Raw genomic sequence first — 72,089 nt, forward strand, 5'->3', positions numbered from 1 at the left:
TACCAAAGTGGGGGATCATGGTCCATGGGCAACCTTGAATTTTTAAGCCTTATTTAAAGCTTTTTCTCTTCTCATGAGGGTAACAAGAAAAAACTTGCACTCTTCAAACCCCTTTTAAGGGCATATTACTACTCGAAGATGGAAAATAGTGTGTTTCAAAAGAACATTCAAACTGTGGTATATATGTAGCTCATATAGTCCTCTGATATGTCCCACTTCCTTCTCTTATTATGAGCCATTGTCAGAGAGAGAGAGAGAGAGAGAGAGAGAGAGAGAGAGAGAGAGAGAGAGAGAGAGAGAGAGAGAGAGAGAGAGAGAGAGAGAGAGAGAGAGAGAGAGAGAGAGAGAGAGAGAGAGAGAGAGAGAGAGAGAGAGAGAGAGAGAGAGAGAGAGAGAGAGAGAGAGAGAGAGAGAGAGAGAGAGAGAGAGGTGTGTAGCAACCTAGGCACAAAGTTGTCATGTTTTCTAAATCACCCATGCATGCACTCCCATGGTATGCATTTCCCCCCCCAATGTTATGTTTCTCACAATAGGTGCATTGTGCTATCTTTTTTTCGTTCAAAGAGGTATCAAAGATGTCTAAAAACACATATACTTGAGGACATATGAAGATGACCGAGCGAAGACCCATGTACCCTAGAGAAGAAGGGTAAGAGTCGGGACACGCCTAAGCCTCGAGACCTAGGCAAGTCTAGAAAGAGCGTGCAAATGGATGTGAGGAGGCAACACTTGACTTGAGGTAGCTCGTGTCGAGCCCACTAAAGAGTTATTTTCTCAAGACTTCAATGAGTCCTTGTAGTCATGTAGTCCCTGCGTTACTACAAGACTACAAGGACTCCCAAGACCTGCATTAGGTGGTAGTGTGCAAATCCCTCTCTCTCTCTCTCTTTGTGCTTTTGTAAGGGTGTTTTTCTATTTTCAAATTCATTCATTTGCGAGGGTTGGGTGCTCTGCCAACAGGGTCCATGCAAGTGTGAACTCTAGCGTGGCGGTAAACTTCTGCCTGCAAGAGCTCCTCCACACCAAGTCTATGTACTTGGGCATGACGAGACTCTTAAGATTCAAGAACATTAATGCCAAGTGCCAACTTCAAATGGAGGCCCCAAGGGAGCTTGGATTTTGAAGTTTGAAGGTTCAGGATCTAGATTCTGAAGATACGTTGTAGAGGGTCCAGGGACCACCCAGAATGGTCCATAGAGGAGCTTTGAATAGGAAGCTTGCTTGTTTTTGAGACCAAAAGGTTCCTTTGAACTTTCCTTCCCTCCCAAAATAACTAATTAAAAAACCCAAAAAGAATCCAGCAGGGTCTTGCGTGGAAAAACAAACAATGACGTGGGATGAGTGAGCACTTGTTCCGTCTAAGCCAATCGTAGAGCGCCACGCGGAAAGAAGAATTTTTATACTATTTTCATTAATTTAATCTCGATATTGGAAATTTGTATTGCTATTTAGTAACCACGGTGAAAATGCCGGAGCTTATTATTATTATTATTATTATTTCTTTTCTATGTAAACAATGAGAAGCGAGACGAAGAAATCTCAACAAAAATGTTTACCTAGCTAGAATTTACAGGGAAATTTCCAGTAACAGAAAAATAAAAACTCAAATATCTTCGTGTCCTTTTATGAAAGTGGAAATACGTCGAACGCTTCACGAATCACGATGCGGAAAAAGAGCAAAAGAACGGCAAAGAAAGATTGATATTTCGGAATTTGGCGGAAAAAATAAAAACAAAAAGATTATCACTAGTTAATAATAAAAACCAAGTAATCCGCAACAGAAAAATCCCTGTCCTCCTCCTCCTCCTCTTCCTCCTCCCTTCCTCTTCTGTGTGTCCATTGTGTGTGTGTGTGTCCTGCCTTTCTGTTGTCGCTTCACTTGTGCACGCAAACGTCGGCTATTTTTTTCTTTTTAGAGCTCTGCAGTGATTCCCGTCATCAGAAAGAGAAAGCTTCTTGAATCAATCATCTCCTCCCCCTCCCCCCCTTCCCCTCCTCCCCCCCTCCCCTCTCTTCCCAATCGACAGAATCTCTGCGTTACCTTCCGGCAGATTTGATGCACGGCCCCCTCCAAGCCCCTCCCCCCTCCTCCATCGCCGCCTCCTGCACTGGAGTGGAGACGGCGATCACTCGCTTCTCCAGGTAGGTCTCCGCTCGTCTCTTCTCTCTGTATATTGTTTCTTCTTTTCCTTCGTCTTGTTTCATCTCAACGATCGCAAAAAGCTTTTCTGCATTATCGACATTATTACCGTTCGACGCTCTCTGTACGCCTATGTGGATTGGAATGCGAGGAAGACTCTTCACATTACCGTCTATTCATACACGCAAGGCCTTAGTAAAGGGAAAAATGCTCACATTATCTCACGCATGGCTTTTTGAGCTTCCTGAATGATTCCAGCGTTTTTGTGTCTTGTCAAGGCGGTACTCAAGTTGCCGCTACATTGTACTGTGTCACATCTCTGCATTTTTTTGAAGCATTGTTGAATGTAGGAATGAGTAATGCCTTTCGCTCCCTCCCTTAAACCGCAAGAGAGAGCCTCTTGTGCAACACTCTGATGATTCCTTCCCCTCTCTCCCTTGCAACATTTAAGTCCTCCTTACTGCAGATTCCGTGTGACACACGTTGTTTGTTCTTATACCATTTCCTCCCGTTGCAGGGTGGTTGGTGAACTTAATTGCCAGCTTGCTTCAAGAATTCCAGCTGTACGAAGATACGCCAAAACTAAGCAGCAGTTTAGGTTGATCGTTTCCATGCCACTCTAATAGTGTCCAAGTTCTCAAAGGGGTACTGGAGATGGCCATGGATGCCTTGTTAAGGAGCTCTTCGCTCCAACAGAAGAAACAGGGTCTTTTGAAGGATCGGCTGCAGTTGGTAAAACGGAAAGACTGCGACAGATACGAAATTGATAGGATACAAGAACCCTTGTCCTTTGAGAAAGGGGTATTCCTTTTTATACGTGCTTGCCAGCTTCTGGCTAAGAACATTGAAGGAGTGCTTTTAGTTGGGTTGGCAGGACCCTCAGGTGCAGGGAAGACATGCTTCTCGCACAAAGTGAACAAATTCATGCCAGGCATCACGATCATCTCCATGGACAACTACAATGATGGAAGTCGCATTGTTGATGGCAATTATGATGGTGAGATATTGATTTTACTTTACTCTTATCCTGCAAGCCTTAGGATTGTTGCTTTTGTGCATGAAAATTATGCCAGGCACCCTAATGGATTCAATGCAGGAGTGGATGTAATTGTTGCTAAGGTCACAGTAGTTTCCTCTTGTGTAATTTTAGGAGTATATTACAGTCTCGCAAGGTCCATTATATGTTGCTATGCTATTCTGACTTTTTCAGGTATCATGCAGATCCTAGACTCACAGATTATGATCTGTTACTGCAAAATATCAGTGATCTCAAGTCAGGAAAGCCTGTTGATGTACCAATCTATGATTACAAGTCAAGTAGTCGTGTCGGCTACAGGTTTGCTTGTAAACATTAAACGTTTTGCTTGAGTACAAGTAATTTTCAATTACATCATACAAACTTCAACGTGTTAATTCTGATTGTTGGAAGGTAGTCTAATCATTTTGACACCATTGATACGAGTCCATGCATGTACAAAATGGAAAGAGACAGGAACATCCTGCTAGTTGATTAACTTCACTTTATTTTGTTTTACAGAAGAGTGGAAGTTCCCTCCTCTCACATTATAATTCTAGAAGGCATTTATGCTTTGAGTGAAAGACTGCGACCCCTTCTTGATCTTCGTGTTTCTGTTACTGGAGGTGTGCACTTTGATCTTGTCAAACGGGTACTTCGAGACATCAACAGGTCTGGCCAAGCTCCAGAAGACATCATCCAGCAAGTTTCAGAAACGGTCTGTTTGTCCCATGCATGAAGTCTAGGAAGCTTAGCCTTCATTGTCATGATTGGAGTTCAACAGATATTAATTATTTTATAGATGCACTAGATAGTCTTGTTGGTGTACAAAAGCCCATTATTGTTCTGGAGTAGGGACAGCTATGTTAAATGCGGAAGCTATGTGAGTTATTTTCTATTTCAATTTACACTTGATGGTATGCTTGAGCAGGTTTACCCCATGTATAAAGTCTTTATAGAACCAGATTTGGAGACTGCTCACATCAAAATAATTAATAAGTTCAACCCCTTTTCTGGCTTGCAAAGTCCAACATACATTCTGAAGGTAAGTATTGTAAGTCATAAATGATTGGCCCTTTCAAGCAGGAATCATCCATTATAGTACTGAAAGTGCTACCACTTATTGCAGTCTTCACGCATTGTAAGTGAAGAACAAATTCGGGATGTTCTTTCTCCAAACTGTAGTGAGGCAACAGAGGAGACATATGATATTTATCTTTTGCCTCCTGGTGAAGACCCTGAAACTTGTCAATCTTACCTGAGAATGCGCAACAGGGATGGAAAGTACAGTCTCATGTTTGAGGTTGGTGATTACTCGCACTATTTACATATGCCATGTATCTGAAGTTGCACTTTTTTTGTTTGTTTTTTTTGGGGGCGGGGGGTGCAAAGTTGTTACACTCAACTGAAGACAATGTGCAGAGCAAAAGTGTTTTTGTTGCATGGGATACTGAACTTTGAGTTCTACTCTGTGCTTACGATCTATATACATAGCTCAAAGTGTTGGGGCGCCAAGAGCCGTGGAGATTACTAGATCCTGCTAAGCTATTGTTTTGCTGTAAAACAGGGAGTGAGTTAGTTTTGATGAATTAAGATAAATCATTATTGACCTGGACTTTCCTTTGTAAAGATTTTGGTGTGCCTGTAGCTCTTTGCCCCCAGTGTGAGATCAGTAGTTGTGACACCCGGTATAGGACCCTGCAATAAAGGATTTCTGAGGGAGTTTGTGTATGAGCTTTGGCAAAATCAATTCATACAGTAGGAGTCAGAAATGAAGTTGTTTGTACTTGTTAGCATATTTCTGTCTCTTTCTTCTTCTACCAAGATGATATCCATGCTTTTGCTGATAGATGTATAAGAAGTGAAGGTTACTTCTGGCTTTGCAGCAGTTTGTTTCTCTCTTATCCCGTTGGTTCTTAAATATGGTACTCATGGTTTTGATGAGTTTATTTACAGAAGTATAGGTGTGAAGTCCTAGGCCTATTACAGCTTTTGTCCTTACTAGAACACACTTTTGGACACAAATCAATTTATGGGTGATAATTACAAACATGGACTCTAGTATTACAAGAAGTTTTGGTATGCTTCTTGGGTAATAGAAAGTTATGTGAATGCATGTGCATGAATGCACAATGCAAGTTGAGAACTTTCCCTCAGCACCATAATAATTTACCTGGCTTAATTGCAGACAGCAAATCGTAATGTCCATCATATCTATTACTTGTTTGAGATCCACACATTCTAGTCATAATATTTCTACTCCTTGGACACATTTAACCTCATAGACCCACTAGGGTTATTCTTAGAATTTGACTTTTTGTACCACTCTTAGGTTAGGCTCTTTATTATTCTAGAACACAAAATTGCCCTAATAATAGGGCCTGCTATTATGTACTTGGGTGTATGTAATGTAGGCCATGACCATTGATAATCGGTTACTTTGTGACTTGGTGTGAATGGGGCCTAAGGCTATGGTAGTGGAGTCCCTTCCTTGTTATACAAGGGCTTATTTGCGCCACGTGTGTGATTACCATCTTTGGACTCTAGGTTTCATACTCTCTTGTCCTCACACTGGGATGGTATTGGACCGTGAGTGTAGTATCCATATCTTGCGTTTCTTATGCTAGGCTTGTATGACTTGTGTCATGTTGTGTGTAGGTTGGATTTATACGGGTGTTTCATTAGTATTAGGTCCTAGGTTTGGGGGTGAAATTTGAATCTATTTGGCATTATGGTTGGGAGGTGAGCATGGTGTTGAGCTTAATAAGTGAGTGGATGATGAAACATACAATTTGTGACTGAAAATTAAGAGTAGGCTAAACTTCCAAAATATGTACAAAGTCCAAACAATAAAAGTGACTTTTTGACCATTAAAACGACCATCTAGGGTCATTCTAAATGTTGAGAACTTTGATCAATTATGTACCCATAGTCTAAGAACCTTTTTGACAAGGTTTGGACTCTTTTTGTCACCAATATGATCTTTTGCTTTGGCCGCTCCTAAGGCTAGGGCCAAGGGTGCGATGACTTCTTTACCTGTGGCTAACCCAAAGGGGGTGCAACCTGTTGTTGAATGGATTGCGTTGTTGTAGTGGAACTAGAGCACATCAAGGTAGAAGGCCCAATACTTTTGGTCCACTCGTGCAAAGCTTCTGAGATAGTCTTCAATGCCTTGGTTCACTCTTTCTATATGCCCATTTGTCTTAGGGTGGAAGGATGATGAAAATCATAGCTGTGTCTTCAGAGTCTTGAAGAGTTCCTTCCTCGTGTCACTCATTAAGCAACCATCTGGATTTGATACAATGGCCAATGGTAGCCCATGTAACTTGAAGACATGCGTAAAGAAGAGGCGGGCTATCTCCTTGGCATTCAATGGTGCCTTGATAGGAATGAAGTGTACTTGCTTGGAAAAATAATACACCACTACAAAGATGATGGAATAGCCATGGGATTTTGGGAGTTCCACAATAAAATCTATACTAATAATGTCCCATGAGCGGCTTGGCACTGGCAGTGGCTGAAGTAAGCCAGTTGGCTTAGTGCATGGAGCTTTCACTAGTTGGCAGGTGGGACAAGTATTGACATAGTCTATGATCTCCTCCTTTATGTTTTGCCAAAAGAAGTGCTTTCTTAGAGCCTTGAGTTTCTCTCTTTGGCCCTTGTGTCCCCCTAGCTTCCCATCATGCATTTCATATAGTATGATTTTCTTGAACTCCACATTATTGGGAATATACAATCTCTTGTCTACAAACAGAATTTCCTCTTCCAACGTATACATGCTATGTGGCGTCTTCTTAGCTCGCACTTCTTCTATTATTTTGTGCATTTCTTGGTCATTTTTTAGAGCCTTATTCACTAGGTCTAGGAAGTTGCTATTGGCTACACTCACTGCTTTCAAATTGGCCTTGCGACTTAGTGCATTTGCGATCTTGTTTTTGTGGATCTTGATCTGTTTGATTTCCAAATCGAAATTTGCTAGGAAATCTAGCCATTTGGCTAGTTTAGCAGGTAGGTAAGGATTGTAAGTATTTAGATGAGATGTTGTCTATGAATACGACTCTGTGCTTGTCTTGTACGTAGTGCTTTCACTTTCTAAGGCAATGGATTACTGCTAGCATCTCCTTCTCATGTTGTACTTACCTACTTTTTGTGTTTGTGAACTTCTTGGATTCATAAGCTATGGGGTGTCCATCTTGTTAGCAGAGTATTTGTCAGCTCATGTGTGAGTCTGAGCTTGATCTGGACTGGGCATTTTTATTAGGTATTTTAGGTTTTTTCTGGTGTGGCATTTTATGCCAGTGGAGCATTTTTATGCACCAGTCGGCCAGCATTAATGCTGTCCGACCAGCATTATTGCTCCCCACTTTTTCAGCCTATTTATACTCAGTGCTCCTCCTCAGTCAGTATCATCATCATCATCTTCACCGTCTGCAGACTCTGTGGAGAGAGGAGCTAGAGCCAGTGCCAGTGCCCACGCAGCCAGTGACTCACTGTTGTATGCGACTATCTCGTGTTCAGATATATGGATTCCATTTCCCGTGCATACATCTGAGTTCTCATCTGTATCTTGTTCTTTTCTTTTCTCTTTTTGTCTTGTGTTTCAGCAGTTTATTTCAGCACATGTTTATACTTCCACCGCTGCTCCACTTCTGACATGGTATCAGTTTTCAGGATGTGTGTTTCTGCTGTGTTTTATTGCTGATTTCAGGACTGTTTTGTACCCTTGCTGATCAGGCGACTGCTGTAGCAGCCAGGCGACCTGTTTTGGGGCTGTTTTCAGCCTGCGTTTTTTTCAGTTTTGCCATCGTCTGCTGCCTACGCACCCTCTGCTGCCTGCGTTTTTCATCTGCAGTTGCTGGCGACAGTTTTGTACCTGCTTTTCTCCAGTTTACAGCCTGCGTTTTGCTGATTCAGCGTCTCTCGTGGCTGGGTGACTGTTACTTCAGGCCGTTTTTGCTGTTTTTGGCAGTTTTTGACTGATTTTTTGACTTTCTGCAGCAGATTTTGTCTTCTATTGATCAGATTTTGGGTTATATTGCATGTGAACTCTCATTTTCTGCCGTCTGTGCTTGTGTTTTGGCTGTGTTTCCTCTCTACATTCCATCTCTTCTCTACTTCTCTTCTTATCCTCTCCATATGGCTCCTCCGTGCACTTCCACTGATGATAAGTTACATGGACCTGATTATCTCACATGGAGTGCTGTCATGAAAGCTTGGTTTGTGCAGAAGCGGTTATGGTACATCGTCTGTGGAGCGCCCCTTCCTCGGCTGCTTTCTAGTGGTGGTGATGAGGTCATCCCTCACGACTCTCTTGTGCCAGAGAGGGAGTGTGAGCGGGTGTTCAGATGGGGCAGCCGCGCCTCATCTATACTTTTATATAGGTGCACAGGTTCCAGAGAGGGACGTCCCTGACGCATCGACTTCAGTCTGGCGGAATCAAATCCTGGAGCTGGGATTGACATCTAGGTCCATGCTGAGCTGGTTATCTGACAGAGAGCGGGAGGCTTTCGTTTGGAGCTCACATGAGGGGACACTTTGCCGGTCTGGCCAAAGGCGGGGAATCCATGGTCACCTATGTTCAGAGGCATTTTTGACAGGATGGTCTTGTATGCTACTGCGAGACATTGGTGATGGACACAAAGACATGCTATGATCTTCTCTATTTTCAGGTGTTTGGTACGATCGACATCGACATCAGGTTCTCTCCGAGGCACCTTGGTGGTGGCTTGATCACCCACTGCTTGGGTATCCATGGTTCTACTTGGTGGTTCTATGTTGTATAGTTTCTGATCCCTTTTCATTATACTATTGTATTGTATCAGATCACCCATGATTTGAGAGAGGGTGTTAGCAAAGTATTTGTCAGCTCATGTGTGAGTCTAAGCTTGATCTGGACTGGGCATTTTTATTAGGTATTTTAGGTTTTTTCTGGTGTGGCATTTTATGCCAGTGGAGCATTTTTATGCACCAGTCGGCCAGCATTAATGCTGTCCGACCAGCATTATTGCTCCCCACTTTTTCAGCCTATTTATACTCAGTGCTCCTCCTCAGTCAGTATCATCATCATCTTCACCATCTGCAGACTCTGTGGAGAGAGGAGCCAGAGCCAGTGCCAGTGCCCACGCAGCCAGTGACTCACTGTTGTATGCGACTGTCTCGTGTTCAGATATATGGATTCCATTTCCCGTGCATACATGTGAGTTCTCATCTGTATCGTGTTCTTTTCTTTTCTCTTTTTGTCTTGTGTTTCAGCAGTTTATTTCAGCACGTTTATGCTTCCACCGCTGCTCCACTTCTGACACATCTCGCATCAACACTTCCCCAATGCCATAATCCGATACATCTGTGGAGATTTCAAAGGGCTTGGTTAAGTTAGGCACTTTTGAGTACTGGGGTTTGGCTTATACACTCTTTCATAAAATCAAAGGCGGCTTGTTGCTCACTTCCCCATCTAAAATTTTCTTCTCATTTGGTCAGATGAGATAGTGGAGCCATGACCATGTTGTAATCTTTCATAAATCTTCTATAAAATACATTGAATTCTAGAAATTCTCAAACTTCTTTGACAGTTTTTAGGACTGGCTACTTCTTCACTACTTCGACTTTCTTGCAGTCTACTTTGATGCCTCTCTCTTCTACAATGAACCCTAGGAATTATAACTCCTTCACTGGGAACTCACATTCTTTAGATTTTGCATGCTCTCAAAGACTAATCTTAAATGCTTCTTGAGTTTCTCTAAAGTCTTGCTATAGACTAAGTGATCATCTATGTAGATAATGATGAACACATCTATCTCTGGCTAGAATACTTCATCCATTAAGCCAAAAAAGGTACTCGGCTCATCATTTAGTCCTAAGCCTTGGACTAGCTACTTGAAACTTTTATATCTAGTGTGAAAAGTTGTTTTTGGGATATCTTCTTTTGCTATATGGATTCGGTGGTAGCTTGATCTAAGAACTATGTTGCTAAAGTATTTTGCTCTCTATGAAGTTGATCTAATAAGTCCTCAACTAAGGGCATGGGATATTTGTTTTTGATGGTGATCTTGTTAAGGGCCCTATAGTCTACACACAATTTGAGTCTCCCATCCTTCTTCTTGACAAACAATACCGGGACACCAAATGGTAACTTGCTCAGTCAGATGAAGTCTTGGTCTTTCAATTCATGCAGTTGCTTCTTCAACTCCATCAGCTCAGTGTGATTCTTTTGGTATGGAGTCCTACTTGGTGGAATTGCCTATGGGATCAACTCAATCTTGTGGTCTATATCTCTTTCAAGGGGTAAGCCTTTGGGTAGTTCCGCAGACATCACGCCAAACCTAGGGAACGGGGACGTGGGAACGGGAACGGCATTTAAAAAATCAAAATTCATGAAGTAAGTAGGAACGGGAACGCTAAACCTAGAGAAGGAAGAGAAAAAAGAGAAAGAAGAGAAAGAAGAAGAAGGAAGAGAAAGAAGAAGAAGGAAGAGAAGGAAGAGGTTGGAGGTGGGAGGAGAAAGAAGAGAAAGAAGAAGAAGGAAGAGAGGGAAGAGAAGGAAGAGAAGAAAGAAGAAGAAGGAAGAGAATGAAGGTGGTTGGGGGCAGGATCAGGCGGGAGCAGGATGCAGGCGGGAGCAGGACGCGACCGGGCGCAGGTAAGTTTTGCCACGTGGCGTTCCCTGTCCCGTTTCAGACAGGGAATGCAGCAGGCTGCTCAAGCAAGTAAGAAGAAGAAGAAGAAGAGAGGAGAGTTACTTTTGGCCACACACAAGAATGAAACCTTTGCAAGTAAATGGAAACTCCTGGCCTTCATCTTCCGTTTCACTTTTGCCTTGGCCTTGTCTTCTGCTTTAGATTTTTTGGGTTTTCCACCTTGTTCGTTTGAGGGTTAACATTACTCCTCTCCTAGACGAGTGCCAGTTCCATGGCACTCACCGTCGTAGGTAGCAGGCTTTGGCATGCACCGAAGACTTGGGTGGAAGGGCTGTCTGTGGTTGCCTTGGAGGAGTTCTGGTGGTGGGGCGGATGAAGGTCGTTGTGCCACGTTGTTGGCGGGGGTGGTTGGTGGTAGGGTTGTTGGAGTTGGAGATAGGGCTGTTCGTTATTGGGAATTGCACTGGTGGCTGGCACAGGTGGTGGTTTGTGGGAAATTCTGCACAGGATAATTCTTTGGTGGGCTTGCATGATGGGAATGGGCTAGAGTTCAGAGTTGAGTGTTGATGAAGAGTTGACGACACTTTCGTTAGAGTCTTTAATACTTGTAATTGAAAACCTCGCAGATGTGGTCTCTTCCTAGGGGTAGTGTTAGTCTTCATATAGTGTACACAAGATGTAGTTTGGGTAGTGCTAGTCTTCATATAGTGTACACAAGACGTAGTTTGATTAGTTTGGGAGACATGGCGAACTCTAGGCACTCTAGGCAAGCCGAGAGTAATGTCCTGCACTTGAGGACCCAAACTTTGTATAGATTGTGGTGCAGATATTATGTGAGCGCTCGTGCATACTTAGATAGTACGTAGTTAGAAGAGTGTTGGTCGGATTCCTTGTAGAAATGTGTGGATGAAGCAAGGGTTCAATGGAGTGGAAAAGATCGTCGATGTTGAGAAGTACACTGGAAGGCTTCTTGAGATATTATTTGTGCTTTTGTCAATATGATGTAGGATAATTGAGCTCATTGACGTCGAGATTAGATTTGATCGGGTAGTGGGGGTTTTCAATATCAGTGGTGGATCGCCATTGTTGAGTATACTTGAAAAAAGAAAAAGGAAGTGCACTACCTGTGGGTGTGGCTATCTCACTGTGCAGTGTTGCATGGTGTTCATGCTACTGAAACTGGGAGTTGGGCCGAACCTTAGGGAAGTGTCTAGTGTTGTTTCACACTTGAGGGCCCAGTTTGTGTATAGGGGAGGTGCTGTGGGTGTCACTTAGGGAGACAGATCTAACCATAGGCAAGCACAAACTCCCTAGGTGTGTCCTGCCCTTGATGTGCCCTAAGTGGAAGTGGGGGGACAGGAAGGGCAAGGGGATTAGAGGCATAGAGCCGGCTGACCAAGTCCACCGGACATGCCTAACTTGAGGACCCCTAGGTGCAGTGTTTGTGGCACTTTGATATACATGGAAAAGCTCATTGTTTCTTTCCTTTTTCTTTGTGTGAGTATTGTGCAGTGTTGCATGGTGTTCGTGCTAGTGAAATTGGGAGTTGGGTCGAACCTCAGGGAAGCGTCTAGTATTGTCCCACACTTAAGGACCCAGTTTGTGTACAGGGGAGGTGCTGTGGGTGTCACTTAGGGAGACTGATCTAACCATAGGCGAGCACAAACTCCCTAGGTGTGTCCTGCCCTTGATATGCCCTAAGTGGAAGTGGGGGGATAGGAAGGGCAAGGGGGTTAGAGGCATAGAGCTGGCTGACCAAGGCCATCGGACATGCCTAACGTGAGGACCCCTAGGTGCAGTGTTTGTGGCACTTTGATATACATGGAAAGGCTCATTTTTCTTTGTGTGAGTCTTTGTTTGTTTGCTCTTTTTTTTTGTGGAGATGCATCGGAAGGGGGCACGCTAGACATCATCCTGATGCTCTACAATAGTTACATTTCGAGGGGGCCTAAGAGATTTACCAAGGAATGCAGGGCTTGGAATGGAGCCCTTTTCTCTTGTGACTGTACTTGTTGTGGCCACGGAGGGGGACTTGGTTCCTGGACTCGTTCTTTCTTTCGTTGATCTGATTTAGAGTCACGCCTTCTTCGTGGACCCCAGCTCCAGTGGCTCCTGTTGAGGTGGCTGCATTTGCTGATTTGGTTTCCCAAGCGCCTAGCAAAGGAGAGTTCCTATGAGGTTCAGCTAGTTGAGATTAGGGGAGCACATTGCTCCTCTACTCCTAAGCCAGTTTTAGGCTTACGTGTCATGGCATGGAGTCCATGTTGCAGTGAAACTTGAGAGAGAAGAGGCTAGAGAGAGAGAGAGAGAGAGAGAGAGAGAGAGAGAGAGAGAGAGAGAGAGGCTTGGGGGAGAGAAATAAGGAAGAAAGAAGAAAAAAAACAAAAGGAAAAAGAAAAAAATAAAGTTGTAGGCTTGAAGGAGAGTGGCCAAAAAGTGCCTTATTTTCCATACTAAAGTGTATGGATATGTACTGTACCGTACCTTACGGATCAGTCCGTACTATGGAGACACCCTTGAGCGATGTGCCAGCTTGTAGGCTAAATCTTTGATTCCCTCTTCATTAGAGTAATCTCCCTCTCCCTTTTTGCCTTAGTCGTTCTTCCTCCTCTTCTGGCATTTGCTTGCGCTCTTCTTCTAATCTCTTCAATTCCTCCTCCACCCTTTGTAGCTCTTTATTTTCTTTGGAGGTGGATCGAGTTGATTCTTCTCTTTGCTTGACTTGACAATTTTTGAGCCTTGTTGCTCATGGATTGTTCTCTTGCTCTCTTGCTGTTGAGATGGTTGGTCATTCTCCTTTTTATTAGTATCTCTCTCCATGTTGTCCTGTTGTTCCTTGTGGACCTTGTCTCCCTCTTGTTCTTGGATTGGTGACGGCTCTCCCCAACACATTATACACATCCCTCCTTGGGCATTTCTCAGTCTTGCTGTCGGCTAATAAACCCAGGGCCTTCTCTACCATTGTGCAGGGCTCAACTTCACCTCCACTTGATGAGCTTCTTGTCCTCTTCTTACCGTCACCATGCCACAGTTCCTTTCAGCATTGAAGCTCCTCGGAAATTCTGTGCACTTGTTGTAATTGATAGCTTGCCCGACCTTCTCTACATACTTCTGTAGACTGCACTGGTCCAAGAGTTGTTTTATGATTGGCTCCTCCATGATGGAGTCTTTTAGGTTTAGGGTACTTGAATGTAAACTAGCTGAAACCCCTCATTTCCACCATTAAGCTGTACTTTTCTTGCTCTTTCACCGTGAACGGGAGCTTGCCATCTTAATCTTGCCTCGAATGTAGAGTCTGGCAAAGCAAGAGAGAGTAGCCAATGACAATGCGTTGGGCCATGCTCAAATGCAATGTGTGCTTTTTGCAAGGGTGATTTTCTCTTCATGGGGATTCCGTCATGGCTCTTTGTTCTTGGAATTTTTGTCGCTTTCTCCATAATGGTTCTTTGTGGGGTTGGTGGTCTTGTGGTGACTTGGACATTGAACGCTTTCATATAGAGACCTATATCGTCTTGCATTCACTTGGCAACTCGTGAGAGTACATGCAAGTCCTATGCTTCAATTATAATGGACAGGTGTAGCTCAAAGAGAGATCACTTATCTGAATCCCTTGGTGTTGACTTTGATGCATATCACCTGCGCTTGATTATCATTGCTTGTGTGTGTGTTGGCTTTGCTTTTTTTTGGTATTATCTATACACAGTTACAAAACTTGTTGCTTATTTATATACATATTTATGAATCCATGTCACTTCGTGAGGATAAAAACCAATTGTAGAACTTAGGATTGTATTGGAGTGTGGCACAAGCATCCAGTACTCGTGGCAGCCTACTCAATAACAATAGATATTTTGCAACATCGAGTAGCATGGTACCTTGTTCAAGTCTACTCGCAACATGTAGCTCCTCCTCAGTGAGTCCGGCTAAGTCCATACCCCGAATAGCGGTCAGTACTCCAAAGGAAGTTGGCGCCACATAGATTGGGTCTCTTTGAGACCGCCATTTGGCCAATTGCTCCTCTGAGACCGTCATAATTTGGGCTCCTAGTTCGGCCATTGTAACACGGTTTTCAAACCAACGTTTTTTCAAATTGACTTTGACCCTTTGATTGTTGCTTAAGTTGCTCTATCTCTAAGAGATTTGGTTGGCAAAGCGCTTCATTGAATGTCACAGTTAAGCGTAGTTCGTCAGCCTCCTCGTTAGAGATGAGTTGCACGTGTTTATGTAGGAGTGTGTCGTAGTGCTCGTTAAGACATTCTTGCTCTTTCTAAGATAGAGGACATGGCAAGTATTCCTCAAGCTGCTCCCTAGGGAATGTGCGCATGTCTGTAAGGATGTAGACACGTGCGAATATTTTGAGTTTAGCATATAACTCAGCCAAGCACTCTGTGACACTTCTACGTTCTATGAGGGCTTGCTCGGTTGCTATCTCCTGCAAGGTTCTGGGAGTTTTTCTAGGCTTAAGTCTAGTTGGGGGTTCGGGTCTAGATGAGCAAGATTGATCAGCGCTAGGATTGCTCACATCCTTGAGGTTTTTGTGTTTCGCTTGAGGTCTTACTGCTATTGTGTCATGGTTCTCCTCGGATGTGACTGGCATAGTCTTGTCACCCTGTTGTGACAGTGTTGTATCCACTCTTGATTAGTCAATGCGGGTTTTGTTATCAGTGGATTGAGTGTTGCAAGCCACTGTTGATGATAATGGTTCCTTTGGTTTTTCAGAGGACTCGGATGTATCTGAAGTTTCACTACTGTTAGGAGAGATGGCAATGGGTTCATTGGTGGATGGACTCGATGCTTTATTCCTTAGCTCTTCAGAGCTCTCGGTCTCAATGTTCTTGGCATCTACAGCCACTAGCAACTGCCGTTTTCGTTGTTTTCTCCTCTTTTTCTTGGGCAATTGCGATGTATCCTTTAGGGACTCAGGACCTTGAACCATGTCAACCGTTGATGTGTTTGGTTGGGCCTCAACATTCTCTTTCCCTAATATGTCCTTATGGGACATGGTTGCGGCTTGCTAAATAGCCTTGCTAGGAGGTACAAGCTGTGATTCCTTATTGGAAGTAGTAGCGGCTTGTTCAGAGGATTGGCCACTATTGGTCGACTGCTATGTCGAGTCCTTAGACAGATTGGAAGTAGTCGTGTCTTTTGTTGCCCTTTGAGCATTCACCAATGCAAATCGAGTATATGTTGAGCTAGTCACGATGGATTGCACAGGCATAACCTTAGGTTGAGAGCTAAGGGTAGTGTTACGATCCACCTTTTGGACATTCGGAAGCTTAGATGGAGATAGAGTTTGGAATTGGGTAGCCGCACTTAACGACTGCTGTTGTGCTTCTTGTGTCCGTTTAGGGAAGGAGAGTGTAGGAGATTTAAGGCTCCTAGGTGGACTTGGCCGCACTTAACGACTGCTGTTGTGCTTCTTGTGTCCGTTTAGGGAAGGAGAGTGTAGGAGATTTAAGGCTCCTAGGTGGACTTGGCATTGGCTAGAAGATTTGCTCATGGCTGTTAGATGATTCTGCCATTTGCTTTGTTGAGCAATTAGCCTTATCATGAGCAACATTGCGCCTATGGTGCTCATTATCCCCTTGGGAAGTTAAAGGCTCCTTGGGCACTAGTGGCTTTTGTACACACTCGACGGTTACATTTGATATCTGCTTGTTAAGCACATTAGGCTGAGGGCCTACCCTTTGAATAGTCTCGTTTGGTTTCTTGATTTCAATCGTGAGGGGCTCGGTCACTCCAATATTTTTGACTCAAGACTTGTTTTTTCGTTTAGATTTCCTCCAGCGCTTCTTCGCTCTTAATATGTTCTGGATTTCAGCTGACAGAGGTGGTTTAATAGGGGTTTTTGGTACCCAAATCCATCGGTGACCTGCATGATACCCTTGAGCACGTTGTCGTAGCGCGTAGGGTTGAAGGTCACCATAGGGGTTTGACAAGAGAAGAATGTATGGGGGTTCAAAAGCTTAGACTCCAGAGATGGTTTCGAGCCAAGTTCTTGAAGATAAGAGACACCAGGGTGAAGGTAGATTCAGGGAGAGGAGTGGACATAAGAGAAGGGGATCGAAGAGATTGAAGATGTAGATGAAAACTCCGAAAAGAATTAGAAAATATAGAAGAATACTAACAGAGATGAAGCCTGTTAGTTTCTTTCAGCATTATGAGAAAATATAACTCTAATAGACAAAAACGTGTACAAAATAATACCTTTCTCTATGCTACTCAGATCGCCAATCAGATCCTTCCAATGGCTCCGAAAGGGGGACGCCTAGCCAGAATCTTGCCAGATCACTCATTCATCTTCCACTTTCGGAGTGCTGTTCACTGCCTGAAAACAGCGATCGTGCGTCGTGCGATTTCGCTAATCTCTCTTTTTATATAAAATCCTCTCAAATTAGCTGAAAGCTACATGCTTTCTTTTATATGTCATCCTAATCTAGAAGTTGTCTATAGTTTTGTAGATTTTTTTTTTACAAGAGATAATATCTAGAATATTAAAAATTGACTAAAATCTAATATTTTTGAACCATGGACACTAACACTAATGTCTAAAATGGCATTGGCTCTCTAAATCTAAAAGGAAGCCACACTCTAGATTTTTTTACACGGTGTGCGCGTAGCGGCACGACAACGTAGCAACGCTTTGGATATCCATTGCGGTGTTGTGCTGGCTCTCCATCTATATCTTCGTCTATAAGGCTTGGGCTTTTTTTGTGGTCTTTTACGATGTTTATAAGTCCAAAGCCCGTTCTTGGCATGGTTTCCTGACCGTCTTGTTTCAAGCATGGCCTCGCTCATTGGTTCTCTTTGTTCAACATGCGCTTATATCAACTCTTTCCACAAGTCCTTGCTCTCATTACTAGGCTTGCCTAGCATGTCAAAATGTTCATTGTCTTTCCCTCGAGGTTTGATGAGGTCACTCTTACTAAAGGTTGTGATTATCCTCACACCCGATAGTGTTAAGTGTATCCTCTGTGCTACATAGTCGGCCTCGTACTTTGTCGCCCTTTTGAAAGGTCTTCTTAAGAGGGTTTTCTTTCCACGATTAATACTATTTGGCGGAACATGGAATAGGATAGGCAAGCTTTCAGTTTCAATAGTTACAAGGATTTTGCACTTCCCTGTAAGTGCTTATGGGTGCCCCTCCTAAAGGATTAAGAGTTGCATCAGTTGGTGTGAGCTCTGGTTGGCCTAGTAGGGTCCATGTTTCATAGATCTAGATATTAAAATCAGCTTTTTCATCGATGAAAGCATCGACATAGTACTCTCTTTTTGTGGTGAGTTTGACTCTAAGATAAGTAGGTGGTACTATGTTTTCATCTTCCGCGTCTTGGCTTATAAATTCAAGCCTTTTGATACATGCCTTGAGTTCCCAACTGCACGACCAGATATGGATTATCCACTAATGTCTTGGATTGTCTGTGTAGTGCCGTTCGAGATGCATCTATTGTCAGGGCTGTCATGTCTAGTTATCCGCGCAGTTAGAGCTTGATGTTTGTTGCATTCCGCTTTGACTAGATGCAGTCCGAATGCAATCTATACATGTCTTTGTGGTGTGGACTTTTAAGTTTTTGCCCTTGTTGGCTAGATTAGTCCATTGAGGTTTTAGGGTCTTTGTTTGTCTTTGTTCGGGTATGGGATTTTGATTGCTGTTTTGTAAGTAAAAATCTATGATGGTACAGAGCCATTACTACACTTAGATCCAATTTGGAGGACTTGTCACAGCGCGCGTTTTCTCTCCAGTCTACTTAGGGGAGGTGCAGAGGGGACAGAGCCCCCTTTGTGGGGGTCCAGAAGGAGGGCAGTTCCCCCCGACTTGTAGGGCCGTTACGGTAAATACCATGCATGATTGGAATGACCATTTGTAGCCAAGTTTTGAACTACTTACTCTAGATCTCAGCCTAGTGATAGATCTGTGATGTGCTTTTGGCTCTATATGGTCTCTAGGTCGGTTTCAGAATCTATAGGTCAAAAATTTTGAAAAAATCCAAATTTGGTCCAATAGGTTTGAATTGCAGGGGCCAAATGTCTAATTCGGCACCATTCGAATGGTCGAGGGCTGAATGAGGAAATGACCGAATGCAACTAGGCCGAATGTCTGATTCGGCCAGTCCAAATGTGGTTGTCCGAGGGCCGAGTGGTTGAGTGGACGAGGGCCGAGCCAAGTGGGCCGAATTGATCGGGTCAAGGTCTAAGTCAAGTGGCCCAAATGCAAAGTTGATTTGAATGGTGAATTCGGCCTAGTCGAATGTCAGCTTGTTCGAGTGGGGTTGGGCTGAGACGGCAGGGCCGAGGGCCGAATATCAAGTTGGTCCGAATGGTCGATTCAGATGGGCCGAGCGGTGGGCGTTTGAGTGGCAGTGGGTCGAGTGGCCGAATGCAAGAGGGCCGAGGGCCGATTTTGGGACTCTGGCCAAAATTGCTGTCACTCGGACAGCTGGGCCGAACGTGGTGCGATTTTGGTCGATGCAACAATAAATCGATTGAATCATACGATTTAGGTCATGGTATATCGCACGCACCTCCAGATCAAAGCTATGGATAGAGGGGAAGAGTTGTATATACCTGGAATAGCAAATAAACTCCAAAATGCAAATCGGCAAACAAATCAAACCCTCATGTCCTGACAGCAGAAATCCTATTGCTTATTTTCCTTTGTTTTTGTTCGTTTTTTTCTTGCCCTAATGTATCCAAATCACAAAGCAAATGTCTACACTACTCAAACTTACCTTTCCAAATTCAAAAACCAAAAACCTATCTGCTAAGGAGATCGAATACCTCTTCAAACTCCCTTGCTTCCTACCTATCTATCTCAAGCACCGGTTCGGGGAAAACCCTACTTCAATGCTCGATTCGAAGTGCACAAGCGCTCAAGGCTTGAATCCTTGTCTCGACAACGGAACCAAAATGTAGGGGCGATCAACCGCCAAGACCCTCGAACGGCTTATTGTTTCAAGTGTTCCAAGCCGAGCACTAATGGCTACCTCTCACATAGCCGACGCACTATCCATCTCTACGGGTGTAGTGAGCTTACCTCTATGCTCGATCGAGTTACCTCCTCTTCCGAGCACTCCAATAGCTCCACGATCCAAGTGCAAGCTCTAAGTAAGCTCCATCCTCAAGCTCCACGCTCCAAGCTCCATTGTCGCGAGTAAGAGAAGAGAAGAGAAGAGAAGAGAAGAGAAGAGAAGAGGAGAAGATAAGATGGAGAGCTTCTCCACCACGGTTCCTCACCCTCACACACTCGATCCCTCACACTCTCACACTCCCTCTCTCAAGTACAAGCTCAAGCAAGCAAGAACAAGAAGAAGAAAAAGAGGAGAGCTACTTTTGGCCACACACAAGAATGAGCTTCTCATTCACTTTTCAACTTTATATACAAAACCCTAAATCTCTTTTGGGCGGTTATCCCCTTATCCCCTTTTTTACATGGTTGGTTGTGGCCTGGGCCATTTTTCCCATTGTTCTTCTATCTTCCTAGCTTCCTTCCTACCGCTTGTCTACCTTTACAAATTGCACGGGTGAGAGCCCGGTGCTCTTAAAATAAATCATGGTGCACCTTGCGCTCTTTTACAAAAGTATCGACTTATGCTTTTTCCTATGTGCCTTTCTCCTTGATTTAGGACTTTTTTGCATTTCTTATGTTTCTAGATTCTTCTTGGCACGCCTTCATCTTCCGTTTCACTTTGTTCGTTTGAGGGTTTAACATCAAGTAGCATCTCATTAACTCCCTTGCCATAGAACTCCAAACAAAAAATGACCTCAAATTCATCGATAGGTATTACTAGAAAGTTGAGCACGGTCTTCCATTTTCCAGCTTCCACTTGTACTTTAAAAGCTTGCTTTACTTCCTTTGCTTCTTCTTGCACAAAAGTTACTGTTAATCCTTTTGGGGCCTTAGACAATTTCAAGCCGTGTTTTGTTGCACACTTTGGTGCAATGAAATTGTGAGTGGCTCCAGTATCTACCATGATTGTTGATCTCTTTCACTAACTCTTTTGTTGAGGTGTAGGTGTACTGCTGCTACCCGAGCTGCCATGCATTGGGGACACGCACTAACTATCCGCACTCGTAGGTGATATAGGCTCTCTTCACTTCCATTGGGGATCTACTAAATGTACTCCTAAAATTTAACTCCGAATCTCCAAGATGGGGTCTCTTGGGGGTTTGGGTCTCGAGGTCCAAGAGTTAATGGTGAGGTTGCTGTTGAATCTAGCTTGATTCCCTTGGGCTGTCCTCCTCCCTTCTAAGTCTACTAATCTTTGAGCCATCCGCATGGCCTTTGCTAGACTCGTTGGTTCTTGTCTTTCTACATCTCTCTTGGCCCACTCTTGCATGCCGAATAGGAATCCATGCAACTTTATATCTATGTCCATGTACGGGTGTTGCAGCATCAATTGTCTGTACTTGCTAACACATTCCTTTATCTTTCCTTGTGCTTGATTGAGATTTCTTCACTTATTTCTAACTTTGAATTTTTCCATCTTTGGGATGAAGTGATCTTTGAGTTCCTTCCATGAGAAAACAGTGCATCCTTGCACTTGCTCCAATAGATACTAGCAAGCGGCATCCTCCTCCAAATAAATGGCTTCTATTTTCAATGATTCTAGCATACTTCATGTATCTATCTACCTTCACAATCCATTTCTTCAAAATTAGCCCATCTCTCTTTTGCCTTGTACTTGGTGGGTTGAGACATCTTGAACTTGCCATAGTTGTCTTTCGAGCTTTCACTTTCCTCTCCATCCTTCTTGCTTTGTCTCTTGTTTTTCTTCTTGTCCTTCTTCTTGTTTCCTACTTCAGATTTCTTCTCCTTGTCTTTCTTCGTGTCTTGCGTCTCTTCTCTTCCTCCTGTTGTTGTATCATCCACTCCTTGTACCCTTGCTCCTCTTCAGACTTTCTTCTATTTTCCTCCTCTTCCTCTTTCATTTGCATGTTCTTCCAAATTGAGTCTAACAAGCCTGATATGGCTTCCAACTACCTCTCTAATCCAGCTACTTTTTCCTCTTGAGTTTCTATCCATTCTTGATCTCGGCTCTTCTTCCTCTCTTCAATCATTGAGATGGGTGCATTCTCTCCATTGTCCTCCATGTGGTTGCGGGGAGCCACACCTTGGCTTTGGTGTTATTGCTACGGAGAAGCCGTGTTTTGCCTTCAAGTTGTAGTTGTGTCGTGGGGAAGTTGTGTCACGCCTTCAGATGGTAACTTGTGTTAGGGTCATTGCGTCGAGCATGGTTGTCAGGTATAAAAGGTACGATACTGTACAATATGATAAACTACAGTACTAAATGGTACCTTATGGTTTTATGAGGTATGGTACGATATTAGTATGAAAAAAAAATTAACTTAATTTTTTCAAAAACTATAAATAATAAGACACATGTTTAAAGTGAAAATAGGCTATAGCAACGCCATTACAAAATGAGATCAATGATCATATATGATACATTAATGATCATATAATTGTCATAGGAGTCGGGACTCAAGAGTCAAGAGTGGGATTTGTGAATTTGGATACAATCATCAATGATACATCATCATCATCATCATCATCAGAGTGCTTATCAAGAGAGTTTGAAGATGACCCCTCTACATTGGATGATGAGACACTCTCATACTCATCCTCATTGATGAGGTTACCATCATAATCAAATGATGGCTCCCTAGGCAATGACTGTGTAATTATAGGCAAGGGGGGATTGTCATCATCAAGCATGAGATGAGAGCTACTAGAGCCCTGTCTTACATATATCTGCAAAGTACTCAAACCACCCCTAGTTGATCTCGGAGGGCGTTGAATGACCATGCCCTTGCTAGCAATTGTTGCAACTTGAACTCGAACTCCTCACCCACGAGTATGCTGATTGCGAGTGTCACGAGTGTCTGCTGCTATGAGCTCTCTATAGAGCTCCACAAAGATCTACTTCTCCGCATCTACCTCTTGGTGTATACTTGGATGAGTGTGACCCGTAAACTTGAATGTATCAACATTCACCTACACAATGCACATAACTTGACATAAGATTATACATACTAAATTGTTAACTTGTATAAAATTGAATAATAAAAACAAAAAAATAAAACTTGACTTAACTAAAATGATAAGTGTTTACCCACTTTGGACTACCCATAGGCGTCATGGCCTTCATCATGTGCAAGTTAGTGCGGCAATAGACTAGCTGCTCTAACTGTTGTGTGCTAAGCTGATTGCGAATCTTCATGCAAATGAGAGAATAGACACTCCAACTTCTCTCACATGCACTTGAAGAGCAATCCTGAGAGCAAGGACTCTCATGGCCAAGGGCTGAAGAGTTTGCAACAGATATACAAAATTTTGCAACCAAAAGAGAGGCTTCACAAGTGACTCTCTTCTCCAATAAGTGGGAGAAGCAAAAGCCACATCCCCTGTTTGATCCGCATAGCATCCAAGATCCTCTAGAATTGTGTTGTGGTCATCCATAGGGACCACATGAGTGAGGTATGCAAGCTGGTCAAGATGCAGCTCTCCATCATTCATGACTGCTCGAGACTTGTAGGCAAGATGTAATAGTGCTACAAATCCATGGATCGGCTCACGCGTCCCATTTCTTCTCTGCTATGTCAATGATATGTGCACGTTGTGACTTCGTGGTCATCGTGCAAGCTCGTGCCTCCACTTACGCCTCCACCAATGCTGCTCTAAAGAAGTGAATGAGAAGGCCCATGGTGGACCCCTCACAATCACTCATACGTAACACCCTATAAAAGGGAGTCACGACAATCACAATTCCACAGACTTTAAGAGAGTTGAGACTTGTCACTCCGATCGGTGATCACGATGGTGCTTGAAGAGGGAGGGGATGGGAGGAAGAGGAGAGAGAGAGAGAGAGCTTTAGAGGCTTGAAGACCCAAGGGGGATGGGGTGGGGCAATGATGCTTCAAGAGGGAAGGGATGGGGGGAACTTGAAGAACAATGAAGAGGGTAGGGATGGGGGAAAAAGGAGAGGGGAAGAGGAGACGATGCTTGAAGAGGGAGGGGATGGGAAGTTGATGCTTGAAGACAAGAGGGTGGGGATGAGCCGTGAGGAGAGAGTGAGACTTGAGTGTGTGTTCAAATGAGCCCCAAGTCCACAACTCGTCTCTTTGCCAAACGTTGCCTTGGGCCCTCGTGAAAATGCACCGAAATTATGCTGCATAACTGGTTTTTGTCCGCAGGATGGGTGGCAAAAATGCATAAAAATATCATACAAATTCGTATGGTACCATATGTACCCATACAATATGAACCCGTCCTTATGTCGTACAAGGGTAACTATGGCCTTGGGGGTTGTCGTGACGGGGGTCAATGCGATGTGGGGCAACAAGATGTGAGGTGTTGCAATGTGGGGCAGGCGCATCATGACACGATCTAGGGGATGGATCTTCTCTCTTACTTCCATGAGCACTCCTTTAATTTGAGCATGAGTTGCTCTAATACCAAGCATAATGCACCTGCACTCAATCACTCACTCAACACAGCACAAAAAGGTAACACAATATGTGAGAGCAAGGTATCCTCTTGTATTATTCAACGAAACAAATGGCACAATATAGGCACATCCCAGGACTACACCCTCATGATGCCACACGTGAGGGTTCACCACTGGGTATAAGGAATTACACGTAGAGTGGAAACCAAGCATGGCTCAGAGTCACTACTACTCGCTATATAGGTGTTTCTGGCAGCAACGCCATGGTATAGCTACAAAGCCCTGACACCTTCCCCATGGCCTTGAACCAACTCCCGCCGGTACCCCTCCCAGAAAGGACAAATGAGACCCCAAGTTTTTTACCCTGAGGGCATATTCAGGGATTATTTTATCAGTGTGGTGAGAATAGGCCTGAAAGCACATGCTGCAATGTTCATCTAAGCCCCCGCAGAAAAAAGAGAGAGAAAAACACGTACACCCACCTATGCACCCACCGACCCTGACCCAAAACCCCCAACAAACCACCCCCCCCCCCCCCCCCCCCCCCCCCCCCCCCCTCCCAAACACACACACACACACAAGAAAAAGCCCCACTGAGCACCGATGAAAGAAAAAAAGGGCAAATAAAAAAATCCTTGCCCGGTGTGGTGTGCTTCCCTTCCCTTCTCCGGTTTTTGCAAGACATAAAAGTTGGGTAAGTTGGATGAGTCCTGTGAGCTCTACGTGAGTCACAGTTTTTAAAGTGACCTAAGTGACAGTTTCTACAAGTGAATGGATCATCATGTCTACTGTCCCACACTGCCTGAAGTCCCATGTGATCTCTACTCTGGAAAGCAAGATACACAGCAAATATATGGCATCTGCAAGAGTTGTAATTCCCCCTGAACAGTTGAATTTTATTGAGATCTGCACACAATTTTATCCCATTTACGGTGTGCAGTGGTATGATAGATATCTTTTTCTTGCAGGAATGTTTGATGGATGATCCATTCATAATATCACCAAGGATAACTTTTGAAGTTAGTGTACGACTTCTGGGAGGTTTAATGGCACTTGGTTATACCATTGCGGCAATCTTGAAGAGAGAGAGCAAAGTTTTTTCTAACAAGGCACTTTGTGTGAAAATTGATAAGCTCGAGCTGCTTCAACAGAAATTCATACAGGTGACATATATTGCTATTTATATCCACTGCTTTAGATGGTCGTATCTCATGATATATTGATTCATGAAGTTCTTTGTATGGACAGGTGCAAGGAAAAGATAGGTCATTGGTTGGAGATACTGCAAAAAGGCTTGGCTTGGATGGTTCCTATATGCCACATCCTTACATTGAACAGATCCAGTTGGAGAAACTTTCTGCTGAAGTAATGGTACAGGCTGTTTTGATGATAAATGTCCTTGTGATCAATGTGCCTAATGATGCATTGCTTTAAAGTTTAAGTACTGGGAGTTCAGAATTTTCGTCTCTGTAGGCACTCCCAGATGATTTGAAAACCAAGCTCAGCATTAGTGAGATGCCAGCTTCAAGTCCCTTGCCATCCTTTTCATGGATATGTGAGGTGAAGCCTGGAGTTAGGAGTCTTTACAGCAGAAGGTATATTCCATTGTCGTGTTTGCAAGGTCTTTCTTGGTTAGGGATGCTTTTAATGAAAAACTTCTGACTAATTCATGTATATCATAACAGTTGGACCAAGAACACAAGCAAAGATCTCCTTTTAGGGTAAGTTGTAAACTTCAGATTCATTTATTTTCCGAAGTGTTCTCTACAGAATGACGTAATCTCAAAGCTCTCTCTTGATTGTTCAGTTTACCTATTGATCATTTGCAAAACCCTTCAAGGAAGCAGCTATCAATGCGGCCAGAGCCAAATAATCAGCAGTTAGATCTCAAGGGACTTGATTCTCCAACCTCAATTCAAGGTGACCAGGTACAAATTTGTTGGCAGATGATCTACCACTTTATATTTGTAAAGTTAGTTCAACACGTAGGCTGCTTGTTTTCTACATTACATCCCTTCTGGGTATTTTTCCAGGCTTATACCCATATTTCAGAGCAGATGGTGGGCCTTAATGAAAGGATAGATGAGCTTATATCACGCCTTGGGGAAGTTGAAACAAAGCTGTCATCATGTTTATGTTTTCCTCATTCTAGGCCTTGTTCCAATGTTGGGGTTGGGTCTTATGGCAATGGGACTAGTCTGTATGGGAATGGCCATGGAACTGGAATGGGATTGGGAAATGGCAATGGGACTAGTCTGTATGGGAATGGCCATGGAACTGGAATGGGATTGGGAAATGGCAATTCTCCACCAGCATCAAACATAATTACATGTTCGTTAGATCGACCTGTGGCTGAAGAGGTATTTACTGAGCAAAGCTTGGCAATGAAGAATTTTCCTAGTTAAAATTGTGTGTGAAAAATATGTAGCACAGATCATGTAGAACTGCATCAGTTGTAAACAGTTTGTAGTAAAGTTTCATGCTCTGTTTTGCAGTTGAGAAAACTAGCACAGGGTCAGCGCCATCTTACTACTCAGCTGGATGTCGTGAACAACATTTTACGTCAAAATATTAATTCTGGACAACCTACTCGGTTTGAGAGACGTGGGTGGTGGGAAAGGTTTTTCAGAAAAACGAAAACTACTGATTCGGGGTTTATTACTGTTGCGGGCATCACCATTCTTGGACTCGGTGGGTTGACAGGGGTGGTAATTATGATAAGGGCTTCTAGATAGTTGCAGGTTTTTTGTCATGCTGTTCTTCTCCCTTTCCAGTCTTGCCCAAAGTATGAGGGTGGCAAAGATATACCGTCACAAGTTCATTTACTTTGCATTGTGTATCAAAAATATAGAATCCAGTTTATGGGAGATTTGGTGATTTTTTTTGGGGGGGGGTTCAAACTTTTAGGACCCTTAATGAAATGATGAGTAAACAACTGTACATCAAGCGGATGAATGTAGATTTGTGACTAGATTGTGCATTGACAACCACATAATGGTGTCAACATGTATGCACATGGTAGTTTGCTAGGATATTGTGCCCATTGGTCAGTTGTTTATAACTAAAGCACCTTGGAATCTGCATGCCTTGCCATGGGCAATCAGAGTCAGGTTTGGGACTCTGACTTGACTGTCTTGAGCTTAATAGGCAGGTGCATGTGGTTTTTTTTACAGCAAAGTAGCTGTTTAGAAAACCTTCGCCTTTCTCCCCTTCTTTCTTTTTTTGCTCTGGATGGCCTTTGTAATCGGTCAATTGGCTGCACTTGAATCCCTTCAGTGTAATAATTTGAACAATATCAATAACCTCCAGGGCAACTTTTCATCCTTCATTAGCCTGTGACCAGATGCAAGTTTGTTAGAAGTTGTTATGGTAGTTTATGTGTTATAATTTATTTTCTGGAAATCAAAGGATTTGTAAGAGTAGTATGTGTCCAAGTTAATATACTTTTGTGGAGTTAATGCGATCCAAATCAAAATATCGTCACATCTGTAAGCTAGTATTTATCATCTTTTTATTATTACACTGAAAATGAATTATAACACTGAAAAGTAGTGCTTATCGTGTTGCTTTTATTATTGTTACACTGATAATGTACGTATCCATGTATGAATCCATGTATTGCAGTTGATTTGCTTTGGAAAGGTTGTGGAATAATTTGGGCTTTTTAGCCATTTTGGTATATCCAACAACCCTGTGCAGTTCTGCTGTTTGTCTTTCCAAGAACATTTAGTTATGTCATTTTTCAAGCTTATGAAGATTGGTGTTAATTGAGACTGCTGCCAAATGAGTATGGTTGTCAGTCTTTCCAAGAGTAGAATATATGGATATGTCATTTTGCAAGGCTACTATGAAGACTGGCGTTGATGGCAAGTGCCAAATGTGCTCGAGATCTAGGGGGCTAATGTTTTTAATCATCTGATTTTTGGAAGTAGCACTAGCGATGAGTTCTTTGGAATCTTGCACTCCGGTCAGGTTCTAATCACGATAGCTAAAGCCTTTTTGAGTTGCTCCATATCTACATCCACAAGACTCTTCTTCCTGGACTCCCTCCTGAAATGCAAGCTACAAATTGGACACATTTAGCATATAACTGGAGTCATTGATAAATTGGATCATTTGGTTGCTGTGTGTGAATGTCTTACAGCTCTGTTACACCTTACTGAAGATTCAAACTCCACTACCTCCCTCACCCACATCCAAGAGATTACCAAAAGGTTGGGATTCTCATTTCCCTTCTCCATCTCCCGGCTTCCTTAATGTATATTCTATTGTTACTCTTGCTCAAGACAAAGGCAAGGCTATCTAGATTGAAGAAGATGAATATGATCTTGACTCTTATCTTTTATGAGATTCTATAGATCTATTGTCCTCTATTCGCATGAATTTCTTAATGCCCACACTTTGTCCACAAATTTCTTTGCTCTCAATGTTGTGATGAATCAATCCCCCAGTGTGGTTAATGCTACTTTTCCTTCTTGGGCATATTTCCACTACATTCTTTAGTAAGATAGGGGTTCTTGAAAAGGTTGGTACTTTTCGTATCTGATCAATTGTTGGTAAGACACATGAAATCAAATTACTAAATTACATAATGTATGTTTATGTCGGCCTAAAATCTTGGATAAATCTGAAACTAGCACAATTGATATTTTTAATGCTATGACACGGATTTGTAGGAGGCTTGAAGCAATGATGGATTTTCATACATCCTTAGGTCAAAGTTTGCTATTGTTCAATGTGCACACTTTGTATAGATTTTCTTTGAACTCTTGCTTGGAGAAGTGGTAGGCAATAAATTGGATGATGTCTTTAGAGGTTAGAGAAGTAATTTTCAAATATGAGAGATTTATTATATGGTATTGGGGCTCTTGATATGAGCACGAAGAAACACTTAGCCCATTCTTTACCTATGCAAATTTTATTTTACTGTAAACAAAGAATGAAGTAGGAAAATAGACTTCTTAGATAGTGTTGGTCAAACTATATAGACCATTGAATAGACCATCAAAGAGGTCAGTCAATAGCAGAAGATGATCTCTCTTTTTCGAAAATCTACACAAGTATGTTAAAATTGGTTTTGAATACAATGCCGATTTTTGTTGTAATCACTGTTCATGCTAGCCCTATAATAATTCTAGACAACATTTCAAGTATGATAGGAAGTATTCTTCTTGAAGTCCACAGTATCACTCTAAGGCATTGCAATGCTTTGAGTAACAAATACTCAAATCATGCTAATTGTCACAAATATCACAAAAGACATTCTTATAGAGGTAAGAAATTGGACAATGCAAAGTAGAGCAACCTTAAATGCTATAGATATGGATGTTTTTCTCATCTGGCAAACAAGTGTCCTATAAAGAAAAAGAACTCAACAACCTCCAAAGAAACAAAGGTGAATTTGCACTATCTTAGTGACTCCGAGTCTAGTGTCTCCTCTACAATAATTGGCTTTGGTCACAACTCTTCTCTTTATTCTTCTAATAGTGAAAGTGAGGATAGTTTATGGTATTCTATTATTGAATATGATATGACATCATGATCAACTTTATTTTGAGTCAAGTTTGGATATATCTACTTTCTCAATTGCTACTACAAAATTTGCTAGTTTTAGTGAATCTATCGATTATGAAACTTTTGTGTTTGTAAATGCTTATTTCATTCATTTCTCCTCTTTCTCCAAAAAAAAAGATAAACCTTTTTGTTGCTTTTAGCCTTAGAAAAAAATAAAAAGGAAAGGCATACCAATTCGACAATGAGGATTCTGATCCTATATCATTTTTTGAAGAGTTGTTTGATAAGAAGACTAAAGAGAAACTTAGACAAGAATTCTTTCATAATCCTTATGATCGTCCCAAACCAGGTATGCTTAGTTCTGATACAATAAAAAATGTTTGATAAGAAGACTAAAGAGAAACTTAGACAAGAATTCTTTCATAATCCTTATGATCGTCCCAAACCAGGTATGCTTAGTTCTGATACAATAAAAAAAGCTAATATGTTTGTTCCACATACTTTGGATCAATTGCATCAATTAATGATAGTTACTCAGTTTATGCAATCTTTGCAACAATCCATCCAAGAGGTTCAACATGAGAGTACATACATGGTACAAGCTTTTCAACAAATGCAACAAGAGCTACATTCCCTATGCAAAGTCCTCAAAAGAGTCCTCTATAGATAAAAGCAAATTGCACAAAATTCTACTGATGTTTTAGTAGAATTATAAAGTTGCAGTGCCAGATATTGGACTGAGACCAGTAAATCAGATCAGATTGTTCTTTGCCAAACATGTGATACATAGAGTCAATGCCTTAACAAATGGTAGACACATTCCTATGATCCATGTACAACTCAAAAATACGCCTAAGTTTTCCTTATATGTAGATGCTTTATTGGATATGGGTTCAAGTCTAACTATTGCTCCTTATGAATTATTTCCTCATGACTGCATCCAGGTGTCTAGCCCCATTATATGGAGTTGTCCAACCACAAAAGAGTCACTAATTCATGTGACAAGCCAGTCATCCAGGTTTCTAGTCCCACTACTACAAAAAGAGCTCAACACTCATGTAACTAAAATTTAGAAAATTACTTCTCATCTCCACTCTTTCATACATGAAGACCCATTCATGTTTTGGGAAAAAAAAAAGCCTATGCTATTGCCTTACCTCTCAAAGTCAATGCCATTCCTACCAAGGTAGTACACCTAGGAATGAAAGAAGAAGATCTTGAATCATGCAAACAAGAAATCCAGCCTCTGCTTACTAAAGGGATAATTGAGTCAACCAATTCCCCCTGGTCGTGTCATGCTGTTTATGTAAATAAGCACTTAGAACAAAAAAGAGGTAGGAAAGGATTGATGATTAATTATAAGCCTTTAAATGTTCATCTTATTGGCCATGGTCACACGATTCCATTGAAATATGTGCTAATTAAATGGATCAAGAAAACTAAAATCTTTAGCAAATTTGATCTAAAATCATGCTTTTAATAGCCCAAATATCATTATAAAGCAAGTTTTGGTGGATTTGGGTTACCCCCCATGCAAGAGAGCCTCCTTTTGCACATATGCATGTTTGGAAAATTTAACGATGCCATAGGGAGGTCGGCAATGCGAGCCATGGAATGTAAATTCAAGATAGGTGAGAAGTCTCTTTTTGCGGGCATGCGCACGCACACAAGTGTGCACGCACACGCGCGCGTGCGCGCGCACACACGCACGCACGCACGCACACTCCCTCCCTCTCTCTCTCTCTCTCTCTCTCTCTGCTGGTTGCCTCTCACCCTTACTAAATCCATAGATTGTACTCCATATCTGTTGCCTTTCATCTTCCCATCTCCTTTGTTTTTTCTCTCTCTCAACTAGCTGTTCTCACCCTTACTACATCCATAGATCGCCCTCCATATCCTTTGCCCTTTACCTTCCCATCTCCTTTTTTTTGGAGAGAGAGAGAGAGAGAGAGAGAGAGAGAGAGAGAGAGAGAGAGAGAGAGAGAGAGAGAGAGAGAGAGAGAGAGAGAGAGAGAGAGAGAGAGAGCATCTCAATACACTAGTAACATCATTATCATGCTTATCTTAGCCTTGCTCATTCGGTTGATGGTTTGTGTCAAATTTCTAGTTCTCTATTGCAATTGTGGCATATGATGTGTTATTTTACCTTCACAATACCAATGGTATGATGGATGTTGAAGTAAGAGTCTCTCCAAGTTCAAGTACATTGACTTACATTGGAGTGTATATTGATTTGCTTTGAGTTGAATATCCACATGTATGTAATAACTTGTTGTGGACCCTCGGAGCACATTTAGGAACAAGGGGGAGAACATTGTTTGCAAGTGATAAGAATAAGGCATTACAAATGGTTCTTGGACATGTTGGCATGGCCCATTGCAAATAAATAATGTGGAGTACCCTTGATTTGGAGAGATTTGGAGGGTGGGCTTTGAAAGGTTGCCATAATTTGTTGCATCCATAGTCCAAGCTACCAATAATAGAGCACATATTGATTGGTTGGACCATCTAGAATTATGTAGGTCAAACTTTCTTGGGCTTGATATGCCTCTCATTTGATGAATAATGCATGGCACCAGAGGAGTAGGGCCACCTAGCCAACATAGGTCTTGTGGTAAGCTTCACATAGTAGCCAACATTGTGATAAACAAGCAAGCCAGCCTAGACAATGCTGAGTTTGAAGTCATTTCTATAAATGCCATGTAGCTAAATATAAACAAAATTGCTATCCATCTTTTAATCTCTAGCTCTCTCCACACTAGCCATACCTTTTGATCTATAATTTTCATATCAGCCTAGTTCGGATGAAGCTATTGATCTTGTAGCAATTGTTCATTGGTATTATATAAGCATGAATACATGATATACTTGTGTATCTCATCTATATGTTATGATTTGGACTACCCTTTGGCTTGGTTTTGTTTATGCAATTTTGTGGAGATTCCATACAAGCTTAGCCAGGTTCTAGTTCCATTGTACATGTGCTCTTTGATGGTTGCTTTCTTGATGCCTCATGGTTGATATCTATGCGTGGTTTCTCTATGTGTGGTTTCTCTTTTGGTCAATGTAATTTTTGTTCCCTTCATTAGTTGATGGTATTGTTAATCTAGTGTTGTGAAGTGGTTTCAAGTGATTTGTGTACTCGAAGTAAATCCTTTGAGTCCTAGTTGAAGCTGGGTGTATATTGTTATTTAAAAAAAGTTCATTATGTGCAAAAATTTGAGTGCATACTTTGGAGAACTACAAAATTTTCCAATTCAAAGTGGAGGAGGGGGCATTAGATCCTTGTGACTTCATCTACATTACATATCCATCTCTAATGCTAACATTTCTCTCTCATGCATATTGTTTGTATATTAGGACTTTTATGGTGGCATTAGGGGTTTATTCTTCTTCATGGAGGGACTTATGACTTGGACAAAGAGGGAAATTTAACATATAAGAGTTGGAATTCTAGTACATTGTAATATTCATATTAGAGCAAGTAATATGTTCTTGTTTGTTATAATGCGCACACATTATACTAATATTGTATTGTGTATGTTCATAAGAAGGATGAAACATGTAATGAATATTGTAACTTTTTCAACACTACAAATATTGATTAATGGAAGGATTTTCTTAGCAACTTTCCAAAATGATTAGTAGACTTAGCCATCACCAAAGGGATTTCTTTAAACACCACGTTATTCCTCATCCCCTAGATTATGATTAACATTTTCAATAATATGATGTTCAAAAATCTTGAAAAATTTGGAGAAGTCCTCCCTTTAATTGTAAGTGACGTTTGTCTCCCTGTTATCATGTTATCTAGGTTAGCCTTATTAATCCAAATTAGTACTTTCCTCAAAAGTAAAGAGGAACACTTTCAATGTAAAAACACAAGGAACACTTCCTCCAATGTATCATGATAGAATAGACAAATGTTAGGCATTTGCAACCATTTGCCAACCTATTATTGAGATAGGAAACTTAGTATTAAAAAAATCCCATAAAAGGATATTAATTTTGCAAAGGGAGTCACCTTTTTGCTCCTAATCAAAATCTTCCTTATCTTTGGCACACATAAGCATATCTTCTTTCTTCTAGATATGAATTGCTTTTGCTAACCACAACAAATGCCTCATAACTTCTCTTCCACATTGAAAGAAAGATGCCCCCAATGTGAATATAGCTGGCTCATTTAATATATCTGATGTGAAACATAGGTCGATTCTGCTTTTTTCTTTGCATTATATTAACCAACTGCATTTAACATAATGAAGGCATTTAACGTTCAACATAATCAATCCAAACCTGCATTTAACTTCAACAATACTTGGCCAATCCAACAAGTGTGTATTCCATACATCTAATGAAGGCTTAACATATTTTCCATGAATACTTAGCCAATCCAATAAGTTTGCATTCCATACATCTAGCGAAGGCTTAACATATTTACAATGAATGCTATGAGAAATCCTATGATTTGAAACAATAGGAGGACCTTTAAAAACATGGATAGCCAAACAAATTGACAAAAAAGGAAGGATACTCTTTTAACATAGTCACATTTCCACTGATAGCCTTGAAAGATGCTTTGCCACATGTTATTATGAAGAATCAAGCTCATCTTTCGTAATTGACATGACAGCTATAGACCTTAGTTGTCATCTGCATGTGTGTGTGCTAAATAAGTTGGGCAGACTAGACTTCACTCTATTTAGTATGATGGTTAGTTAGACCTAGTGTGACCTATCCTTTGTTATGTCACTAGTCTAAGGTGAGAAAGTTAGATGAATAAATAATGAAGAAGAAGCATGAGAGTACTTTGCTCTTTGAGCTTGCTCTATGTTTGTGTCTCTCTATCCCATTTTAAATCTCAAACATGGTATCAGAGCTTGAGATCCAGAGAGCTTGTGAACCCGGCATTGGCATCATGGGAGCTGGAGTGTGAATCTCTAGTAGAAGGACATTGGCAACCATAACCAATACTTGAATGGTATGTATTAGTGCTTTTGAAGTCTATATTTGTTGAAGCCTATTGAGGCATGGTAGGAAGGATCAGTGACTTGTATTGGAGCCTTTGGAGCATGCTTTTGTGGCTAGCATAAGGAGTAAGTATTCAACGTGTTCATCTCAAATTTGCACTTGTTGACTGCATAGACAACACAAGATTTTGTCATGTTGATGAAGCTGGAGATGTTGGCTATCGTAGTTGGTATGCTAGGAACTATATAATGCTTGCTGTAGCTCATGAGAATTAGAAGCAAAGGCATATACTCAGTAGCCCAAAAGAAGGTAAAAAAATTAGCGGGAATCTTGGGATATGGCGCCTGCTTCTGTTGAAAATGTTAGGCATGTTTTAGCTATCAAATGCTTGATATTGGCATCCCCAAACATCATGGGTTGCTTAAGAATATGCATGGCATAATTCTTAGACACATGGGCATCTTGAAAGGAGGCTGAAGTACACCATTGGAAGTGTATTCATAGGTAGGGTGTTGTCCTGAATTTATGATAGCTCCTACTTGAATTCTTGAAGCTCAATGAAGCTTGGTTGGTATTCGCAAATGCTTGGATGTTGGTACATCATCATGGGATGCCTTATGAGCTATTGTGAGCATTGGACATTCGGATCTAGGATGTACTTGTAGGGTGAAATCTGTCCAAGGATTTGATATATTGCACTGAGAATTTTTGGAGCAACTTAAAGCTTGTTGGATACCCATTGATGCTTGGCTTGTGCCACATGCTTGTGGGATAGTTTGTGGATGCAATAAACCATCAAATGCTCAATTTTGATGACTGTGGTGTGTAGGCTTTCCAAAGGTTGTGGAAAACTTATTTATCACTATGTACTTGGCGAAAGAACAAATATTGATGTTTCTATGGCTATGTACTGATCCCTAGAGGTGATGCTACATGTCTATTGTGGTTAAGGTTGATTTGAGCTCAGAATACTCCTGTTTTTAGCAGAGTTTATATTGCTGGTAATTATAGATTGTTGTTTATTAGAGAATTTGAAGGATGTCTACATGTCTATTATGCAATCAATGAGACTCTTATCTATTGTTATCACTCCTAGATGTTATAACATATGCCTAAAAATGGTTGACATGATTTTGAGATGAAAATTACTCGCTGATACAGAGAATTTATTTCCATAAAGTTAATGGACTGAAATTGTCCTACTTCAACAATGACTTATTTATGCACCTTGAATGAAGGTTTTGGGACTCCCATGTTTGCATCATGTTTAGATGAGCTGAATTGAACTGGTGCAAAGTATGTACTTGTGTTGTTTGGATGCTATACAAGCATCTTGATCAGTGGAAGATTAACTTGGTTTGCAAGGATTCGATTAGAATGTTTAAGACTATTGTAAATACATAGAGCTATCATCATGCCAGATGTTGAAAGGGCAAATAACATCACACAAATAGTGGGTGTGAGAAGTTGGATAATAACAATTATGCTATTTGGAAGTTCTTTATGGAGAAATTTCTCATCAGAAAAGGCTACTAGGATTTGGTAATAGGTATTGAAGTTGAGCCCAAGCTTCATGACAAGACTCCACCATATGTTGAATAGATGAGGGCACATTGTGCGTAGATGGAGAGAGCCTGCATAGTTTTACACTAGTTGTTATTATGTATTTCAGATCCCATGGTAATGCATATTATAGATTGCAAGACACCTGAAGATGCACGGACTATCATGATGCGATAGTATGGTACTATCACTAGGGCAAGAAAGATATAATTGAAACATAAGTTTAACACCATGGACAAGAGAGGATGCTCTATTCAAGAGAATGTAATAGAAATCAAAACCATTGTAGATCAATTGGCAACTATCGGAACTGAAGTAGAGGATGAGGATTTGGTTGCAATGACCTTGAATGATTTAGGACTTCAATACAAGTCATTTGATACGCCTAGCTCAATGATATTTGAAATACTAGACTTTAATGAGTTAGTCTCATTGCTTATTCATGAGGAGGTGAAACTTGGTTTAGTTACTAGCTCAAGCAGCTTGAAAGGTAGAGATGCAGTTTTCTAATCTAGGCCATGGTAGTCATGGTAGGGGTTCCTTCGAGGAACTTAGCAAAATGCATCTCACCATATGCAAAATTAGCAAGGTCATAACGCTAGAGGTGGTGGATACTCCCAAGTATGGGGGAGATCCAACTCTAGAGGAAGAGGATCTTAGCAATCACACATAGTACGCATGATAATGCAAACAACGATGAGGATTGTCACAATTGTGGGAAATATGGCCACATTGCTAAAGAATGTTGGAAAAAGCAAGCCAATCAAAGAGGCAGACAGCAGGGTCACTATGCCTCGTCCAGTCATGTAGAGCATGAGAGTAGCGACATGTTATTCGCCATGACTTATGTATGGAACAAGGCTACTTAGCAGGAGAAATGAGATGTTATATGGTATATTGATTAGGAGCATCAAATCACATGACACCACATGGAGAGTGGTTTGATGAAATGAAAGTAGGAACAAATGGCTATGTATGCACTAGAGATGACACTCAGTATGACATAGCTCATATAGGAGTTGTTCCACTGGTCATGCTTGATGGTAAGAAAAAGAACTGTATGATGTTTTGCATGTTCCATCAATCATGAAGAATTTGTAATTTGTTGGCCAGATGGTTGAGCAAAACTTGCAGCTATGCTTTAACAAAGATGGTTGTTTTATAGAGGAATATGGTAGAGGTTATAAGCTGATTGCAAAGGGAAAAATGCATGGCAAAATGTTTACATTAGATGCAAATATTCTTGAGTACTGAAAGCTGAAATGTTTGCTCATGATGATGTAAGTGTCAGAGACATAGATATCTTGCACGAACACATTGGACACATAAATGTTCAAAGGATGAAAAATGTGCATCATAAGGAGATTGTTTCAGGTCTACCAAAATTCAAATATGCTAATTTGGGATAGGTATATTCAGTATGTCAATTTGGAAACAAGCCCAGTTTCCTTTTGTCAAACATACTTGGAACAATAGTAGACCCTTGCAGCTTGTTTACTCGAATGTATGGGGACATGCACATAATGTATCTCCTTGGAGGGTCTTAGTATTATGTGACCTTTCTGGAAGATTTTAGTAGGTATACATTTTGAAGCATAACGATGAAGTTCTGGAAAACTTTATGGATTTCAAATGTCATGCAAAGAAAGAGTTCAATTGTTATGTGTATCATGCTTATGATCTCATGGTGGTGGTGAATATGTGTCAAAGGAGTTTGACAAGTACTTAACTAAGCATGGGATCAGGAGACAGTTGACATGCAATTATACTTCACAGCAAAAGGGAGTGACTGAACACAAAAATAGGGTCAGCCAAAGAGAAAGATATGCCTCTTTCTTACTAGGTTGAAGTTGTTCTAATTATTGTTTATGTCATGAATCAAACACCTATAGTTGGCATACATGAGAAGACACCATATGAGAAGCTTTATGGTCATAAGCTTGACATCAGACACTTGAAAGTATTTGGCAGCATTGCATATGTGCATGTACCTAATGAGAGAAACTTGATCCAAAAGCAGTGAAGGTTGTTTTTATTGGTTACTCATAGGAGTGGAAGGCTTATAAGTGCTATGTTCCATCTACTCCATGAGACTTTGATTAACCGTGATGTGGTATTTGATGAGCTAGCATCTTGGTATGGTGCTAAATAGGTAACAATTCATGATGACTCTTCACAAAGTACATATGCTAAAAATGGGATGTAGGATACTACTACTGATAGTGGACCTACACATGATGTATCTGTTAGTGTTAGTCCTAGACTACACAGTCATGGATCTCAATCCACTGACATGGATATGTCAGTGAGGGGGACATTGTACATGGATAAAGGAAAAGAGAAGGCACTTGATGATGTAACAAGTCCATTGACATCGGGATATGATTCCACTGACATAATGAGTACTTGCAGTTGTTACACGTGGTGTTAAGCAGAGGTATATATCGCCTCATGAGAGGGCGAAATCACATAGTGCACCATAGCCACGAAGATCACAAGAAAATAAAAAACACGTTGATAGATTTACTTACAGTGGGTACATAGCTAAACACTATACATACATGACAAATGTAATGAGTTACGAATAACCTACATCATTTGTAGTCAAAGATGAGAATTGGTACAAAGTAATGGATGAAGAGTATGATGCTCTTCTGGGAAAGCCTATTGGATGCAAGTGGTTTTACAAAGTCAAACGTAAATCCAATGGCTTGCTTGAGAGACACAAAGCTAGGTTAGTTGTGAAGGGGTATGCTTAATAGTATGGGTTGGACTATGAAGAGACTTTTAGTCTTGTTGCTAAGATGGCAATTGTATGGACTATCATTATATTAGTTGCATCCAAAGGTTGGAACCTAGAGATCATTATATTAGTTGCATCCAAAGGTTGGACTATGAAGAGACTTTTAGTCTTGTTGCTAAGATGGCAATTGTATGGACTATCATTATATTAGTTGCATCCAAAGGTTGGAACCTATATCAAATGAATGTAAATAATGCTTTTCTAAATGGCGACTTGATGGAAGATGTCTATATGCATCAACTAGAAGGATATGTACATCCCAATTATCCATCTTATGTTTGCAGATTAAAGAAAGCAATGTATTGTTTGAAACAGGCACCATGGGCATGGAATGCAAAAATCAGATTATACTTATAGAGAATTGGATTTCAAATGGGTAAAGCAGACCATAGCTTGTTCATCAAGAAGGCAAAGAAAGGCTATGTGATTTTGGTGCTTTATGTAGATGATTTGGTTATCACAGGTGATGACACATAGGGGATTGATGAGATCAAATTGATGCTACACAAAGAGTTTCATATAAAAGATTTGGGAGAGGTGAAAAATTTCCTTGGTATTGAGGTCATATGCACACCTCAATGAATCTAGATATTACAAAACTAGTATGTATGTAATATGCTAGAAAAGTATGGTATAATGGAATGCAAGCCCATGGATATCCATTAGAGTAAAATGTCAAGTTGACAATTGATACAAGAAACAAGATTGAGAATGTGACTATGTACAGACAGATGGTTTGTAGCTTGATTTATCTTACCATTACTCAATTTGATCTTAGTTATACATTTGGGTTGATTAGCCAGTTCATGCAAAGGCTAAGGAAACCTCATTTAGATGCATTGAGAAGGATTATGAGGTATGTAAAGGATACTCTACATTATGGACTTATGAATATGGTAAGCCTCTTGAGCTTACATGATATAGTGATGTAGATTGGGTTGTATGTGTATACAATAGAAGATCAACAAATGGTTATGCATTTGGTCCTAGCAGTAGCAACATGATTAGTTGGAGTAGTAAAAAGCAACCCACTATGGCTCTCTCGAGTATTGAATTAGAATACAAAAGTGTAGCCTTAGCTGCATGTGAAGCTGTTTGGCTAGTTAAGATGTTAGATGATTTGGGAGTATAGGTGGATAAACCAATCAAGTTGTATTGTGACAACATCAGCAGTGTGCTTTTGGCCAGTAATCCTATTTATCATGCTAGATTGAAGCAAATTGAAGTACATTACCATTTTATTAGGGAAATGGTATTTGGAGGCAAGACAGATCTTATCCATGTGAAGACAAAAGACCAAGTGACATATATCTTTACCAAATCACTAGGTAGAGATAAGTTTACTCATTTCACTATTACTGCTTGGGATATAGGAGGTGACTTGAACTTGACAGGGAGTGTGAAGAATCAAGCTCATCGGTCATAACCGACATGATAGCTGTAGACCTTAGCTATCACTTACATGTGTGCACTTTAAATAAATCGGGCAGACTAGACTTAACTCTAGTTAGTATGATGGTTAGTTAGACCTAGTGTGACCTATCCTTTGTTATGTCACTAGTCTAAGGTGAGAAAGGTAGATGGATTGTTGAGATATTTACAATCACACCTAATTTAGCCTCTTTGTACGAGGCAGTCTAAGCTTAGGACGTGCAGGCTGCAGTAATCCCATATGCACAAAGAGGGAAGATTACTATCCACCCAACAACTATAAAGCATTGTACTTGAATACCACTTTTCATATGGAATGAATACAATGTCATGATGCTTTGTACTTTCAGTTAAGTGTCTTGTCATTGTCAATCATACACAAGATTGTGTTTATGAGTCCAAGTCTCAATCTTGGAACCTAATTCACTTGTGTAACAAACAGTGTCTTTGTCTCTATCATCATGAGTTCATTCTTCTTCTTCCATCCACCATAGTTCACTGCCATGTCCTAGATCCCGCTCATTTCAACATGGTATCAGAGCCCAGTCAAGCATGGCATTGCTTCTCCAGCCTCTCTTGATTCCTCTCAACCTCTATCCAGCTCACATCCAGCTCAGTGTGAGTGTATGACTCCAATTTCTCACTTGAACCCCATAGCCACTGTTTGGCAGCCATAGCCAAACATGACATACATCACTTGGAGCTTCTATATCTTACTCTACAGGCCAAATCAGCTCATGATTCCTTCTGTGGACATCCTTCTCTACTCAAGGCACTCCTCCCTGGCATCTCAGAGTGCAACATTGGCCTCTATATGATTCAACATTGACGAAATTCGTTGCATTGTCCAGAATTGCACCTGCTCCTGTTCGTATTGCTGGCATGCTGCATACAGGTCACAATCTTGCCTAAGATCATAGGGCTTTTGAAGCCCATTAACCAAGCTTCATTATCATATAAAAATTTCTAGAAATGGTTGAGGATACAATGCACATAGACTGAAAAAACCAGGGCTTTCCAGAAACCCTAGAGTTGGTAGCCACCATAGCCAACTTCTCAAAAGCTTCAATTTTCTTCATTTTCTCACTCCTCTTGGTACATTGAAGCTGCTGCCACTCTGATCTAAGCTCCTAACTCAGTTTCTAGCAAGGATTCAAGTAAAATTTATCCATCAGTAGGAGGGGACTCAAGTTGAAGGACAAGACAAGCATCAAGAGTCAAGTCAAACTCAAGCTCCTCCTATACTTCATCTTCTCACTCTTTATTTACTCTATTTGGCCAAGCCAACTAATATCACTAAGATCTACTAATCATATTTATCCATCACATCAGCAAGGAGGGGAATCAAGTTGAACAAGTTGAAGGGGTCACATCAAACATCAAGCAACAAACAAGCATCAAGAATCATCATAGTGTTTCTTGATACTCTCATAGTGTCTTTTTGGCACTACCCTCATTTGTGTCCTTTGACACATTAGGTTTCAACTCTTTTTTTGATGGTCAAAAAGTCAAAGATTTGAAGTTGAGTTCCAATGCCAAACACAAAGTTTTTTTAAGTGGATACTTCTCAATAACATGTATCTTATGGCCCATTTACACTACATAGAAGATGCTACCTATATCCAAATGCCATCAATGTATCCATTTGAAGACCTTGAAGACATGAAAGTGCAAAAGTTTGAAGATATTTCCGCTGCCTCAAAGATTGTACCTTTGCTTGAGGGGGACCATAAAGACAAGAACCAGATGACTAATGCAAGCAAAGTCCAAGAAAATGATGACCATGAAGGAAAGATCAAAGAGAAAAAGAATAAGAAGAAGAAACAGAAAAATCATGAAGACTCTGAAGTGGCAAGCAAAGTGAACGGCAAGTACATGATCAAAAAGGGCAAGCTGGACTACTCCGACAAGAAGACCTACAATGAATTGAATATCTATGTCAAAAGTAATGCTGAAAACTGCAAGGGCCTACCGGTCCTTGATCCAATTTTTTACCGACTTCTTTAGCCTTGTAATGTCTAGCCCAAATGTCTTTATCATAAGCTTGTAAAACTCCTCATGTAGCCTTGTACTACAGCCTCTATAAGGCCCCTACTACAACCTTTGGATGACCATCATGTTTGTGCTACCCACAGTTAGCCTTTTTTGCGACAGCCTATGGTGTTTTACCATGTTTATGGTGTGACCACACTTAGCAGGTGTTACTTTCACTAAAGCCTCTACACACTTTGTACTTTTTGGTTGTGATTGAGGAGGGGTGTTGAGATATTTGCAATCACACCTAATTTAGCCTCTTTGTATGAGGCAGTCTGGGCTTAGGACATGCAGACTGCAGTAATCCCATATGCACAAAGAGGGAAGATTACTACCCATCCAACAACTATAAAGCATTGTACTTGACTACCACCTCTTTTCATATGGAATGAATACAATGTCATGATGCTTTGTACTTTCAGTTAAGTGTCTTGTCATTGTTAGTCATACACAAGATTGTGTTTATGAGTCCAAGTCTCAATCTTGGAACCTAATTCACTTGTGTAACAAACAATATCTTTGTCTCTATCATCATGAGTTCATTCTTCTTCTTCCATCCACCATAGCTCACTACCATGTCCTAGGTCCCGCTCATTTCAACATGGATGAATAATGAAGAAAAAGCATGAGAGTACTCTGCTCTTTGAGCTTGCTTTGTTTGTCTCTCTTTCTCTCCCTCTCAGAATTTGAAACAATTATCATGTTATGTAGGTTAGCCTTATTAATCTAAATGTACTTTCCTCAAAGTGAAGAGACATACGTTCAATTTAAAAATAGGGGAAGACTTCCTCCAATATATCATGATATAATAGATAAATATTAAGCACTTGCATCCATTTGCCAACCTATTCTTAATAGGAAAATTTTTGGTAAAGAATCTCAGCACCTCGGCCCATCCAAGTGACCCACTCAGACCTTGCAATTCGGACCAGTTGGGCTGAGTGTAGATTTTTATCAAATTTTCAGAAATTTGACCTGACTCGGCTAGAACTCAGTAGCGCAAACTGTCGAAAGCCCTTAGGACGCTCAGAACTTGATTTTAGCACACGGAATAGGCAAAATCGTAGGGTGCAGCCGCTTAACAACTAGAAGTAGGAAGTTGCGAGACCCAGAGACTTAGACGCAAACCACTGAGTTGTAAAGCCTGACTGGACCAAAAACGAACGAGGCAACATATTAGGGAAACCCTAAACCCTGCCAAGACGGCTAGAAAATTGACCAACAAGCCTATCAGGCCCGAAACAAAGCGAGAGTGCGTAAGACGCCTAGAAATTGGTTGCTGCACTCACCCTGAATTTTCGCACTTGAAGTACACTTAAGGAAACTGAAAGCCTGATTGAGCACAAGTGCACAGGAAAAGACACACACATTGAGTGGCCATAAATTGAGGGTTGTATTCAATAACTGAAGGAACTCACCCAGATAAACCACTCAAAAAATCTAACGAGGAATTCGACTTAGGAGTCTTTCTAGATGCTATTTAGGAGTTGGTCAACAGTTATGACGCTCATGCCCGGTATGAGCACCGCGGCAGGACAACAAACACTAGCATCGCAGATCTAGAAGAGGAGAGAAAGCTAGCCTGCAAAGCATGGCTGAATACAATAGGGATCAGCAGGCTAGGAGCCAACATTAGGGCCAAAAACGCTTCAAAAAATGCACTTTTGCTAATCACGGGATTAAGGAAAGGGCCAAAGAGAGTTCGCCACGTGTGCAAGAATATGGTATTCTTGTCTCCTCTTTTTTAGAGATAGTGGAGTCCATTTCGTGATTCTCTCTTCTTTTTTAGCCAAAACCCCTAAAGTCTGACATGTTTTGGAGTCCCAAAGACGTTATTTACTTACAAATCTGACAAAATACATGACAGAGATGTGATGAAATTAATAATGAGTTTTTTGAAAGTCGGGAGATCTTTCAATATTGTTTTTGGCGCCCAATACATACTCATTTGGGTTCTTGGCGCTACTTTTTAGTTCATTCACCCCTCTTTGAGCTTCTTTCTCTGCGCTTTCATTCTTTTCATGGCTTCCTCCAGGCGCCCTTCTCGTTTAATACACTCTTGCACAGTCTATAGCCAGGGAGTAGATGGAAATTTTGAGCCCAAAACCTTTGCTGTAAATGATTGGGTTACCATGCTGCCATCTTGCAAGGGCTCCCATAAGGTGAAAAGAAGAAAACGAGAAGATATAAAACATCACTGGAAGGGGCGTATCATTGCCTTCAAAATTATGCCCGAAGGCTGGTTTGTCAAGGTGCAACATGTTTACATGGTCAAGGATATGCACTTGCCTCCAAACGAACGTGTTCCCCAACAAACACATTGTAAGTTATAAGTTGAATAACGTATATAATTCTTTTCCATTTATGCAAGTTCTAACAAACGGTTCGTCATTGTAGATATCTTTCCGTCAACAAGTATTGAATGGCAACCTGTGGAAAGCCTAAGTGGGACTTTCCATGCCATTCATAAGGTATTGGCAGACATTATTTATGCCGATCAAACTGTGTCTTTTTATAGTGAATGCAAGGTTTTTATATATTATGCACAGTATGTGGTTCCCTCTAAAGCGGATAGGTATGGGAATATCGAAGATTTGCCATTGCCAAGTCTTTCATCTCTAAATTGGGAGATTCCTGACAAGGTAACAGTGCAGAGTTTCAAATTCAAAATATCTCAGGATATTAAAAAGTCCATGACAGCTGGAAGGATCTCACGAAGAATACGTTTATCATGGTTTGTACCCCTCCATATCTTCGTCGCTTGCTTCAAAACAGCAAATTTACAAAGAACGAAGGTATCCTGGTTAAGTAGAAACTTTTCGGAAGAGGATTTGGACAACACTATAGGGACGCATTGGAAATCTAGAGAGTGCGATCATAAAGGTGATATCTTGAGGTGCAGTGCATGCCCTCAATCCTTGGCTTTGGCTTACAGTATCCCTCGCCAAAATCTTGCTTTGGCCTTTGATTACAGGCGATACAAACGAAGATTGGGTATTTGGGTTCCCTTGGATTCTGATACAGAGAACACAACATATAAACTTGTGGTGCACGTTTTTCCGCATGAAGAAGTAAAGAAGGTGAGTGTTACTTCCAATTGGAGTCTGAAAGATGTGAGGGATACCTTGGAATTGCTAGACAATACATCCCCTAGATATAAGTTCAAAGTGAATGGTGTAACAATTGGTAAAAGAGCCGAGCGCTCTTTCTTTTGTACGAGTTGTTTATCTCCCACAATTGTGAGTTTGGGACCTTAAGAATGAAAACTTGGCAGGAATTTATCTTAACAGACTATCCTCAAGATATTTTTTAATGGGAACTTCATAAGCTATCGTGAAGCAAGTCGCCTTTCGAATGTGTATAAATAAAATGTACATTGCATCCGATTTACAAGTGAAAATTTTCATTACACAATGAGGTACAAAAATTGCATGAAAATGTACAAGGCCAAAATAATAAGGCTCGTGTATAAAATGTACATTACATTCGATTTACAAGTGAAAATTTTCATTACACAATGAGGTACAAAAATTGCATAAAAATGTACAAAGCCAAAATAAAATGGCTCGTGTATGCTTATGTTTGCTATTTTCATTCTTTATCGATTTCTTCAAAGATATTTTTCCTCACAGGGCCTTTCTTTGATTGTTGAAAAAATTTGACCTTTACAGGTAGTCTCCTTTCTTGGGGCTTAAGAGGGGATGGATCAAATTTAAGAGGAGAGAGCACTGGCATTCCTTTTTTCTTAGACTCTGCAGCAGTGGTCCCATTGCCTTTTCCCTTGCCCTTGTCTTTACCATTACCATTGTCCTTACCCTTTCCCTTGACCTTTCCCTTGCTTGTGCCCTTTGCCATTGAAGTTTTGGGAGGAAGAGGGGAGTCAGGATCAAACGGTGTGATTGCTTTGTCTAGAATCAGCTCGATGCATCTCTCCCTTATCCACCAAATATATGATTCAGGATAGTCTCTACACTGTAAGAATAAATGTTAGAAGTTAGTGAAAAGACATCATGATAAGGGTTACACAAACATCAAATGAAATAAACTTACATTCACTCCTTCTATTTGTAACAGCTTTGAATCCACTGTTCTGCAAATGTTTGAGATAACTCTCCATCCACAAGAATGCGCATCGCTTTGCAATGGAACTTCTTGTAGAAGAAAAGTATACGGCCTTTGAGGATCAGCAAGATCCTCGTATGTTGTATCCAAAAATGTAGAAACGAGTCTAGCAGCACTGCAAAAGGAAGCTTTGTAAGTTCAAAATATTATTTATAAAAGAAATTAAAGTAAGTAATTTTCTTCCAACATACATTCGTGCTTGACCGTGAACACCGCTGAGAGAATTCATAAAGATAATTTCCCTTGAAAGACAATTAATGTAGATGAGACTCCAATGCCCTCTGCAAATTCATAAAAGAGGTGAGTAGAAGGGTGAAAGCAAATGAACATAAATTCTAATCTACAGTAAAAGAAAAATACCTTTCTACATAAGGGAAAAAGATGTGGTAATTTCTCACACTATCGAAGCTACGAAAAAATGGTGAAATATTAGAACCAGATTTTGCAAAAAGTCCCACAGAGAGAAGTGGATCAACAATGTATATGGTTCTTCGGATATCGAGAGTGAGAGAGGACACCAATGCCCTGCAGATAATAGCAAAAGCTATTCAATACCAATTTCATCCAAAATATAATTGAAAAGACTTAACTTATGCAACAAAAAACCTTACCTTATGCAACAAAATACCACGGAGTCAGATAGTTGGAGATCCCTTTTTTCCAACATGGGCTTGTCCTCAGGAGATATACTAAGATATTCCTCCTCAGATTCCCCAGCAACATTCACAAGAATCTGCCCATACACTTTGCCCATCCTCTCGCTGTTGACGGGAGCAAGTGATGCGGCTTTCCTCTTGTAAACATCGTCTTCAGTTTCAAACACCTCCTGATTTTTTTCACTCAAGAAAGCCTCTTGCTGTGTGGCACCCCTTGTAGGGTAAAGGTCAGTAACATCTTCAACATTTAGCTTTTTCTCTTTCCTGGACAATTTTGGGGGAACGTTAAGGATTTCAAAGGCTTTTTGATCATTGGAAGGCAAGGGCCTCAGGACTTTGTCAAACCTATACCTCACTCTGCTAATGATGCTGAAATCTTTATTCATAAGGGTGATCCTATGAGCATGGGCAGCAGCAATATAAGCGTCGTTCATGAAATCAATAATAAAATCTTCTGCGGCCTCTTGGAGGGCAAGAATGGCTGAGAGTTGCCACTTCTTATTTAGACCAGAGACAGTTGCCACTTGAGACAATCTATCAGAGATCTCTTTGACCACCCTTATAAAAGCAGCTTTTGGAATGACATGCTGTGTAGCTCTCTGGGCTTTCCTGATCTCACTGAAACATCTTTGCATATAGAAGAACCTGGACTTCCTCTTCCTCTTCTGTGGCTTGGGGTGTTCAGTGGCTTCAGCAGATGTGGGCTCAGGTACCATTGTAGGGAATGAATCTTTCACAGGGTTAGCCTCATCCTTTGCTTCCTCAACTTCAGGTGAAGAAACATTTATGGAAGATGTAAGGACAACACCTGGTGTAGGAGGGATTTCTGTTGTAAAATGCTCTGGAGCCTGTGATGCACCAGTTTCTTCTACCCCCTTAGATTCATCAAATTTTAACTTTCTTCTACCCCCACTGTCCTTCCCATCTAAATACACTCTTCTTGCAGTTTGCTTTGTCCTTGCCATCCAGAAAAGGTAAATAACAACCAGAAGGACAAACTGAAAGACAAACTGGCGAGGAAACTGTCCGAAATGAGCAATTCCGATATCAGAGATGCGAAGATGATACGGCGCGAGTAGGACAAAACGACCACCACGTTTGCGCGCCCTCGCTCCGTATCGGAGATGAGAAGATGATACGGCGCGATAAGGACAAAACGACCACCACGTTTGTGCGCCCTCGCTCCGTATCGGAGATCAGGAGACGATACGGCGCGATTAGGAAAAACCGAGCTCACCGTTTGCACGCCCTCGCTCCGTATCGGAGATCAGGAGACGATACGGCGCGATTAGGAAAAACCGAGCTCACCGTTTTCACGCCCTCGCTCCGTATCGGAGATCAGGAGACGATACGGCGCGATTAGGAAAAACCGAGCTCACCGTTTGCACGCCCTCGCTCCGTATCGGAGATCAGGAGACGATACGGCGCGATTAGGAAAAACCGAGCTCACCGTTTGGACGCCCTCGCTCCGTATCGGCACACCTCTTTTTGCTAGCGAAGAGCTCGAGAATTGAAAAGTGTACACGTCGGACAAATGACCACTTATATACCCAGGTAAATCATGACACGTGTCCGATACTGATTGTGCCACGTATCTGCATTTATGGTCCGTATGCTACGTGTCAAGTAATGACCGGTCCACTTGTTCGATATGTGGTTTTTGGCCACGTGTTGCCAACGGCTACTGCCACGTGTTGCGCAACGGCTACTGCCACGTGTATGACACTAACGGGTACTGCCAGGTGGCATAATCCGCGCCTACATAAGGGTGTGTTTCTTATCTGTACGGCTTTTTTCGGTTTCTGGCCTTTGTTTCTATTGCTGATACGGCGCGAGGGCGACTGTTGGTTTTCTTCGCTTTCCTCTCTTCGCTTCGTTTTGGAGGTTCAGTAGTTCCTGAAGCTCGTGTGACCACCTTTGTTGTGGCTCTTGCGCTTCTTACTGGGATCACCGATACGGCGCGAGGGGGCCTTTCCGTCTGAATCGTTTCTCTCTTATCGCGCCGTATCGTCAGAAGTTGGAAACATGTCTGAACCCATACAATCCAAGGTTTCTTCAGGAACTGGTAAAAGAAGAAGGCTTTCAAAAGGGTCAAGTGCATCAACAGCTGATCAGCCTGTGCATTCTTTTTCCTCTCCATCCTCTGCCACCAGTGTGAGAAAGCCAAGTACATCTCCAGGCAAGCGAACGCCAGTAGTGAGAGGTCAAGGAGTATCAGAGCTCATTGATATCACTCCATCAGAGAGGCTACTTGATTTTATGCTTCAGAATGGAATGGATCTCTCATTCTATGGAGTTGTGAAAAATATTTTTAATCCTGATTGGGAACTTGACAAAGTTCTGAAATCTTGTGAAAAATATATTATGGAGGACTTTTTGGAGTTTGAAACTCTTGCAGGTCCTTCTGTTGAAGTTGGCACAATTGACTATGTCCATATTCCCATTGGGTCAACAGGAAATGAAAAGGCAGTATTTACTAGGAAGTCCAGGGCCCACTCTATGGAGAGGTTTCATTCAACAGACATATTTTGCTGCACTCATTCCAAAAACTGCAAGATGATGAGAAAATCTGCTGCTTTTATTATATTCATCCTTGTTAAATACCCTATGAGAGCTGAGGAGCAACAGTTGGAGGGAGCAAAGAGTGCCAGCTTTTGCATGTTGGATGATCTGGCAGATGAAAGGGAAACAGAGGAGGTTGTAGATACAGATTTTGAGGCTTCCATTGCTGAGAATTTGGATGTTGCTCACTTCAAAGCTGAGACTATCATTGAGGAGAGCCAAGGAGATACAAACCCTCAACCTGATGAGAGTTCTCACCATATTGTTCCTTCCCTGCCATGTATACCTTTCAAGGACAAGGAGTACATTTTACTATCAGATATTCAAAAACTTTTTAATCTCAGGGAAGATTATTGTCTTGCAATTATTGCAGAGGCATCTGATGCTGCTAATGGGATAATTGACACAGAAAATGAAACAAAGGAAGAGATTCTGAAACTTGATAAAGAAACTCTAGATGATAAGTTTATTGATGCTGGTGAGGCATTCTCTCTTTGTTTTGAAAAGGCCAAAGAAGCTGAAAAGGAGTTGAGTATTACTGATGAGGACTTCGATCGCATTCAAAGTGAGCTCGGTATTTCCAATTTTGGAAGAGAGGAGTCTGAATATGTTAAAGAATTGACTAACACCAATGAGACAGCATCATCAATTAATTTATGGAATCCGTTTAGATTGGAGTACGATGAAAATCAAGTGGTAAGATAATTTTGAATTTGCTTTTACACATTGGTAGGTTTACATTTCATGCTCATTCACTATGGCTTTTATTTGCAGTTGGAGATTGCCGATACAGATAACTTCTTGGGGCGTGGCAAAGGATCGAGAGCTGCTAGTAACACCACCAAAGACATTGCACTCGGCCACTACTTGGCTAGGATTGACCCTGAATCCTTTTTTGTACTTCATAGTAGTTTCTCAGAGGACGCAGCATGGCCGATACTTTGTATTAAAGCTCTTACAAGGCTTCTAGGTTTCTCAGGATTACAATATAATGCCCACAAAATAATGTTTTTGGAAAAGACTGCGGCAATTAGGATTTTTGGCTACGGTCCAGGTTACTCTGCTTCTAGAGCAGGATACTTTTTGGCGTTTTCATCCTACGCCTTAGCTGCAGACAGAACTGATGTAAAATCTATAGTTGGCTACAAGAGAAAAAAATTTCTACGTTATAGAGGAAAGATTCCTGAGGAGGAAGAGAATGTGAGGGTTTTGGAAAACTAGCTTTGTATATATTCTTTCTTATATATAAAAGTGCGATTGCTCATGTGTCATTGCCGTCTTTTATTTGCATTCTTTGAAGTTGTCGTCGAAAAAACCAGTTGAATAGCTCCTCCAAAGCATTGCTTTTTGTAACTCCTCCCCCATGCCTTGTGCTTCGAAAATAACTTGTGCGTGCTTGATAGTGGGATTTTTCCATGCCTTGGTTGCTATAAGTTGCTAAGGGGCCATGCTCCTCCACAAAGAAAGGTCCATGAATATGAAGAATATGCTGCAATACAAAGTAACACAAATTTTATACCAATTGAAAAACCTGTCAAAATAAGCCGATATTAAATAATTATTACTTTACCAGATAAAAAGTGATATCTTTTTCTCCCCATGCCTCTTTTATCGCCTGAACAAGCTTTGTGATTGATCTTTTGAACTCTTCCGCATATGTATATGTTGTCTTATGTTGCCTGAGGAGTTTCAGAAAAACATCAAGGTGTATCCAGACCTCCATTCTAAGAAACGCAAGCCTCGGCGTGCTTGCAACATTTGTTGTGATCTCACATAGCTCTCTCCAACACTCCCAAGCCGCATTCACCTGCTTTCCTGAATGATTTCCTAAGAATCGTCTAGCTTTTGAGCCTCCCATAGAGACATCGGCCAAGATATCTCTTGTTTTTCCTGAAAGTATTGGATCCTTTCTTAAGTGAACTTGGCCCCCATGAAATCCCATTTTCGATAGCAATGCCTCGCATTTATCAATACACTCATCTGATAAAGATAATGGCTTAATGGAATATACGTAGTCGAGATGCAACCTGAGAAGCTTATCGATTATTCTAATCTCTGCATGCAAAGTACAAATATGAACATTCTTAAGAGAGATGGAAAGAATGGGATCCCAGATGTCTTCTATGTTTTTAAATTTACTCAAATCTATAGAGTCTCTATTTGGGGCTCTTCTTACTGGTCGCAAACTACTCCAATCTTTGGATCCAATGCTTTCCATGCAATAAATGCAAGGATATTTTGTATTTGCACCATTACATATTCCAAGCATACATTTGATAGTTTTCAAATCAGCACTCATATGCCATTCCACATTAAATTTACCAACCCCATCAACTACCAACATTTCGCCTTCACTTTGAGACTTAATGATATTTGGAATACCTGTATGGTTGAACAACCATTTCAACGTTTGATGATTTTCAATTGGTACCTGGGCTGCACCAATCCACCAAATCTCCATCTCGGATTGGATCTTATGCAATGGAGCTTTGCCCTCGCCATTGCCATGGTCCAATGCCATGTTCATGAGGCAAATGCTAATTCTTTCCATCTTCTGTCCCTTTTGAATCTGTGCTTCATCCAACTTCAAGGCAAACTTTAGAACACCATAACTTTCTTCTACTGTGATTTTATACATGTGAACCATTGCAATTTGCACCTTTTTTAGATCAACCCATATATTGTTAAACTCATTGTAATCAAAAATTGCCTGTTTTTTTTGTTTTTCATAGGACATAGACCTTTCGATGTGAAAGTAATCTCCAAAAACATGTGGAATCTTGCGATTCATGGAAATTCTTGCAGTGGAAACTGCAAGGGCTCGGGGCAATCCAAATATAGTTACCCTATTGCGTTTAAGATTTTTAAACCATAATCCAGAGATAGCACGGTAACCTTTTCGACTTATACCCACAGTATCGCATGTCTCTACGATTTCATTTGCTTTCACTGTGCCTTTTAAATCCTTCACTAACTCTCTCAGAGTTGGACCTCTCAAATCCACATTTTCTGGTGACTTAAGAATCCTCAAAATGTCTTTCTTATTCATGGTTTCCTTCAAAAGTTTGATTCTTTCCTCATTCTCTCGGATATTTATGCCTAATATGTTAGAGACATATTTCTTTGTAAGATTTAGTCTCCTTTTCTTTGCTCTCTCACACAAGCTGGTTATATTTTTTAACGGTCTCTTCCTCTCTCTAAATCCTACTGGAGTTTCTCTCAAGCGTATTAGCTTATTCTGCAATGAATTATTAACATTTTTCAAAATATCAATCTGACTTGTCAACTCTAAAATTTTTGTTTGTGTAGTTTCTAGTGCTTTTTTCATTTCGTGCACTTGGGCTATATATGTGTAAGATGCAGAGTATAACCTCATACAGTAGCCAAGCATTCCATTATAACCTTCTCCAGCATATCTTATATAGTCATGGACATTCAAAAAAGGAGGTGGTTTACCTGTAGAAGGATCCCTGGGATAGATATTTCCATCCACCCACAAATCTATATGCTTCATTCCTTGTGTTCGCAACCTGTTGGCTTCAATCTCATCTATCAATACTCGATGATGTATACTTCTCCAAGATGTGTAAGTCGGATCTAGCTGAATAGATAGCTTGTATTTACGTGTGCTTGCGCCTGTGTTATTTGAAGTAGTATTGCTAGACATTCTAGCAAATGAACCGAGCAAGAATCTCACAGTGATAGAAAGCAAGTGCAGCAAAAGGAATGGTAAAAGAGAATAGTGTATAGAAAGAAAACGCGGGAGCAAACAAATGCGAAGTTCGTACGAAAATCTCGAAAATACAAAATCTCTCGAGTTCCAAGACAATAAACGGCCGAAAAGGTGACCCCTGACCTGGATTAAAAGATGAGGGCAATTAATGGCCGACCTCTTCAATGAACCAAATATTCTCTCATTAATCACATCTGGACAACCAAATTTAGAGGTTTTATTCTTCCTAAACCTCAACTAATTAGCAACTTAATCACTTTCTTACAAGTGCCATTTTTGAAGCGTTTTTGGCCCTAATGAGGCAAAGCATGGAGTTGCTAGAGGTGCAGCGGGTGCTGAACCTGGCTGGCAGAAATTGAACGGACCATGAGAGAGCACTAGAAGGAGACTTAACGCTGAGTGAGCTTCTCATGAAGCGGTTGCTTGATAACATGGCTGTAGAGCAAAGTGCCACGGCTCTAGTGACATCATTGCTCGCAGGATTAGGAGCAAACCAGGGCTCAAAGAGCTAGTCTAAAATCCCTATTGTTGCCAAGCAACTCGATAAGTACCAACCCCATCACGATCCATACAGGTTTGTTGAGTAGTTCGAGCAAGTTTGCGAAGCCAACGGCCTCAATGACCTAACGCAACGCTCTCAAGCATTCAGGCTTTGCTTGGGCGACAAGGGTAGGACATGGTATACGAGCTTAGATACCGCAGAGCGAGCCAACTTTGATGGCCTCAAGGATCTCTTCATTAAGAGATTTGTCGAGCCCGGATACTCCGATAATCTACTAGTACGCTTGATGAATGCCAAGCAGAAAGAGAAGGAGGGCATTCGCGATTATGTGACCCATGTGCGGAGTCTCTTCAAGAGAATCCCTACTGGAGAGCGGCTGACTGAAAGAGCAATATCAACTATATTCATCAGCAGGATTCGGAATGAGAAACTATATAAGGCTTTGGCAGGCAACTCGAGCTTGCAGCGAGATGTGCTAGCTAGGGTCTTTGAGAAAGCCATCCGAGTTAACGATCAGCTGAAGGAACAAAGCTCTAAGAGCTCGAACTCTGAGCAAACCAATTCACGAAATTCAGAGAGAGCGTCAACCTCGAGTGAGCGATCAGCCCCATCATCCCAGGATAAGGGGAAAACCACCGAGACGAACCAAGACTTGGCTGACGTTAAGATGGAATTAGCCAAGTTGCAAGACATGTTGAGACGACCAACGCGCCCACACGTCCAATGCGTGTACTGTGGCGGGAATCACTTGCCAGCCGAGTGTCAAGACCCTAGGGCAAGACCTTGCGCTAATTGCGATAGGTTCGGTCATGACGTCGCGCATTGTAGATTACCAAGAAGACTTCCATACTCACAATCATACAGCCAGCCCTACCTAGCGAACAGGTCGCAGCCATTTTCCGGAAGGGGAGCCCCATTGGCCCTCCCTGCGCCTAACGACATTAAGCCGGCTGTTCCTAGGATGGAAATAAATTCTATAGGCATTCCTAGACCACCTGGTCCTTACGTAACCCATCCACCGAGTGATGCTCCTGTCCACTACGTGGAAGAACCAATTGAAGAAGTGACCTACGTATATCCTTACGTCTTGCATGACGACGAGGGCAATGTAGTCCTCATGGATTATTGACTAGTACCAGTGATGGCGTTGGGAAGAGGGCGAGGTGGAGGCCTAGGAGGGCAGACGCAAGATCCAATCATTTGTTGGACTTGTGGTCACCCAGGACATGTCTCGTCACGCTGCCCTGAAAGGGAGTAGCAAAATAGAGACAAGGCTGACCGAAGATGTGCAGAGTGCGGAATCACTCATCTCTTCGTTGATTGCCCAAAGCGGAAGCCATCTTCTAGTTCAACCAACATGCCATCTGTCCCATTGGGGCTGTTTGGTGTCAAGAACCTCAATGGGGAGGCCACGCCTATCCCATTGCGGATCATGACCCGTGCCCAAACGAAGCAGGTCGGCATCTCTCTACCAGGACCTAGCAATCTCGACGCAGCCTCGATAGGAAAGAAGAGCCGTAGACGGAGGAGGAAGAGGTCGGAAGCTAAAATCGCACTAGAAACGGAGAGTGCTACAACTCTGCCTGTTGGGGGGAAAGAAGGTCTCTGATGCAAAGGCAGAGACTTCAGCCCCTAAGATGGCTGCAAAGGGAAGTGCTAAGGTAGGGGAATACCTGCATTTGAAGCGACAGTTAGAGGCCATAGAAAAGGTGAAGGAATGGGTGAGGGAAGCCCAAGAGCATCTAAAAGATGCTGAGCCCATCCTAGAGGACGAAATCAATGACCTTTCCAGCATAAGTATGCCAACCTCACCTCCATAACCAAAGTTGGGAGAAGCAACTGCACCACAAGCAGTGCCGCTAAGGCCAAGCCTTGGCGCTACAGGGCCGCAGTCTAGTCACGGCCACTGGTCAGGATGATCCAGGTTAGGAGAGAGACGAGCACCCAACAATCTCCTAACCACGTTGGCGACTACCCCCGTAACACTTAGCCTAGGAGATCTTCTTAGGCAGCATCCCACCCTATGGCAAGATCTTAAGCATTGGGTTGAAGGGTCACGAGAGCAGGTCATGACAGACTCTCATGACCATGATGCAAAGACACAAATACCGAGTTTGAGGCTGCACTCTATGCTTAAATCCTTGCACGTCAATGCCTTCTGGGAAGGTTCCGAGATGCATGCGGTCTTATCGATTTTAGCCCTAGGTGATACAACGAGAAAGGGAATCGTGGACACGGGGGTTGGGGTTAGTGTGCTTAGCCACGTAGTGCTTCAGACTCGGGGAAACCCACCCATTGAGACTGCTAGGTTTAATGTCACACTAGCAAACGGTATGAGAGTCAAGCCATTCGGGGTGCTTAAGAATTGGCCAGTGAAGATCGTAGGTGTCCAGTTCTCCGTTGACTTTATAGTCATGAAGGGAGTGGACTACGACATCCTGTTAGGCCGACCCTGGATGCGCAATGCTAGAGTTATCGAAGATTGGGATAATGGATTGATCTTTCTTGGTAATAGGACAGACGCTGTGAGAGTAGAGATGGACACCTGGAAGACCTCACCAGTCGACTTAGATGCCATCTCCTCTATGCTCAAGGGTAACGCCCAGGTCAAGAAACCCTATGGGCCCTTGACCAAGTATATCCCATGCCCAGAGGATGAGCGGGATTGGATGCACGTCCTCGCTACAATCGACCTGCTGTTCTCAGATCATGAGGTGTATGAGCAAGCCATCAAAACAATCGGCAAGGCTAACGACACACCCTCCGTACCAGTCTGCATGATGGCAGGAAGCCTTCATGGGAAACCGAAGCCCATCAACTTCAAAGTCCCAACTAGCAAAAGGGAACTCCAAGAGATACTGGAATACCTAACGGACAAGCTAGCTGGAAATCTAGCTGCAAATTTCAAACCACTCTAAGATCTCTTAGATGAATCCAAGTGGCAATGGACCATAGTGCATGACTTAAACCTCATGTATAACTGGGCCCTAGTTCCTGACCAACGACAAGAGATATACCAAGTCCTAGGAGACGACGAGCAGTCTGATGAAGAGGATTCTAACGACGAATACAAAGACTGCCAATCCTTCAAGTAAGGGTGAGGTAGATACCGTGGAATATGACGCTGAAGGACAAGAAATAGAGCAAATACAAGCAGACTCCAAGCCGCATAAAAAGAGTATCTTTAGGAGGGAGCGAGGAGTCATGTGCATGGAATGTGATCGCACCTGGTTGGAACACGTAGGAGCCATAGACCTTGAGTAAGCAGACCTAGCCCAGCCAGGAACGACATCAGTGCTTAGGACTGAATCACCATCTGAACTGCGCCCACCAGGGGAGACCACCTCTTCTAGCGAAGACGGAGGGTTCGACTCTGAATCGGAGGTTAGTTCGGATAGTGATCCAGAAATCCCTAGGCCACCCACAACCAGACGCACCAAGGGGGACCTACCCGTCCACCTGAGGCGCAGATGATTAAGGCAGGAAAATGCAAAACAACCCAGGGATACACGAACGGAAGAACAACAAAAACCGCAGGACCTCCCTAAACGATTTACAAAATTCAAAAAAGGAGATAGGGTAGTAGTACTGTTAGGTGCCAAACGTCAAGCGTAGACGAGCGAACCAATTGAGGGACCAGCCAAGGTCAAGGAGGTGGACCTAGCCCAGGAAGGGGAAACACCCTGACCAGCCTTCATTGCCGATGACTTGACTGATGAAGAAGAAGCGAGTCTTGTCGCTCTCTTGCGAGAGTACATAGACGTGTTCGCATGGTCCTTAGAAGAGCTTAAGGGGGTAGATCTAAGTGTCGTGACTCACAACATACCCATGACGCCAGACGCAACACCAGTCAAGCAGTGACCATATCCTATGAATCCAAAACACGCTCATGTTGTCAAAGAAGAGATTGATAAGCTGATGAGAGCGGGATTCATTTACGAAATTAAGCACACAGACTGGGTATCGCCCATAATCATCGTGATGAAGAAGAATGGAAAAATCCGAGTGTGTGTCAATTACAAGAAGGTGAATGCTGCTACCAAGAGGGACAACTATCCGTTGCCGTACACCCAGCACATGCTTGAGAGAGTGGCAAGCAAGGAAGCCTACAGTTTTCTGGACGGCTTCTCAGGATACAACCAGGTGCAAGTGCATCCTGCGACGGCCTTCGCCACTGAGTGGGGTGCCTTTGCTTACATAGTCATGCCCTTCGGGTTGACTAATGCCCCTGCCACTTTCCAACGCCTCATGTGCACCATCTTTAAGGACATGCTTCGCAAGGAGTTAGAAGTCTTTGTCGACGACCTCTATGTCCAGTCGACCTGGATCAAACAACTAGACAAACTCTGAGCAGTCTTCGAGCGATGTCGCTTATATCGTCTCTCCTTGAACCCCTTAAAGTGCCAGTTTTGGGTGAAGCATGGATGCATCCTAGGACATGTGGTGTCGAAGAACGGCATTGCCACTGACTTCTCGAAGGTCAGGGTTATTGTTGACCTTCCACCCCCAAACAACTACAAGGGAGTTCATTGCTTCCTAGGCCATACTGGATACTATCAGCGGTTTGTACTGAATTATGCGTTGATCGCCAGACCCCTGTACAAGTTGCTTATTGTCTTCGAATGGACCGAAGCATGCCAACGGGCATACGAAGAGTTGAAGAAGGCTCTAACCACAGCACCAATCCTACGAGCCCCAGATTGGACCATTACTTTCCACGTGCATATCGATGCTTCTAAGTTTGCCGTGGGGGCAGTGTTGTGCCAACCTGGCAAACACAATTTAGACTATCCAGTGAGCTTTGCTAGTAGACAAATCACTGAGATGGAAATGAACTATACGACGACGGAAAGAGAGGGATTAGCCATGGTATTCGATGTGAAGAAATTATGGCATTATCTTTTGGCCACGCCCTTTACCTTCTTCGTGGACCATCAAGCCTTGCTCTATCTAGTAAACAAACCTTGCGCTACAGGACGCATAGCTCGATGGCTCCTTCTGCTTTTAGAGTTTGACTTCTCCGTGGTGGTACGGAAGGGAAAATAGCATTACATGGCTGATCACATGTCACGCATTCCCACTGGAGAAGCCGCTGGACAAGGTGTTGTTGATGAATTACCCGACGCCCATTTGTTTAACCTTTCCAACGAGAGAGATCTATTTAAGGCTAATCTAACGCCATATTGGGCAGATGACATAGTCCAAGTGCTTGAGCACGGACTGCCAGACCGACCAATAGAAAAAGCCCGACTTAGGCGATTAATCCTTAAGATCCAGCCCTATGAAGCTGATTGCAGGCCAACTCTATAGGCTGGGGCAAGATGGATTACTGCATAGATGTGTTTGCGAGCATGAGATGCACGATGTGCTCTTAGAGGCATACAACGGCATTGCTGGGGGCACTTTAGCGGGGATACGACAACACAAAAGGTGCTGCAGTCTCAACTGTGGTGGCCCACGCTTTTTCACGATGCAGCACGATTTGTCAAGCACTGTGACGAGTGCCAGCGGATGAAGGTTTCGATTCGCAAGGATCAAATGGAATTAATCCCAGTTATTACTCGACAACCCTTCGAAAAATGGAAAATTGACTTCATTAGACCCATCAGTCCGGCGGCACAGTATTCGCAGGCCAAGTACATCATTGTGGCCACGGACTACCTCACGAAATGGACAAAAGCGAGAGCAACACGAAAAAACAACGCTAGAACGACTGCTAAGTTCTTATGGGAGCAAGTGATTTCACGATTCGGTTGTCCCATTGAACTGGTCAGTGTGACCAAGGGCATGCACTTCATCAATGAAGTGATCGCCCATCTCTTGTCCACCTTCCTCATCATCCATCGCAAATCCTCGCCATACTACCCTTAGGCAAACGACCAGGCCGAATCAACGAATAAGATTCTTGTCAATGTCCTAACCAAGGTTGTCTTTGCTTCACGCAGCGACTAGGACAACAAGCTGATGGCAACTTTGTGGGCTTACTGCACAGCTTATAAAACGGCTGTTGGTCAAATCCCCTTTAGGCTGACATATGGAACAGAAGCAATTCTACCATTCGAATTCTTCATTCCTAGCCTCAGAATAGAGCTTCAAGAACGATGGGAAGGGAAGGAGGCATGGACACAATGCCTAGTTGAACTCGAACGCCCCTCGGAGACTCGTCTTCTAGCCACCCATGCACTGATCTGTGAGAAAGCCCGATGCAAGAGCTGGTTTGACCAGCACATCAAGTAAGGCGAGTTCGAACAGGGTGACTTAGTGCTCCTCTACTCAGTTAAGGGGCATAAGCAAAAAATGAAATTTAGAGGTCTTGGACCCTTCAAAGTTCTTGCGATCAGCCAAACAGGCAATGTCGAACTTGAGACCCTAGACGGTAAAGGAATAGGCTTCTTCAATGGCAGTCATGTCAAGAAGTACTACCCTCCTACGCATCCTTTGCATGAGCCACCGATGTTAGAACCGCCTGTCAATAACCAAACATGCGCTTTTAATGCCCTGATCGACGAGGGAGTAGACTCCAATGTCTTAACTCACGATCATTGGACCCAACTTAGCAAACCACAACTTCAACCCACCACTACCAAATTAAGCCCATATTGGGCCCACTCATACGCACTTCTGGGCAAGTGCAGAGTCGCTGTCTCTATTGAGTCTGCGACTGTACCACTGATTTTTTACGTGTTGCCAGACGCTAAAGACGTAGGCACAGAGTTGCTATGCTGGGGCGAACTTTCAAAAAGCAGGCTCACTGCAATGTCGATTACGCGTCGCAGTGCATCCACCTCGCAATAGGCAACGTTTGCATTGTTATAGCTTTCAGCAAGGGGGTTGCGCAACCTCATCCCGGGTCACAAAGCCACTGATAAAAACATATGTAGTCAAGTCGAAGGAGGGGGGTAGTGCGCGGCTGCCACTCCCCGAATTTCATAAACCACAACCCATGGCAGAGCCAAAGCTAAGGCCCAACAGCCTCGCCTTCAATGGATGCCTAAACAACTACAACAGTCGCCTAGGAGTCGACGCTCCTACCCTCATAAGACCAAAAACTCTAAACCTAGGAGGCCCAGACACAGTTACAGTGGTAGATGCGTAATCAATCACAAGTGGGCCCCCAAAGCCCTCTTGCACGCACAAGGCTACTATGAGGGCAATGCTTGGATATGGATACCTACGGCCCACATGGCCAAAGGCACCACTCGTACCCCAGCCTCAAGCTTGATCATCCCAAAGACCATAAAATCTCAAAACCACAAGCCGCGGAGCTTCCCTGACCAGCAATCATCAAGTTCATCCACGCGTGAACCCAAGAGAGTCGCCCAAGCCTATCGACCCAAGCGACAGCCAACATCACAAGAGTCATCACCTGCCAAAGTCGATCCGACTTCCCAACTCCATCCTGAAAGCAACAGGCTGTCACTCGAGGCTGCTGCTAACCAAGCCATAGTCCCAGTGACCCAATCGCAAGCTCAAGAACACTCACAACTGCAACTTTTCGTCGCCAAAGGCTCAAGTCCTACCAAACCCCAACCACCCCCGCATGCCTTAGACCCTCTTACGAGAGGAAATCCTTTCTCACACTAGCAGCTGATTTAGCTGAAGAAACAGGGGACGACATGGTGGATTGCATTAAGCGACAGGACGCCACTTTTGTGTCACTAGCTCTGAGCTACGATTGCTTGGACTTAGGCCTATTGGACGAATCCTTCACAACCGAAGTTCAAACGATGCCTTGTTCTTGGGAAACATTTGAATTCGTGTTTGCAAAAGCCGCTACCTCTGCTGCTGAATTGCTCAGCAGTGAGATATCCAAGGAGCAGGCCATCAAGCAACGCCTCATCCCGTCATGCGATCAGTGAACCACTTTGGTGATCACTGAACAAGAAATCACAGTGTTATTAAAGCTCGCTGATACCGACTCCCCATTCTTGAAGCATTGGTACACTCTTAGGCTACAATAGGAAGTCGAAGGGTGCCGCATACTGACCAATGCTGAGCAGCGCCGCGCTATCAAAACGGCGGAATACAACCCCACATATGTCGCGCCAACCTCATATTGAGTGTTAACCACTCTTCGGGGATGTCCCATAGAAGAACACATCAAAGGACACCCCTATCTCGACCGCTTGTTGACCGAGGAGGAGTTATACATTGCTAGCCGAGTCAACTCTGGTGACTTTCTAACAGATGTTCTCACATACATCACACAAGTGGGGATTAAACCCTCTGATTTGGACCGCGATGCTCACTTAGAGTACAACCCCCAATTCTATAATTGGCTCCTTCACAAGTAAATCCTACGCCGCCATGCCAAACGCCCTCACCTTTCTAACTCTAAATCCTAGGAAGGATTCTTCTTAAGTTGGAAGGGGAGGGGGAATTAGTGAAACACATAAACATATATTATGAAAAACAAGCAAAAAGTTAAAGGCTGAAAAGGAAAATCTACAGTGGTTCTTAATGAATTTATTCAAAAAGCATAGAGTTTCTCCTTTTTTTCAGCAGTCAGCAATTTACTATGTGGAGTTTCTCCTTTTTTTCAGGTCAGCAATAAAATTTTGGTTTATGACAAGAACGAAAAATATTGTAGCAAGACCGAGCCCACCGAATCCCATTCACAGACAAGGAAAGAGAGCAATACTGCATCTACCTAGAAAATCGCGCCTTCAGCCAGCTTAAGTTTCGAACCGTCTGCAACATAGAAGTTGTGGTGGCTAGGGTGGAAGCAGCTAGGAGGGTGGTCGAGCAATGTAACCTCAGCAAGTACCTTGAAAAATTCTCACAGGAGCTGGACCGCCTGAAGTCTGTGGAGTTCCTCAGATCATACGACCCAAACCAAGAATGCGGCATAGTGATGATGGATAGAGGAGAAAGTGCCAAGCAGGTGCAGGTCCGTCTAGACCCAGCCTTGGTGGAGAAGGCATTGGGATTGGAGCCAAAGACGGAGAGAAAACAAAAGAGGGATGTCTATGCTATGCTAAAAATGAAAAAGGAGGAGGTGCTCACCAATGACGGCATCAGCATCCTAGACATCCCTGATGCAGAAGCTAGGCTGCAAGCAAAGCTAGTACATGTGCTCTTCTCCCAACACTACAACTCCCTGATGTATCGAATCAGCATGCCTGTGCTGGAGAACATAGCGGCCCACACTCTGGATGAAGTTGATTGGAACGGGTATGTACGAAAAACTATCAACCAGGCAGCTAAAGCATTGGCTTTAGGAAGTGTGCCAGCAGGTGGAGGGTCTCCAGCCTCCAAAGCTACAGAAAGAAAGAAAGCTTCATCCAAGGCCTCTTACATCGGGTATGGAGGTGTCTTGACTACGCTCATCCAAGAGGCAGTAAGAGAGACACAAAATGCAGAGGAGGGAGAAGGAGAAACGCCTGATAGGATGCCCCCTCACCAGGACAGAGAAGAATCTACCGATAGAACTGAAACAGATGAAGAAGGGGAAGAACAGGAAACCAGGAAGGTGACCAAGAAACCCAAAAAGAAGACCACTCAAAGGAAGAAAAAGGATGACGAGGGCCGCAGGAAAGAGAAAGAGGACTTAGAGAAGGCCAAGAGAGAGTCCCTTAGGGAGGCCAAGGAGAGGGAGAAGAAGAAAAAATAGGAAGAAGAAAAGGAAAAGGAGCAATTACAAAAGGCTAAGAAGGCATCAAAGTAGGAGGCAGAGGAGAGAAAAAGAAAGGAAAAGGAAGAAAAAGAAAAAAATAAGGAAGAGCAGAGAAAAGAAGAAGAGGAAAGGCGAAGAAAGGCTGATGAAGAAGAGGAAGAACTAAGAAGAAAGGAGGAAGAGGACCTGGCTGAAGCTACACGCCGGTCCATAGAACAACAAAGTAGAGCAGATGAACTGGGGAGTTTGAACCCACATAGAGAAGAAAGGCCTGGGTCAAGCACACAAGTGCTGGAGATTGTGCCACCCGCCGTCATTGAGGGCAAGGGCAAAGCCCCAATGCACCCAATTCCTACTCTATTGGTGCCTCCCATCGAGCCAACCACCATCACCCCCAGCATCCCCACCAGTACAGACATATAAAATCTTGTGGCATGGATGCAGTACTTCATTAACAAGGAGATAGCCTAGGGGACAAGCACTATGGCAACAGGGAAAAAGCGACCAGCCACAGACGCAGAGTCTAGGCAAGATCCTAAACGACAGAAGGTGGAGGCCTCAACAACACCCATCCAAACAACGATGATGCCACCAGCTAATTACGAGGAATACGTCGCCGAGCTACTCTCTCAGTTGGAGAAAGCTAAGGAGGAACGAAAGATAGCTGTGGCTGAGTTGGCAGCTGAGAAGGAATCAATAGCCACCTTCTAGCTTGACAAAAGAAGGATGATAGCCATGCAGCAAAGGGAGATCACGGATCTCAAGTAGGAAATAAAGGCTAAGGATGACAGAGAAGAGCACTGGAGGCAGCAGTTCAAGAATGAAACACAGGAGTTGGTGAATATGCAAAGAGAACATAAGCTCCTGATAATGCAATATCAGGAGCTCATTGCAAAAACTGCTAAAGTTGAAGAGCTCATGGCTGAGCTCAATGCCAGGGATGAGAAAAGAAAGCAGGACATGGAGGGGTAGCAAGAAGAGATTGAACGCCTAACCGATCAGTTGAACTCTGAGAAAGAAGAACAAGAGAGTCTGATCAGGGAATTTGAGGACCAAGAGCAAAGCCTCATGATACTGACCCTAAAGCAAGGGGAGAGCATGGAGGAAATGAACAAGAAAGCAGAGGAGTGGGCGGTGCATAATGAAAAGAGGGTGAAGACACTCGCACGGTGACTTGCTCTGGTAGAAAAGGAAAAGATCATTGAAGAGAGCAAGGCAGAAGCCGCCCAAGTGGCCTTCGGTGCCCAACAAAAAGCCTTCCTCGACACCATCATGGACACTACCCGCCCAGAGGAGGGAGAGTTGTTGGAGGTTGCACAAAGGAAGCTCAGCATTGCAGGCATGGCCCTATACGCAGGACTGCAAATGCCACCCCAACCTGCGGAGGTTAGCCTGGACGAGCAACGAAAATACCTACTGCTGGCCGGCCTAACCCCCCAGGAAGTGGATGCCGTAGGATTTGAAGAGAGAGCACCATAGGAAAACCGGCAGGGGGAGGAAGCGGAACTCGAATTCGACATGGGTAGATTCCGAGAAGATGTGATCCCACAACCCCCCTCGCCGCACATTCAGGAACAGCAACCACTTGACCCGCCCTTGGACAGACAAGCCACCCTCACTCAAGGAGCGACGAAAAAAATTGATGGAAGAAGCCAGAAGGCGGCTGCATGCCAAACCAGTCGTGCGGCCATCCGCATCTCTCCCACCATGCCCCGATGACCTCCCAACGCAATTCCACGTGGAGCTAGTGGTTTGGGAACGGCAGGAAATCGAAAAGGACCCTTTCTCTTTCAGCTTCCTTATGCCTAACAGCCTGAGAAGGGTCCTGTCGATCAAAGTAATGGAGGAGGTGATCGCGGCTGGCAGCAGCAAGCTGACTGGGCCAAAAATGGCTGGACGACAGGGCAAAGACCCCCACTCTATGGGGCACAGAGGAAGTAGAATTTTGGCAAGACAAAGTGTTCGAAGTGCCACACACCGTAAGGGGCTACAACTGCCAACCCCTCTGGAGAAGGCGAATCTGCGATATTAATATGGTCGCTTGGATGGCATTTTGCAACACCCTACCCTACGAGAGGAATGACCCCACATTCATGGTGTATCCTCGTAGGGTAGGCGTGGATTTTGTCACCACCCTCCATGGGAGGCATGACTTCCCCATCATCTACAATTCCAACGCCACCTCCTTCGAGGATGCCCTCCTTTTTTATTTAGGAAGCCTAACCGACTCCATGACGCGCTTCCTCGCGGAATTCTCCTCCTGTCCTGATCCCGCTTTCATAACTACTTGTAATTACCTTAGGCTTCTTAAGCTCCTACTCAAGCAAGATCTGGCACCGCAGGAGAATGGCATGCCTCCCCTCTTTTTTGATCCCAATGCTATTGATAGCTGCGCTATGGCACGCTTAATGATGAGAGCTAGCCTACTACCTTCCTTTTGCCTAGCTCTCCTAGAGGACATGAGTGACAGCCAATTCACTAGGTGTAATCACCCCTTCCTTTCCACCACCTCTCTCCACGTCTGCATGAACATGAAAGGGTACATGCAAAGCCACCAATTTTTACGCAAATCCATCCGCCCTCCTTCCCCCCCTCGTTCAGACGAAGAGGATTAGGTCTAGCTGTCATCCACTTACAAAAAAAAAAAAAGACTGGTCAACATCACCACTTGTACAAGCACTTATCACCACAAAAAGCACGATCACTGCATCTAGGGATCCTTAAGCTAGGCATGTCCAGTGGCTTCGGTCGGCGGCTCTACTCCCAACCCCTAGCCCTTTTTGCTCCCCCACTTCTCACGCTTAGGGCACATCAAGGGCAGGACACACCTAGGGAGGTAACACTCACCTATGGTTAGACCTGTCACCCTAAGCCACTGGCACCGCATCCAGAGAACATCCTAAAAGCCCATTCCAAAATATGTAAGCTTTAGGATGGGATATTACTATGAAACTTGGGTATCTTAGTAAACACTTTTTAACTTTATGCAAGGGTAAAAATGCTCATACGCATACATCCAAGCTTTATGCTCTACAATGGATGACAAATATTTTTGTACATTAAATTGCATAAGAGGAGCTTTTGCACAAAGGAGGAGAACTAGGCCTTCTACATTAATTTCTATAGACTAAGAGCTAAAAAAAGAACTACGTGTTTTGCATTTGGTATAGAAAACTTCTGCTTGCCTAACAATGAAGCCACAACTTTGCGAGCTTTTGCTCGAGGGTGTATTGTTTGCAATATTAAGGGATTCACAATAAACTGTGAAACTAAGCCATGCGTGAAGCCCCTCTAACCAAGTGCAAGGCATCTCTTTTACAACTCACATGGAGATACACAACATATACATGCATGTAGACACGCAAGAAGTAACCAAGAACTCTTTAGGTTGATACAAAAATATAACTTTGATCTTTCTAAAAAGGAAAATATTTTCAAAATAATAACATCATCTTGTTACTAGATTGGAAATGAGATAGTCCAATAAAAGGCATCTCAATGCCAAAATCTAAGAACTAGAACCATGACTTAAAATCAAGAAAAACATATGCTTGTAAGATTAGGGCTTGAATGAGCACTCGTGCATAAGTATATCTTATCATACTACTTGTCAAATTGAAAAAAATGCTTACACGTTTGTGGATGCTAAGAATTAATTTATCTAAAATATGTCAATAATTGGATGTGTGTACTAAACCTTCCGTAAGGTTAGATGCACCTTTCTGTGTGTGTGTGTGCATGGATGCATGCATGCAAAGAATGACTCAATGAGCATAAATAGTTTGCTCTTTCTTTTTGTGTGCTACTTCTACCACACCCCCCGCCTGCTACTGTTGCACCATCCACGTATCTAACTTCTACATTAATAACCCATGCCTAGGGACTTGCCCATTCACTGCTTCCACCTTACCACACCTTTTGCCACTGCCCTCCCTTGCCATATTCACTTTTGCCCTATCCTCCCTTGTCACAATTATTTGTCATCAAAGATACATAGCCTTCCTTAAGGATCAATAGCTTGCCTCTCCTACCACATTTGCATGCACTGTCACATCTACTTGTCATAAAAAATATGTAACCTTCCCTAAGGGTCTGCCTCTCCTACCGTATTTCCTTGCGCTCCCCTAAGGATCAACATGCGGCTCTTGCATTCCATACTCAATCACCAATGTTTTTGTTCTTGGCTAAAAATACGAGTCATGGAAAAAATGAGACAAAAATAGGTTCATTTTTTACCCCTTAAGATCATAATGATTGCCTAATATTTTAACATAAAAATTAAGTTTTGATCACCTAAAATGTTGATTTTTATAAAGGAAAAGTATGGATATCCATACAAAAGTATATAGCACGTATGATAAAGTACATCTCAAGTTGAGGACCTTGTCATCAAATAATAATCACTTCTCAAAGGGAGGTCTTAAAAAAAAAAACATTGTTAATCATGGGGTCTAGAGTAAGAGTAGGGCAACTGCAATGGGAGAGAGAGAGAGAGAGAGAGAGAGAGAGAGAGAGAGAGAGAGAGAGAGAGAGAGAGAGAGAGAGAGAGAGAGAGAGAGAGAGAGAGAAGGCATCAAGGAGGAACAAAGAGACCTGCTTTATTGCTTGGTACTCACCTACTTTGTCTATTACTTGGTACTAGTCTATTCCCTACTCACTTGCTGCTTGCCTTGGCTATGTGCATGCATGTGTGTGGCCTTTGCATTTGTGTGTGTATAAGAGGTGTGAGAAAGGGTGGATGGAAAATCAAAAGAGCTCTCTCTCTCTCTCTCTCTCTCTCTCTCTACCTACCCCCCCATCAAGGATGTGGATAATATTTTTAATTTAGCCAACAAGAGGAGAAGTAAATAAGGCAAAAGAAAAAAGAAGAGAACATTTTGGAGGGGGATGAATGATTGCCATGTGAGACTCCTACAAAACCTTATGTTAATATATATATATATATATAATACAAAAGTTGATTTGTGGCCAAATATCGAGCATGCAATGCATGTCCTTCCTTTATGGTGTGACCACAAAAATGTGACAAAAAAAAAGAGGGGGATGCACAAGGGGGATGAAGGGGCACAATAGCATATTGTAAAGCTCATATAATTTGTAAAAGCAAATTCCATATTGTAAAGCCCATATGAAGCAAGGAATTTTTATTCTAAAATGACAAATATCTCAAAGCTCATATAATTTGTAAAAGCAAATTCCATATTGTAAAGCTCATATGAAACAAAGAATTTTTATTCTAAAAGGACAAATATCTCAAAGCTTCCAAGCACTAATGGCAATGAGTGTGTATATAGTTGATTTTCATAATCACAATGTGTTGTTCAACAAATTTGTGTTCAATGTTACTTTTACAATGGAGGATGAAAACTAAAATAACAAAAAGCCAATGAAAATGAGTACATGCATAGTGACAAAATATGGACATGATTTGGCCAAGGTAGGAAATGAGTTTAAAATTGTAAAAACATTTGCACTAAAGGAAAAACAATCCATTAGATGATTTATTGTGTAAGCCGCCTTTTCTATTGCACAAGAATAATATACTTATCAAACATTATTGGACATGTGAAAAGAGAATATACCATTATAGTGCACGACAACTCACCTCAAAGATTACAACGGAGGATGCCTCATCTCAAAGAAAGAAACGCTGAAAGCCAACATAAACATAATGGAAGACAATGAACAATCATTTCCGTAGGTTAGAGCTTTACTTTTGAAGAGCTAGAAGTATTTGCATTGAAAGAAATATAACACACTAAAGCATTGCAAGAACACCAAATGGGCACAAAAAGACCATATAGTGTTGATGCCCAAAAAAAGACACACACACAAATTTGTATCAAGAATGGACTTTGTTTCTAGTCACAACGGTAAAAATGTGGTGTGTGTTCTTCAAGAACACAAGACATGTACAATGTTATTAGACACGTGAGAGAGAGAGAGAGAGAGAGAGAGAATGGACCGTTAAAATGGAAAATGCCTTGTCTCAAGTAAGGAAAAGCCGTTAAGTGATGTGTACATAAAGAATAATGGATATAGACTTGATTAAGATGGGTTAAAAAATTTAAACTCCTAGAGCCATTTCCGCTAAATAGCCAAGCGCCCATTCCAAGAAACAAAAATGGGAAAAAGGCCAAAGAAAGGGTAAAAGAAGGTATCCTGGGAAACGTTGTTGAGCATCCCATGGCACTACTTCTTATGGGCGGTAGCGCGGGCAGCCCTCCTTTTGGCACTTTCTTTTTGTTCAGCAACTTTTCTCCGCGCATGTTCCTCCGCGCGCGCGAACTCGACCTCCGCAATGTGCTTCTTCACTTGGAACGAGGAGGGTGGTTCCTCCGGGGGAGGCATCCAAAAGGGAATGAAGGGCGGTCGGGACACATGAACGAGGGCGTCCCACTGGACACCGCGAAAGAAGGGATGCGCCCTGACCTCGATGGCGCCCGATGCGAAGCCCAGGCGGCGGGCGGGGTCTTTCACGAGCAGGCGGCGGGTGAGGTCGCGAAGGGCGGTGGCTGGGCCAAGAAATTGGGGCTCCTGGTGCACAATGTTGCGAAAGGTGTCGTGGGTGGTCGCCCCGCGAAAGGGTGTCCGAAAGGGTGTGCAGCCCTGAGCCATCTCATAAAGGAGGACGCCAAGGGCCCACCAGTCGACGGCGTACTCGTGCCCGGTGCCGAGGATGACCTCGGGGGCGACATAGTCCTCCGTCCCCACGAAGGAGTGGGAACGCTCCTCCCCACCACCCTCCTCCTCCTCCTCCTCCTCCTCCTCCTCCTCCTGCTCCAGTCTGTCTTCGCCTTCATCTGCACCGCGGCCATGGCTATGGCTCCTTGCGTCTAGTCTCGAGGGGCTCTGCATGGTGCTGCCAGATGACGTCGACGGCGTCTCTGCAGGCATGATCTTTGCCTTAGAGTCACCTGTGTGTGACCACCATGCTTGCAAGCAGCCTACGGTCCCTCCCTTCTCTCGCTTGAGGCCCTGATCATGGCCTGTGCTGCTGCTGTCTGCCTCCTCTGTGTAGGGTTTGGGCTTTTTCGGGGGCAATGTTGTGGAAAGGTCGAAGTCTGTTAGCATTATGTGGCCCTCCCCTGACAGCAGAATGTTCTCCGGCTTCAAATCCCGGTAAACCACCCCCTTACTGTGCAGGTGCTCCAGCGCAAGCACAATTTCGGCCGCATAAAACCTGCAAAACCAATGCCATAACGATCAATCACAGTTACTCCATTCAAGCTTGCCATCCGAATTTACAAGCGTGCATCATTGTCTCAGAATAGGAGAGCCAACGGTCATGGGGAATGGATGCAACGGTCATTTTTGTCAGAGGACGTGCTCAAGGCATGATACAACTTGAGCATGAAATGACGCACTTTGACATCCGAGATGATCATGAATCTGTGCATGTTGACACATTCAGATGAAGAAGTGAACCATCTTAACACCCAGATGCAGGATTGCAGTCAGGACTGCCTTGCACTGTCTGTACCCTTACGAAGGCAACACGAAGCATTTATAATGCACCATCTCCCAGGATCAAATTTGGCACTCAGATTAATTATTTAGTCTCAGAATGAAGCACTTAGTTAGGAACACTGATGAATCACCTTATGGCAGCCGGTGAGAACCTTCTCTCGGGCTGAAAATGGCGGATGGTGTTGAGATCCCCGCCCGGGCAGAAGTCGAGCACAAGGAATCGGTGTTCACCATGGTCGAAAGCAGAGTAGAGAGTGGGGAGGAAAGGGTGATCGAGCCTGGAGAGGATGGCCTCCTCGTTATGGGAGCGGAGAAGGGTATCATTGCTGCGCTTGCTGAAGGCCTTGACGGCAAAGACGGGGGTGCTGCCGGGGTCGCGGCGAGACAGGGACTGTAGATCTTCTTGACGATCTTCTTCTTGGTGTTCTTGTTGCAGATGGCTGATCTGTGTGAGACGAGAGCGCTTGCCGCGGGCGAGGAAGACGATGCCGGTAGAGCCGTGGCCCAAGGGTTGCAGGGGGAGATAGTCGTCCAGGAGCATAGAGAGACAAAAAGAAGACAGAAAGACAGGAGTATAGAGAGTGTGTGTGCGCACTGCGTGCGCGCCTCTATGAATAGCAGCCTTGTGCCTGACCTGGGCCTTCTGTCGTTCGTTAGGTAGTCACGACTCTCTCGTGCTACAGCCTCCCGAGTCCCCCTCTCTCACCGATACAGGGCCTGTGGCTGTTATGCTGACTTATTATAGGAATCCGCCTAGGCAACTTGTTGAGCCTTGCATCACAAGGCATTGCATGATGTATGCCCCCACGCACACTTCCTTCCGAAGCTTCCATGCGCACGCCACCCCTTGCGTCACCGCTCAGACGTCTCCCCCA

General features: G+C 42.8%; 2 protein-coding genes across 3 annotated transcripts; one reads left to right on the plus strand and one right to left on the minus strand.

The window, feature by feature from the left end:
• The first annotated feature begins 1,802 nt into the window (after nucleotides 1-1,802).
• LOC148026992 (inorganic pyrophosphatase TTM1-like) lies at nucleotides 1,803-27,563 on the plus strand. Of its 2 annotated transcripts, none has more exons than XM_087691535.1 (13): nucleotides 1,803-2,142; nucleotides 2,658-3,137; nucleotides 3,362-3,476; nucleotides 3,678-3,873; nucleotides 4,087-4,200; nucleotides 4,285-4,458; nucleotides 25,206-25,400; nucleotides 25,486-25,602; nucleotides 25,711-25,832; nucleotides 25,923-25,958; nucleotides 26,045-26,165; nucleotides 26,271-26,597; nucleotides 26,733-27,563. In XM_087691535.1, the coding sequence occupies exons 2-13, from the start codon at nucleotides 2,795-2,797 to the stop codon at nucleotides 26,970-26,972; spliced, it is 2,100 nt and encodes a 699-aa protein (XP_087547661.1). In that variant the 5' UTR covers nucleotides 1,803-2,142; nucleotides 2,658-2,794; the 3' UTR covers nucleotides 26,973-27,563. The 2 variants fall into 2 exon arrangements, with proteins under 2 accessions (XP_087547661.1, XP_087547660.1); XM_087691534.1 differs by having other exon boundaries at nucleotides 1,804-2,142; nucleotides 25,486-25,608.
• A 41,943-nt stretch (nucleotides 27,564-69,506) lies between these two features.
• LOC148026993 (serine/threonine-protein kinase UCNL-like) lies at nucleotides 69,507-72,025 on the minus strand. Its single transcript, XM_087691536.1, has 2 exons — nucleotides 71,346-72,025; nucleotides 69,507-70,927 (listed from the first exon to the last, which is right to left on the minus strand). The coding sequence occupies exons 1-2, from the start codon at nucleotides 71,753-71,755 to the stop codon at nucleotides 69,937-69,939; spliced, it is 1,401 nt and encodes a 466-aa protein (XP_087547662.1). The 5' UTR covers nucleotides 71,756-72,025; the 3' UTR covers nucleotides 69,507-69,936.
• Nucleotides 72,026-72,089: the final 64 nt, after the last annotated feature.

The sequence above is a fragment of the Lygodium microphyllum genome, chromosome 13 (assembly GCF_053477565.2).
Source record: "Lygodium microphyllum isolate KBCC chromosome 13, Lygodium_microphyllum_v1.1.10, whole genome shotgun sequence".
Classification (NCBI taxonomy): Eukaryota; Viridiplantae; Streptophyta; class Polypodiopsida; order Schizaeales; family Lygodiaceae; genus Lygodium; species Lygodium microphyllum.

What these genes read in the sequence shown, in the direction of transcription:
- LOC148026993 (XM_087691536.1), bottom strand. Translation starts at nt 71,755, where the DNA reads ATGCTCCTGGACGACTATCTCCCCCTGCAACCCTTGGGCCACGGCTCT. An exon ending in TTCTCACCGGCTGCCATAAG is followed by an intron (nt 70,928 to 71,345) that starts GTGATTCATCAG and finishes TTGGTTTTGCAG; the next exon opens with GTTTTATGCGGCCGAAATTG.
- LOC148026992 (XM_087691534.1), top strand. Translation starts at nt 2,795, where the DNA reads ATGGCCATGGATGCCTTGTTAAGGAGCTCTTCGCTCCAACAGAAGAAA. An exon ending in AGTACAGTCTCATGTTTGAG is followed by an intron (nt 4,459 to 25,205) that starts GTTGGTGATTAC and finishes TTTTTCTTGCAG; the next exon opens with GAATGTTTGATGGATGATCC. An exon ending in AACTTTCTGCTGAAGTAATG is followed by an intron (nt 25,609 to 25,710) that starts GTACAGGCTGTT and finishes TCGTCTCTGTAG; the next exon opens with GCACTCCCAGATGATTTGAA.